At 45.3% G+C, this 72089-nt stretch overlaps 2 protein-coding genes, 1 long non-coding RNA gene and 1 pseudogene across 3 annotated transcripts; 3 read left to right on the top strand and 1 right to left on the bottom strand.

Moving 5' to 3' along the window:
* Window positions 1-39519: 39519 nt before the first annotated feature.
* On the top strand, window positions 39520-43521 carry LOC123111878 (uncharacterized). Its single transcript, XR_006454854.1, has 2 exons — window positions 39520-39682; window positions 42372-43521. It is a non-coding gene; the product is annotated as an uncharacterized lncRNA (long non-coding RNA).
* Window positions 39694-43521, top strand: LOC123111868 (putative F-box protein At4g22180). The gene has a single exon (XM_044532752.1). The coding sequence runs from the start codon at window positions 40012-40014 to the stop codon at window positions 41371-41373; it is 1362 nt and encodes a 453-aa protein (XP_044388687.1). The 5' UTR covers window positions 39694-40011; the 3' UTR covers window positions 41374-43521.
* A 180-nt stretch (window positions 43522-43701) lies between these two features.
* Window positions 43702-45397, bottom strand: LOC123111859 (clumping factor A). Its single transcript, XM_044532746.1, has 2 exons — window positions 44074-45397; window positions 43702-43976 (listed from the first exon to the last, which is right to left on the bottom strand). The coding sequence occupies exons 1-2, from the start codon at window positions 45250-45252 to the stop codon at window positions 43845-43847; spliced, it is 1311 nt and encodes a 436-aa protein (XP_044388681.1). The 5' UTR covers window positions 45253-45397; the 3' UTR covers window positions 43702-43844.
* A 3399-nt stretch (window positions 45398-48796) lies between these two features.
* On the top strand, window positions 48797-50767 carry LOC123077731 (uncharacterized; annotated as a pseudogene).
* Window positions 50768-72089: the final 21322 nt, after the last annotated feature.

Below are 72089 nucleotides of genomic sequence, written 5' to 3'. Positions count from 1 at the left end.
TCATCTTCGGGGCTCCATGATCATCTTGTCACCGGCTTGACACCATGATCTCCATCATCATGATCTCCATCATCGTGTCTTCATGAAGTTGTCACGCCAACGACTACTTCTACTTCTATGACTAACGTTTAGCAATAAAGTAAAGTAGTTTACATGGCGTTATTCAATGACACGCAGGTCATACAAAAAATAAAGACAACTCCTATGGCTCCTGCCGGTTGTCATACTCATCGACATGCAAGTCGTGAATCCTATTACAAAGAACATGATCTCATACATCACAATTCATCATTCATCACAACTTCTGGCCATATCACATCACATGATCAATCGCTGCAAAAACAAGTTAGACGTCCTCTAATTGTTGTTGCATCTTTTACGTGGCTGCAATTGGGTTCTAGCAAGAACGTTTTCTTACCTACGAATCACCACAACGTGATTTTGTCAACTTCTATTTACCCTTCATAAGGGCCCTGTTCATCGATTCCGCTCCAACTAAAGTGGGAGAGACAGACACCCGCCAGCCACCTTATGCAACTAGTGCATGTCAGTCGGTGGAACCGGTCTCACGTAAGCGTACGTGTAAGGTTGGTCCGGGCCGCTTCATCCCACAATACCGTTGAGCAAGAAAAGACTAGTAGAGGCAAGTAAGATGACAAAATCCACGCCCACAACAAAATTGTGTTCTACTCGTGCAAAGAGAACTACGCATAGACCTAGCTCATGATGCCACTGTTGGGGAACGTTGCAGAAAATTAAAATTTTTCCTACGGTTTCACCAAGATCCATCTATGAGTTCATCTAAGCAACGAGTCAAGGGAGAGAGTTTGCATCTACATACCACTTGTAGATCGCGTGCGGAAGCTTGCAAGGTGATGATGGAGTCGTACTCGACGTGATTCGAATCACCGATGACCAAGTGCTGAACGGACAGCACCTCCGCGTTCAACACACGTACGGGACGGGAGACGTCTCCTCCTTCTTGATCCAGCAAGGGGAAAGGAGAGGTTGAGGAAGACAGCTCCACCGGTAGCACGACGGCGTGGTGATGGTGGAGAGGCAGTACTCCGACAGGGCTTCGCCAAGCACACAACGGAGGAGGAGAGGTGTTGGGGAGGGGAGGGCTGCGCCTTGGAGGGTGGTGCGGCTGCCCTCCCCTCACCCCTCTATTTATAGGGGGAAGGGAGAAGGGGGCCGGCCCCCTAGAACCCATCTAGGGGGGGTGCGGCAGCCAAGGGGAGAGGGGGAGAGGGTGGCTTGCCCCCCAAGCCAAGGGGGGCGCCCCCTCTAGGGTTCCCCCCTCAACCCTAGGCGCAAGGGCCCAAGGGAGGGGGTGCGCCAAGCCCACCAGGGGCTGGCTCCCTGCCCCACGCAGCCCATGTGGCCCCCCGGGAGGGGTGGCCCCTCCCGGTGGACCCCCGGAACCCTTCCAGTGGCCCCGGTACAATACCGGTATGACCCCGAAACTTCCCGGTGTCCGTTTGACAACTTCCCATATATAAATCTTTACCTCCGGACCCTTCTGGAGCTCCTCGTGACGTCCGGGATCCTATCCGGGACTCCGAACAACATTCAGTAGTCACATACTAGTCTTCCTAATAACCCTAGCGTCACCGAACCTTAAGTGTGTAGACCCTACGGGTTCGGGAGACATGCAGACATGACCGAGACGCTCTCAGTCAATAACCAACAGCGGGATCTGGATACCCATGATGGCTCCCACATGCTCCTCGATGTTGTCATTGGATGAACCACGATGTCGAGGATTCGATCAAACCCTGTATACAATTCCCTTTGTCAATCGGTACGTTACTTGCCCGAGACTCGATCGTCGGTATCCCAATACCTTGTTCAGTCTCGTTACCGGCAAGTCACTTTACTCGTACCGTAATGCATGATCCCGTGTCCAACACCTTGGTCACATTGAGCTCATTATGATGATGCATTACCGAGTGGGCCCAGAGATACCTCTCCGTCATACGGAGTGACAAATCCCAGTCTTGATCCGTGTCAACCCAACAGATACTTTCGGAGATACCTGTAATGCACCTTTATAGTCACCCAGTTACATTGTGACGTTTGATACACCCAAGGCACTCTTACGGTATCCGGGAGTTACACGATCTCATGGTCGAAGGAAGAGATACTTGACATTGGCAAAGCTCTAGCAAAACGAACTACACGATCTTTTATGCTATGCTTAGGATTGGATCTTGTCCATCACATCATTCTCCTAATGATGTGATCCCGTTATCAACGACATCCAATGTCCATAGTCAGGAAACCATGACTATCTGTTGATCACAACGAGCTAGTCAACTAGAGGCTCACCAGGGACATATTGTGGTCTAAGTATTCACACGTGTATTACGATTTCCGGATAATACAGTTATAGCATGAATAAAAGACATTTATCATGAACATTGAAATATAATAATACTTTTATTATTGCCTCTAGGGCATATTTCCAACACTACAGTCATTGCCGATACCCGAATGGAAGTGGGATAAACTTGGCATGGATTTCATCACTGGATTACCTAGGACTCGTTCAGGCTATGACTCTATTTGGGTTGTAGTCGATCGTTTGACGAAAGTAGCTCATTTCATCCCGGTGAAGACAACATATACGACTGCTAAGTTGGCCAAGATATACATGACCAGGATCGTATGTCTGCATGGAGTTTCGATGACCATTGTATAAGATAGAGGAACCCATTTTACTTCAAAGTTTTGGAATTAGTTGCATGAAACTTTGGGTACTAGGCTAGAGTTCGGTACAGCATTTCATACACAGATAGATGGATAGACCGATAGAGTCAATCAGATTCTGGAAGACATGTTGAGAGCTTGTGCGCTAGATTACGGATCTAGTTGGGATGAAAATTTGCCATATGTAGAGTTCTCTTATAACAACAGTTATCAAGCAAGTTTGAAGATGGCCCCTTTCGAAGCCTTGTACGGAAGGAGGTGTAGGACACCGTTATCGTGGGATGAAGTTGGAGATTGACAGTTGTTCGAACCAGACTTAATCAAAGACTCTAAATAGAAGGTTAAGTTGATTCACGACAGACTCAAGGTAGCCCGGTCCAGGCAGAAGAGTTATGCGGATATTGAACGCAAGGAGATAGTTTACAAAGTCGGAGACAGAGCCTATCTTTGGGTGTCCCCACTTCGAGGAGTTAAACATTTTGGAGTCAAGGGAAGTCTAGCACCATGTTTTGTAGGACCATACAGAGTTTTGGAACGTATGGGAGAAGTTGCATACAAGCTGGAATTGCCAGAAGGATTGTTAGGAGTTCATGATGTGTTCCATGTTTCCCAGTTGAAGAAGTGCCACGCAGAGATAGCCGATATTCCTCTGAGAGATACAGTGCCACTAGAAGCAATTCAGTTAGACAATGATTTGACCTATGAAGAGAAGCCAATCAAGATTCTCGAGTTTTCCAGTCGAGTTACTCGCAGTAAGGTTATCAAGTTTTGCAAAGTTCAGTGGAGCCACCATACCAAGGAGGAAGCCACCTGGGAGCGAGAAGAAGATCTTCACAAAGACGACCCAAACCTTTTTGCTGACCAACCCGAATCTCAAGGGCGAGATTCATCTTAAGGGGGGTAGGTTTGTAACATCCCAATTTTCAATTTGGATGTTATACATAGATCATCATATGCATATCATATTTATTCTTGCATTTTGCCGTGATCCTAGAAATCTTAAGAAACTCAAGGACCCAAGGAGAGAGTTGGAGGTTTCACAAAATTCATATTTGAATTTATTTCAAATTGGAATAAAGGATCAATTTGATTTTATTATTTTTCTCTCCAATTATTTCCATATTAAAAATAAATGCGAGAAGATAATATGACTTTTTCAACCTAAGAGAAATATTGGAGAAAGAATTTTAAAATCAAATTATTATTTTATTGGCATTTTATTTGCTATTTTATTTGAATTAGAAAAATATTGCATTTTTGAAAATTGCATCTTAGTCCAGAAAAATGTTCATCTTGTCCTAAATATTAGGTTTGGACGGTGAAAATTGTTTCTGGAATTTTTAGAATTTTTTTATACTTATTTATGATTTTTCCTTTGCAGCGAAATTGTTTAAAAAAGTTGCGGACCAACTAGGCCGAAGCCCAGCCAGCCCAGCGCGCCGTCCGCCTCGTTCCCGAGCACGGGATGAATCCCGCCGCTGCACGCCACTGAGTCCGGCTCGGCTATGCCCCCGCCGTTGCCGCCTTACCCCGCCCCCTCCTCCAAGCCGCACTCCCCCCGAGGCCTTTAAAAGTCGAGCCGCCCCGCCGCCTCTCGCCACCCCAAGCTGCAGCTGCCGCCGCCGATCCCGAGCGTCGCCGCCGCCGCATCCTGCCTCCACCGCCGCGCCGCTGACCTGTGATGCTGCTGCTGCGTCGCCGCCGCCGCTCGCCGTCGCTGCCGCACCCCACTGACGCCCGTGCTGCTGCCTGAGCCGCCGTCCGCCGCCGCTGAGCCGCCGTCTGCCACCGCCGTTGATCGACGCCGTCGAACTGGTAAGAACCGGTCGGTTCTCGGTTTATCTCCGGTTTATTTTGGTTTGATACATTAGATCGGTTTTTCTTTAGGGTTTTCCTAGTTAACGAACATTCGTTCCTTCGTTTTAACGGACAGTTTTCATCGTATAAGTTATGTTAACGTTCGCGTCGTAGTATTTTTCTTTTTAGTTTATTTTCAGCTAGGGACCTATCCACGAATAGTTTTCTCACGATTTAGCTCCTGATCTTAAAACTAGCATAACTTTTCACTCGTTTATCCAAATTAGATGAAAACAACGCCAAAATATTTGTATTGTTCCATTCTTTGAAGTTAACCAACTTGAACATGATTTTGGTACTATAAAATTTGAGTTTAGTTTAGATTAGTAAACGATCTTGTTTCGTTCGTGTTTTGAGTTTTGTTTCTCCGTTTGAGTTGTTCCTTTTTGCATATCGTAGCTAATCAGATGTATCTACTGTTAAGATCTAATTCACATGATAATAATGCTGTTAGGTTTTACTTTTGTTAGTTTAAGCCGTTTGCTTGTTTCGTGTTTGATCTGGATCTTTTCTCGGTTTTCTCGTTGTTTCGTTTGAGTGATTGCTTATGTATGCTACTATTTGTCTACGCTAGATTACCCGGAGTGCGAAGCTTATTACTACGAATCTCTAGAGTTTGCAGATCGTCAGCAAGGCAAGTTACACTTTGATCATACTCTTTGATACCCAGTTTTTACTATGCATTAGTATTGCTCCTCAAATATTTGCATGAGTAGGATTGGGAACATGTGGTTTGGTTGTAGTGCTTGAGGTAGGAACCTAATACCTTTTGATCACCCTGGGAATATCCGTTATGCTTATTATTGCTTAGCCATGATCGTAGACAGGGATTAGATCGTGATTTACACATGGAAGTTTGAGAGTTATTTAATCATGGATAACATTAAGGTGGCAACTTTAATATACATCTGGGTGGATTGATTGAGGCACCTGGGGAACCCAGTGTTGCCTATTTATGGAAATCCTGGAGTAACCATGTGATTTTTCCTACGGTTCGCCACCCAGGCTCAAAGGAATCATAAGATTATTCATGCTGGAAACTTCCATGTGCAGCCACAAGCCATTATGGGCTATGGCATAGTTGAGTAAGTTGCGTAAGCTCTTGAAGAGGTGGACTAGCAGATGTAGGGGAAAGTAGGTGTACCGGTCCGCCCGGAGTAGAGAGTAAGTGCTTCAGAAAGACTATGTCTCGATCATCCGATCATGGATGCGGTTGAGTCTTGTGGGGACAAGTGCGCAAACCTCTGCAGAGTGTATAAACTAATCATGGTTAGCCATGTCCCCGGTTATGGACAACTTGAGTATCTAGTACTTGAATTATTGATGTGATCTCATCACTTTACTTAATGAATTTATTGGGTTAATGATGATACTTTTAATTGGGATTTGAGCTGGGGTTACCTTCTCAAATATTGGGCAACTTGAGAGTAGTTAAATAAATTTATTCCTTTGTTGTAGGGAAAAACTAGCTTTATGCAAAATCAGAAACTTACAGCCTCCACCAGCCAAATATTGCATGTAGATATAGTTCTTGCATATCATTGCTTTATAGTGTAACTCTGCCAGCATATTCAATGTGCTGACCTACATGGCTGCAATGTCTCATGTTGCAGACTACTTAGACAATGAATAAGGTGCGATAGGTCATTGTTTTGCACTCAGCTATGCCACTGGAGTTGATGGACTCATTTACCATCGAAGCTTCCGCATTTATTTAGTTTAGATGGCATTCAGCCATGCTATTTTTGTGTAATCATACTCTTTATGAGGACTCGATGTAATAAGTGTTTGATTGAACTCTATTATAATTCCTCGAGTATTGTGCATGTCAGCATTACCGATCCAGGGATGACACTGATGCACAGAGGCTTGACCGTTTGAGGCCGGGTCGCTACATCTAGCAAATATTGTTCTAAAGGATCATTAGAGGCACGGCAATAGAAGCAAGACCGATAATTTCATCTTTACTAGGAAATTCTTTATCATGGGGTTGTCTATGAAATTTAGCAAAATTAAAATCATGAGACATATCCCCTAAACCAACATAACAATATCCTTTTCGCGGTCTATCCTAGCATTAACAGTATTCAAGAAGGGTCTACCAAATATAATGGGACAAAAGTCATCTTGTGGGGAACCAAGAACAAGAAAATCAGTAGGATATTTAACTTTCCCACACAAGACTTCAACATCTCTAACAATCCCAATTGGTGAAATAGTATCTCTATTGGCAAGCTTAATAGTAACATCAATACCTTCTATTTCAGCAGGTGCAATATCATGCATAATTTCTTTGTATAAGGAATTAGGTATTGCACTCGCACTAGAACCCATATCGCATAATCCATGATAACAATGATCTCCTATTTTAACAGAAACAATAGGCATGCCGACAATAGGTGTATGTTTACCTTTAGTATCGGGTCTAGCAATTCTAGCAGCTTCATTACAGAAGTAAATAACATGCCCATCAATATTATCAACCAAGAGATCCTTAACCATAGAAATCCTAGGTTCAACTTTAATTTGCTCAGGGGGTGTAGGTGTTCTAGCACTACTCTTACGAACCACAGTTGAAGCTTTAGCATGATCCTTTATTCTAACAGGAAAAGGTGGTTTCTCAATATAAGCGGTAGGAACAATAGGATCAACATTATAAGTGATATTATTTTCTTCAACTTTAATAGTTTCAACTACTTTTACTTCAATGGGAGGATGATATTTAAACCACTTCTCCTTAGGGAGATCAACATGAGTAGCAAATGATTCACAGAAAGAAGCTACTATCTCAGAGTCAAGTCCATATTTAGTGCGAAATTCACGAAAAACATCGGTATCCATAAAAGATTTAACACAATCAAACTTAGGTGTTATACCTGACTCCTTACCTTCGTCGAGTTCCCAATATTCAGAGTTGCGTTTAATTCTTTCCAATAAATCCCATTTGAATTCAATAGTCTTCATCATAAAAGAACCAGTGCAAGAAGTATCGAGCATGGAGCGATTGTTGAGAGAAAGTCGAGCATAAAATTTTTGAATAATAATTTCTCTTGAGAGCTCATGATTGGTGAATGAATATAACATTGACTTAAGCCTCCCCCAAGCTTGAGAGATACTTTCTCCTTCGCGAGGCCAAAAATTATATATATAATTACGATCATGATGAACCAGATGCATAGGATAAAACTTCTGATGAAATTCCAATTTCAATCGGTTGTAGTTCCATGATCCAATATCATCACATAGCTAAACCATGTCAATGCCTTTCCCTTCAAAGATAAAGGGAAAACCTTCTTCTTGATAACATCCTCGGGCATACCTGCAAGCTTAAGTAATCCACAAACTTCATCCACATAGATTAGGTGCATATCGGGATGTAATGTTCCATCTCCTGTAAAAGGATTAGCTATCAGTTTCTCTATCATACCCACAGGAATTTCAAAGTAAACATTTTTAGTAGGTTGAGGAGCAACTCTTTGCTCTATTGTTCGGGGTGAAGATACCCCGAACAAGCCCCTCAATGGATTATTTTCCATAGTAACAAGTGACAGTAAATTTCAGCACACTATATAAATTTTTCCTTACCAAATTCCACATACCAAAGGTGCTTCACTCCCCGGCAACGACGCCAGAAAAGAGTCTTGATGACCCACAAGTATAGGGGATCTATCGTAGTCCTTTCGATAAGTAAGAGTGTCGAACCCAACGAGGAGCAGAAGGAAATGACAAGCAGTTTTCAGTAAGGTCTACAAGCACTGAAATAATCGGTAACAGATAGTTTTGTGATAAGGTAATTTATAAAGGGTAACAAGTAACAAAAGCAAACAAGGTGCAGCAAGGTGGCCCAATCCTTTTTGTAGCAAAGGACAAGCCTGGACAAACTCTTATATAAAGGAAAGCGCTCCCGAGGACACATGGGAATTATCGTCAAGCTAGTTTTCATCATGCTCATATGATTCCCGTTTGTTACTTTGATAATTTGATATGTGGGTGGACCGGTGCTTGGGTACTGCCCTTCCTTGGACAAGCATCCCACTTATGATTAACCCCTCTCGCAAGCATCCGCAACTACGAAAGAAGAATTAAGGTAAACCTAACAATAGCATGAAACATATGGATCCAAATCAGCCCCTTACAAAGCAACGCATAAACTAGTGTTTAAGCTTTTGTCACTCTAGCAACCCATCATCTACTTATTACTTCCCAATGCCTTCCACTAGGCCCAAACAATGGTGAAGTGTCATGTAGTCAATGTTCACATAACACCACTAGAGGAAAGACAACATACATCTCATCAAAATATCAAACGAATACCAAATTCACATGACTACTTATAACAAGACTTCTCCCATGTCCTGAGGAACAAACGTAACTGCTCACAAATCATATTCATGTTCATAATCAGAGGGGTATTAATGTGCATAAAGGATCTGAACATATAATCTTCCACCGAATAAACCAACTAGCATCAACTACAAGGAGTAATCAACACTACTAGCAACCCACAGGTACCAATCTGAGGTTTTGAGACAAAGATCAGATACAAGAGATGAACTAGGGTTTGAGAGGAGATGGTGCTAGTGAAGATGTTGATGGATATTGACCCCCTCCGGATGAGAGGATCGATGGTGATGATGATGGTGACGATTTCCCCCTCCCAGAGGGATGTTTCCCCGACAGAATAGCTCCGTCGGAGCCCTAGATTGGTTCCGCCAAGGTTCCGCCTCGAGACGGCGGTGCTTCGTCCCGAAAGCTTCCTTATGATTTTTTCCAGGGAAAAAGACACCTTATACCAGAAGATGGGCATCGGGGGGCTTCTAGGTGGCCCACGTGGCAGGGGGTGCGCCCAGGGGGTAGGGCGGGCCCTCCACCCTCGTGGATAGTGGGTGGCCCCCCTCTGGTGCTTTCTTCGCCCAATATTTCTAATATATTCCAAAACTGACTTTCATGGAGTTTCAGGGCTTTTGGAGTTATGCAGAATAGGTCTCTAATATTCGCTCCTTTCCCAGCCCAGAATTCCAGCAGCCGGCATTCTCCCTCTTCATGTACACCTTGTAAAATAAGAGAGAAAAGGCATAAGTATTGTGACATAATGTGTAATAACAACCCATAATGCAATAAATATCGATATAAAAGCATGATGCAAAATGGACGTATGAGGGACCCCTACCCCGAGGTCTGCCGGTTTTCACTCCCACAAATGGCAAACTGGCAAGAGCTCACTGCCTTCTTCCCTACCCTCCAGATACACCCGACACTCTGTTCTGGCTACACTCCTTATTCAGCAAGTTCTTGGTCAAGTCCCTCCACTCTAAGCTGGCGTGGGGGCATTGTCTAACCACCTCTCAGTTATTTGGTGTGCACATATTCCTTTTAAGATTTAAGATTTTCCTTGTGTAGGCGGTTAGGCAGTTTCTCCCTCCAAGCAACCAAACCATTAAACGCAATGACAATGTTGCGGCATCCTATTCTCCTTGCAAAGGGAACGAAAGCACGAATCACATCATCTTCAAATGTGATATGGCTAGATTTGTTTGTTGCATTTGATTATGATTGACCATAACTGGAGTCCTAATCATTCGGGACAACTCCTCCATGTCTTACGTCTCTGCACACACCTAGTTACCTTTTAGCATCTTTTTGATGGCCTGCGCGCCTAATTCCTTTTTTCCGGGGTGAGAGAAATTAATTCCAAGATAATAGGGTTACAATCGAGAGGCATAAGCTCTTGAGTGCACAGTGGTCCTCTATATAGCCATACAATAGTGCTATGTTCAGTACGACTATACAACTCTAGACGATCTACTACCCTATTTTGAACACATTTAAGCTTCATAGGAATAAAATATCTCCTATCTATCAAGAACTAAATCTCAGCAGCCAAGTGGTCATTTTAAAACGAATGAGACAAACCCTTCACACAGAGAGAGAGAGAGAGAGTCGTCAAAGTCTCTGAAGAATCTGACTGGACAATAACCCGCCGTCAGTGTGCTGCAACGCTAGAGCCATACCTTGCATCAGCGCATGAATTTCTGCTTCCAAGACGTCATTGCAGTTGAACAGAATCAGTAAGCTGCAAATATCACACTTCCATCCGATCTGCGAAGAGTCATGCCTGCTGCCGCTGTAACGTCCTCAACTGAGGAGCCATCCACTGAGAGGGTTGAATCACTACTGCAGGATGCTGCTAACGTGACACTACGATCAGAGACCCTTTGACGAAATTGTGTGCGATGCAATAATCACAAACGGTGGTGTAAAAAACCCGTCAAAAAAGGTGCAAAACTTTTGTGATGGAGGATGCATCAAACATGGTTCAGATTTTAGTTGTGTGTGCGATGCAGGGCATACGGTTCTGTTCAATTAACTGTTTGCGATGAGGAGGAACAAAAGAAACGGGTAGCCAGATGAAGGTGTGTGCAATGTATAGCATACGGTTCACTTGAATGAACTGTTTGTGATTAGGTAACACAAAAGAAACAGTCAGCTCGATCAAGGTGTGTGAGATATACGGCATGCGGTTCACTCAGATGAACTGTTTGTGTTGAGACAAGAGAACAAAAATGGTTCAACTTAACAATATGTGTGTGATATGCGGCAAACAGGTCTGTAATCAGAAATGTGTGCGAAGACCGATAATAACAGAGATGGTTGCTGCTAATAAGACGTGTGTGTTGTGCGATGGGATTGCATACAGAACAACATACATATATATATATATATATAGACACACACACACACACACACTTATAAGGACATGGTTGCCTAACCAAATTAAACATCCACTTACATAGGTGGCTACTACAACCATGGCATTTGCACACACCAAAGTAAACTATTACAGGCATAATTACATAGGTGGCTACTACACACATGTCATTTCCACACACCAATAAAGTAAACTATATATTACATGCATGATTAACTAGCATAAACGATCATCTGATCATAATCTACTTCTTGTGACGCTAGCTCTGCTTGTGGTTCGATCTGGGCTCGTCGATTTGGGTAACAAGGTACTTCCTCATGTCAACGATCTGCTAGTGCATCTCGTAGCATGTGTACACGCTCTTGGTTGCGAACTTGAGGTGAGGTTCATCCAGTTGCCGCATCCAGGCCCTGTGCTAGGATACGGGACTTGTTCTCTGGGCATCCTGCTTCATCTTTTTGTAGTAGGGGTCGATGATGGCCGAGGCGAGTTCAACCAGGGAGACCTTCTTCGTGCTTCCCCAGACCCTATAGTGGTCACGGATTTCGACACGGTTCTTGCAGGCCAAGCCCGTAACACTGAGCGCTTTTACATCGTCGGTGGTTTCCACCGTGGCGAACTTGTAGTCGGTGTTGTTGAAAAACCTGTTGAAATGGTCGCAAGGCTTTGTGACCATGCAATAGTGGTAGATGAGGACATGATGGTGCATGCACAACTGGGCGACGACAAACTTCTGATCTATGCTGGGACGACCGACGGTGTACTGGAGGTCGATGCCGACCACATTGTACTTGTCTCGGGCAAGCAACTTCTCAACGCTGTTGATGTAGTCGTCCACCATGGCCGGGTCGATGGTGTACACCACCGAGAGATCCGTCTCCCTCGCGTGGGTCTCCACTCTATGCTCGCCAAACTCCATTGGAGCACCGCTAGACATCCCCTCTCTATGTGTCATCGTGGGTGTGCTTGTTGTGTTGTGGGGCGCGATCGAAAGGTTGAAGAGACTAAGGTTATAATGGCCGCGGGAATTAAAGGGGAAGTCGGACGGCCAGAAATATCGGCAGGCCCTGATGGAAGTTCTAATTTGCAGCAGTAACTCCATCATGCCATATGTAACTGCATCGCATGGCAACACGCGCGATGCAACCGCATGCATATGGGCCCCCCGACGTGATCGTGTGCACGCCCAACCGCTGGCAGAGCGTGCCCAAATTCAAACATTGCATTGGGATTCCCATGTATTGATTAGACAAAACATCCAATTACGTTATAAAACAAATACCATTAATATTGCAAGGTTCAAATTCAAAGATTACAATGCCCAAATTCAAACATTGCAAACATCATCATTTCTGAAAAGGGATCAGCCGCTGACAAGTCATGTTTGGGTTTGACACAATGACTTCCAGTGTATGGGTCTGGCTTTAATTTGCATATCGTAATCTGAACCGTTTGCGTTGAAGAGATGCAAAGATCCTGTGTTGAACAGCTTGCATGCTTCCCGGTGAGCCTGCGCATCGGACAGCGCTCGCACGCCTCCTATTCAGTCAAGCAGTTGTTCGCATGGCACCTCCTATAGCCTTTAAAACCAAGACATGTGGGGTCACGTGAATGGTTAACAGAACACACACAGTTTGAATTATACAAACGTTTGAGATATTAAAGTGGCAGCTATTTTTTCAAAATGCCTTTGTTGGCTGTTATTCGAGTGCGCCTTCTCTCAAATGGACACAAAAAATGCCACAACATGTCGGGTGCCATTCCATGATAGCATGCCAAGTTTCATGAATTTCAGACGAGTTTTGGATTTACTAGAATTTAAAAACCAGGTATCTCAACATTTTGCCGGCAATCAACAGCGCCCTGGTGTATGAAATTCATTCCCATTTCTTGCATGGGACCTAAACATGCACCCAAGGACACAGATTTGATTTTTCAACCAATTTACATGCACTGGAGCATGTGCATATATTTCAAATTTGAACTATGCACATAAAATGCCTAGAAAACCCAGTTAATGGATAAAAATGTCCAAACGAACCCCGAAAAATTCCAAAACTTAACACCACACTCTTGTTGTTCTATGTTGGCACTAGAAAATTTTGGAAAGCAATAAGAGGCAACGGATATAGTTTCGTCCCCAAAGGTGGCACATTCCGTACCGAAACCATCAGGCTTGTTGTGAGAAGCTCTGGTTTGTGAGAAGCTTATACCCAAACCTGCCCCAAATGGGACAAAAAAATTAACATGGCATGTCGGGTGCCGCTGCATGATACCATGCCAAGTTTCATGAATTCCAGACGAGTTTTGGATTTACTAGAATTTAAAAACCAGGTATCTCAACGTTTTGCCGGCAATCAACATTGCCCTGGTGTTTGGAATTCATTCCCATTTCTTGCATGGTATCTAAGCATGCACCCAAGGACACAAATTTAATTTTTCAACCAATTTATATGCACTGGAGCATGTGCATGTATTTCAAATTTGAATTATGCACATAAAATGCCTAGAAAACCCAGTTAATATATAAAAATGTCCAAACAAACCCCGAAAAATTCCAAAACTTAACACAACACTCTTGTTATTCTATGTTGGCACTAGAAAATTTTGGAAAGCAATAAGAGGCAATGGGTATCATTTCGTCCCCAAAGGTGGCACATTCCGTACCGAAACCACCAGGCTTGTTGTGACAAGCTCTGGTTAGTGAGAAGCTTATGCCCAAACCTGCCCCAAATGGGACAAAAAAATTACCTCAACATTTCGGGTGCGGCTCCATGATACCATGCCAAGTTTGTGAATTTTAGACGAGTTTTGGATTTAGTAGATTTTAAAAACTAGGTATCCTGATGTTTTACTGGCAAACAACAGTGCCATGGTGTTTGAAATTCATTCCCATTTCTTGCATGGGACCTAAGCATGCACCCAAGGACACCGATTTGATTTTTCAACCATTTTATATGCACGAGAGCATGTGCATGTATTTGAAATTTGAATTATGCACATAAAATGCCTAGAAAACCCAGTTAATGTATAAAAATGTCCAAACGAACCCCAAAAAATTCCAAAACTTAACACAACACTCTTGTGGTTCTATGTTGGAACTAGAAATTTTTTAAAAGCAATAAGAGGCAATGGATATCGTTTCGTCTCCAAAGATGGCACGTTCCCTACCGAAACCATCAGGCTTGTTGTCAGAAGCTCTGGTTTGTGAGAAGCTTATACCCAAACTTGCCCCAAATGGGACAAAATTTGTACCACTGCATGTTGATGCCGCTCCATGATACCATGCCAAGTTTCATGAATTTCAGACGAGTTTTGGATTTACTAGAATTTAAAAACCAGGTATCTTAACGTTTTGCCGGCAATCAACAGTGCCCTGGTGTTTGAAATTCATTCCCATTTCTTGCATGGGACCTAAGCATGCATCCAAGGACACATATTTGATTTTTCAACCAATTTATATGCACCGGACCAGGTGCATGTATTTCAAATTTGAATTATGCACATAAAATGCCTAGAAAACCCAGTTAATATATAAAAATGTCCAAACGAACCCCGGAAAATTCCAAAACTTAACACAACACTCTTGTTGTTCTATGTTGACACTAAATTTTTTTGGAAAGCAATAAGAGGCAACCAATATTGTTTCATCCCCAAAGGTGGAACGTTTCGTACCGAAACCATCACGCTTGTTGTGAGAAGCTCTCGTTTGTGAGAAGCTTATACCCAAACCTGCCCCAAATGGGACAAATTTTTTACCATGGCATGTTGATGCCGCTCCATGATACCATGCCAAGTTTCATGAATTTCAGACGAGTTTTGGATTTACTAGAATTTAAAAACCATGTATCTCAATGTTTTGCCGGCAATCAATAGTGCCCTGGTGTTTGAAATTCATTCCCATTTCTTGGATGGGACCTAGCATGCAGCCAAGGACACAGATTTGATTTTTCAACCAATTTACATGCACTCGAGCATGTGCATGTATTTCAAATTTGAATTATGCACATAAAATGCCCAGAAAACCCAGTTAATGTATAAAAATGTCCAAACAAACCCCAAAAAATTCCAAAACTTAACACAACACTCCTGTTCTTCTATGTTGACACCAGAATTTTTTTTGAAAGCAATAAGAGGCAATGGATATCGTTTCGTCCCCAAAGGTGGCACGTTCCGTATTGAAACCATCAGGCTTGCTGCGAGAAGCTCAGATTTGTGAGAAGCTTATACCCAAACTTGCCCCAAATGGGACACACTTTTTACCACAATATGTTGATGTCCCTCCATGATACCATGCCAAGTTTCATGAGTTTCAGACGAGTTTTGGATTTACTAGAATTTAAAAATCAGGTATCTAAATGTTTTGCCGGCAATCAACAGTGCCCTGGTGTTTGAAATTCATTCCCATTTCTTCCATGGGACCTAAGCATGCACCCAAGGACACAGATTTGATTTTTCAACTAATTTATATGCACTGGAGGATGTGCATGTATTTCAAATTTGAATTATGCACATAAAATGCCTAGAAAACCCAGTTAATGTATAAAAATGTCCAAACGAACCCCGAAATATTCTAAAACTTAACACAACACTCATGTTGTTCTATGTTGACACTAGAAATATTTTGAAAGCAATAAGAGGCAACGGATATCGTTTCGTCCCTAAAGGTGGCATGTTCCATACCGAAACCATCAGGCTTGCTGTGAGAAGCTCTGGTTTGTGAGAAGCTTATACCCAAACCTGCCCAAATGGGACAAATTTTTTACCACGACATGTTGATGCCGCTCCATGATACCATGACAAGTTTCATGAATTTCAGATGAGTTTTGGATTTACTAGAATTTAAAAATCAGGTATCTAAACGTTTTGCCGGCAATCAACAGTGCCATGGTGTTTGAAATTCATTCCCATTTCTTGCAGGACCTAAGAATGCACCCAAGGACACAAATTTGATTTTTCAACCAATTAATATGCACCGGAGCATGTGCATGTAGTTTAATTTTGAATTGTGCACCTGAAATGGCTAGAAAACCAGTTTAATGTATAAAATGTCCAAATGAAACCTGAATAATTCCAATTCTTTTATGACACACATATAGTTCCCTTTCACTGCAGATAAAAGGTCTAGCAATTCAAACACCGTCCATTGCCGTTGTGACCCCATTATGTAGTTCAAATCAAGATGAAAAATTAAGTAGATCCCACACAGTTTATTATCACCAACCGTGTGAGATATAGTACAAAATATCCTGGAGCACCATCGGTGTATAGTACGCATATGGCTTACGCGAGAAGGTGTGTCGGCTACAGTCCACAGCCGGCATGTCAAGCACACTAGCTCGCTCCCCAAATACTCCCGCCTCTTCATCCCTCTCAATCTCAAAAATATTACTGCCTCGTAATCTCGAAAATATCTACCGCCTGGAAGGTTTTAATGTTTGATAGCACACGGTTAGGATGTGCGGACCATGTGCGATGTCTGTTACTCCCGCTCTGCTTCAGTCCCTTGATTCAAATTTTTAGTAGCCCCGGCATTTTACTCCCGCCTCTGCATCCCTCGCAATCTCAAAAATATTTTCTCGCCCTTGATCCAAATTTTCAATAGCCCCGCCTTGTTACTCCTGCCTAGTAAAATTTTCAGTTGCCGCAGTATTTCCTCAAACACCACCTTGCCCCCCCCCCCGCCCCCTCCACACACACCACACACTCCCCAAAACATCCGCTCACACATACACACACACCACCCTCGAAACCATTGGTAGGTCGCCGCCATCACCGGCGCCTCCATCCTCAACCTCTGCCTGTGTGCCGGGGAGCTCGAGGAGCCAATGGCCAAAAAGAGGTTTATCGCAACCTTTTCGCCCAACGCCGGTGAGGTGGCCGCCGAGGTGTCCCCGTCATCCTCCGCGGGTTCGATCCCCCGTCACCGGTCCCCCGATTTGTCCGCAATCGCGTCCCTACACCGGTTCGAGGACTTGCCCGTCCTTCCTCGGACCCGGCAGCTGAAAAGGTCCTACCTCAGGGTCCGGCAGCGGCGGTGGGGTACGTGGGTCGCGGAGATTATAGATCAGGAGACCCACACCCGCCGGTGGCTTGGTAGCTTCCACACGGCCGAGCTCGCGGACATGGAGTACGATCGCTGGCAGGTCCGCTACCACGGCGCGGCAGCTCGCGGACATGGAGTACAACCGCTGGCAGGTCCGCTACCACGGTGCGGTGGCTAGGCTCAATTTCCCCTTCGGCACACGTCCGGTCGACCTCGTTCCGCCGGAGCCAGGGGTGGTGAGCTTGGCTATGGCGCGGGAGGATCGCGAGGCATGGGAGCGCCTCGAGGCCGAGGCCGCCGATGAGGCCTACATGCAAGAGCTCTGCCGGCAGCACCCGGAGCTCGTGGAGGCGGAGCGGGCGATCTTTGCCGGCACAGAGGGCGGCGAGGTTATCACGCTCTCCTCTAATGACGAGGTCGAAAGGCGGCGAGGACAGCGGCATAGAGGGCGGTGAGGTTATCATGATCTCCTCCGATGACGAGGTCGAAGGCGGCAACGACGACAGCGCGGAGGGCGTCGAGGTGGGCCCAGGACAAGGAGATCGAGGTCGACGAGTGGAGGAGTGCCTGTTAGAAATATGCCCTAGAGGCAATAATAAATTAGTTATTATTATTATATTTCCTTGTTCATGATAATCATTTATTATCCATGCTATAATTGTATTGATAGGAAACTCAGATACATGTGTGGATACATAGACAACACCATGTCCCTAGTAAGCCTCTAGTTGACTAGCTCATTGATCAATAGATGGTTACGGTTTCCTGACCATGGACATTGGATGTCGTTGATAATGGGATCACATCATTAGGAGAATGATGTGATGGACAAGACCCAATCCTAAGCCTGGCACAAAGATCGTGTAGTTCGTATGCTAAAGCTTTTCTAATGTCAAGTATCATTTCCTTAGACCATGAGATTGTGCAACTCCCAGATACCGTAGGAATGCTTTGGGTGTACCAAACGTCACAACGTAACTGGTGGCTATAAAGGTGCACTACGGGTATCTCCGAAAGTGTCTGTTGGGTTGGCACGAATCGAGACTGGAATTTGTCACTCCGTGTAACGGAGAGGTATCTCTGGGCCCACTCGGTAGGACATCATCATAATGTGCACAATGTGACCAAGGGGTTGATCACGGGATGATGTGTTACGGAACGAGTAAAGAGACTTGCCGGTAAGAAGATCGAACAAGGTATCGGCATACCGACAATCGAATCTCGGGCAAGTATAATACCGCTAGACAAAGGGAATTGTATACGGGATCGATTGAGTCCTTGACATTGCGGTTCATCCGATGTGATCATCGTGGAACATGTGGGAGCCAACATGGGTATCCAGATCCCGCTGTTGGTTATTGACCGAAGAACGTCTTGGTCATGTCTGCATGGTTCCCGAACCCGTAGGGTCTACACACTTAAGGTTCGATGATGCTAGGGTTATAGGGAATAGATGTATGTGGTTACTGAATGTTGTTCGGAGTCCCATATGAGATCCTGGACGTCACGAGGAGTTCCAGAATGGTCCGGAGGTAAAGATTTATATATGGGATGTCCTGTTTTGGGCACCGGAAAAGTTTCGGGTGTTATCGGTAACGTACCGGGACCACCGGGAGGGTTCCGGGGGTCCACCAAGTGGGGCCACCGGCCCCAGAGGGCTGCATGGGCCATGTGTGGGAGGGGAACAGCCCCAGGTGGGCTGGTGCGCCCCCCCACAGGGGCCCAAGGCGCCTAGGGTTTGGGGAGGGGGCGCCTCCACCTTACTTGGGGGGCAAGTTTCCCCTCTCCCCCCCCCCCTTGGCCGCCACCCAGATGGGGATTGGGGCTGCCGCCACCCCTAGGGAGGGAACCCTAGGTGGGGGCGCATCCCTCCCTCTCCCCCTATATATAGTGGAGGCAAAGAGGCAGCCCAACACACGAAGTTCTTCTCCTGTTGGCGCAGCCCTACCTCTCTTTCTCCTCCTCTCCCGCGGTGCTTGGCGAAGCCCTGAAGGATTGCCACGTTCCTCCACCACCACCACGCTGTTGTGCTGCTGCTAGATGGAGTCTTCCCCAACCTATCCCTCTCTCCATGTTGGATCAAGGCATGGGAGACGTCACCGGGCTGCACGTGTGTTGAACGCGGAGGTGCCGTCCGTTCGGCACTAGGATCTCCAGTGATTTGGATCACGACGAGTACGACTCCTTCAACCCCGTTCTCTTGAACGCTTCCGCTTAGCGATCTACAAGGGTATGTAGATGCACTCTTCTTCCCCTCGTTGCTAGTTTCTCCATAGATAGATCTTGATGACTCGTAGGAAAATTTTGAATTTCTGCTACGTTCCCCAATAGTGGTATCAGAGTCAGGTTTATTGCATAGATCCTTTGCACGAGTAGAACACAAAGTAGTTGTGGGCGTTGATTTTGTTCAATATGCTTACCGTTACCAGTCCAATCTTGATTCGGCAGCATCGTGGGATGAAGCGGCCCGGACCGACCTTACACGTACACTTACGTGAGACAGGTTCCACCGACTGACATGCACTTGTTGCATAAGGTGGCTAGTGGGTGCCAGTCTCTCCCACTTTAGTCGGATCGGATTTGATGAAATGGGTCCTTATAAAGGGTAAATAGCAATTGACATATCACGTTGTGGTTTTGCGTAGGTAAGAAACGTTCTTGCTAGAAACCCATAGCAGCCACGTAAAACATGCAAACAACAATTAGAGGACGTCTAACTTGTTTTTGCAGGGTATGCTATGTGATGTGATATGGCCAAAAGAATGTGATGAATGATATGTGATGTATGAGATTGATCATGTTCTTGTAATAGGAATCACGACTTGCATGTCGATGAGTATGACAACCGGCAGGAGCCATAGGAGTTGTCTTAATTTATTGTATGACCTGCGTGTCATTGAACAACGCCATGTAATTACTTTACTTTATTGCTAAACCGTTAGCCATAGTAGTAGAAGTAATAGTTGGCGAGACAACTTCATGGAGACACGATGATGGAGATCATGATGATGGAGATCATGGTGTCATGCCGGTGACGATGATGATCATGGAGCCCCGAAGATGGAGATCAAAAGGAGCAAAATGATATTGGCCATATCATGTCACTATTTGATTGCATGTGATGTTTATCATGTTTATACATCTTATTTGCTTAGAACGACGGTAGTAAATAAGATGATCCCTCATTAAAATTTCAAGAAAGTGTTCCCCCTAACTGTGCACCGTTGCGAAAGTTCGTCGTTTCGAAGCACCACGTGATGATCGGGTGTGATAGATTCTAACATTCACATACAACGGGTGTAAGCCAGATTTACACACGCGAAACACTTAGGTTGACTTGACGAGCCTAGCATGTACAGACATGGCCTCGGAACACAAGAGACCGAAAGGTCGAGCATGAGTCGTATAGGTAGATACGATCAACATGAAGATGTTCACCGATGATGACTAGTCTGTCTCACGTGATGATCGGACATGGCCTAGTTGACTCGGATCATGTAATCACTTAGATGACTAGAGGGATGTCTATCTGAGTGGGAGTTCATAAGATGAACTTAATTATCCTGAACATAGTCAAAAGATTTTTGCAAATTATGTCGTAGCTCGCGCTTTAGTTCTACTGTTTTAGATATGTTCCTAGAGAAAATTTAGTTGAAAGTTGATAGTAGCAATTATGCGGACTGGGTCCGTAAACTGAGGATTGTCCTCGTTGCTTCGTAGAAGGCTTATGTCCTTAATGCACCGCTCGGTGTGCTGAACCTCGAACATCGTCTGTGGATGTTGCGAACATTTGACATACACGTTTTGATAACTACGTGATAGTTCAGTTAAACGGTTTAGAGTTGAGGCACCAAAGACGATTTTCGAAACGTCGCGGAACATATGAGATGTTTCGAGGGCTGAAATTGGGATTTCAGGCTCGTGCCCACGTCAAGAGGTATGAGACCTTCGACGAGTTTCTTAGCCTACAAACTAAGGGATAAAAGCTCAATCGTTGAGCTTGTGCTCAGATTGTCTGAGTACAACAATCACTTGAATCGAGTGGGAGTTTATCTTCCAGATGAGATAGTGATGTTTCTCCAAAGTCATTGCCACCAAGCTACTAGAGCTTCGTGATGAACTATGACATATCAAGGATAGATATGATGATCCTTGAAGTATTCATGATGTTTGACACCGCGAAAGTAGAAGTCAAGTAGGAGCATCAATTGTTGATGGTTAGTAAAACCACTAGTTTCAAGAAGGGCAAGGGCAAGAAGGGATGCTTCGTGAAACGGCAAAACAGTTGCTGCTCTAGTGAAAACCCAAGGTTGAACCCAAACCCGAGACTAAGTGCTTCTGTAATGAGAAGAACGGACACTAAAGCAGAACCACCCGAGATACTTGGTAGATAAGAAGGCAGGCAAGGTCAACGGAAGTATATTGGATATACATTAAGTTAATGTGTACTTTACTAGTACTCCTAGTAGCACCAGGGTATTGGATACCGGTTCGGTTGCTAAGTGTTAGTAACTCGAAATAAAAGCTACGGAATAAACGGAGACTAGCTAAAGGTGAGCTGACGATATGTGTTGGAAGTGTTTCCAAGGTTGATGTGATCAAGCATCACACGCTCCCTCTACCATCGAGATTGGTGTTAAACCTAAATAATTGTTATTTGGCGTTTGCATTGAGCATAGACATGATTGTATTATGTCTATCGCAATACAGTTATTCATTTAAGGAGAATAATGATTACTCTGTTTATTTGAATAATACCTTCAATGGTCTTGCACCCAAAATGAATGGTTTATTGAATCTCGATCATAGTGATACACATATTCATGCCAAAAGATATAAGATAGATAGTACCACCTACTTGTGGCACTGCCATGTAAGTCATATTGGTATAAAACGCATGAAGAAGCTCCATGTTGATGGATCTTTGGACACACTCTTTTTTGAAAAGTTTGAGACATGCGAAGCATGTCTATTGGTGTATATGACTGAAGAAACTCCATGCAAATGGACCGTTTGGACTCACTTGATTTTGAATCACTTGAGACATGCAAATCATACCACATGGGCAAGATGACTGAAAGCCTCGTTTTCAGTAAAATGGAACAAGAAAGCAACTTGTTGGAAGTAATACATTTTGATGTGTGCAGTCCAATGAGTACCGAGGCACGCAGTGGATATCGTTATGTTCTTACTTCACAGATGATTTGAGTAGATACTGAGTATATTTACTTGATGAAACACAAGTCTGAATTATTGAATGGTTCAAGTAATTTCAGAGTGAAGTTGAAGATCATCGTGACAAGAGGATAAAATGTCTATGATATGATCATAGAGATGAGTATCTGAGTTACGAGCTTTGGCACGCAATTAAGACATTGTGGAAATTGTTTCACAATTAATACCGCCTGGAACACCATAGTGTGATGGTGTGTCCGAACATCATAGTTGCACCCTATTGGATATGGTGCGTACCATGATGTCTCTTATCGAATTACCACTATCGTTCATGGGTTAGGCATTAGAGACAACCGCACTCACTTTAATAGGGCACCACGTAATTCCGTTGAGACGACACCGTTTGAACTATGGTTTGGAGAAACCTAAGTTGTCGTTTCTTAAAAGTTTGGGGCTGCGACGCTTATGTGAAAAAGGTTTCAGGTTGATAAGCTCGAACCCAAAGCGGATAAAATGCATCTTCATAGGACACCCAAAACAGTTGGGTATACCTCCTAATTCAAATCGGAAAGCAACAGGGATTGTTTCTTGAATCGGGTCCTTTCTCGAGGAAAGGTTTCTCTCGAAAGAATTGAGTGGGAGGATGGTGGAGACTTGATGAGGTTATTGAACCGTCACTTCAACTAGTGTGTAGCAGGGCACAAGAAGTTGTTCATGTGGCACCTACACCAATTGAAGTAGAAGCTTATGATAGTGATCATGAAGTTTTGGATCAAGTCACTACCGTACCTCGTAGGGTGACAAGGATGCGTACTACTTCAGAGTGGTACAATAATCCTGTCTTGAAGGTCATGTTGCTAGACAACTATAAACCTACAAGTTATGGAGAAGCAATGGTGGGCCCATATTCCGACAAATGGTTAGAAGCCATGAAATCCGAGATAGGATCCATCTATCAGAACAAAGCATGGACTTTGGTGGACTTGCCCGATGATCGGCAAGCCATTGAGATAAATGGATCTTTAAGAAGAAGACGGACGTGGACGGTAATGTCACCGTCTATGAAGCTCGACTTGTGGCGAAGAGTTTTTCACAAGTTCAAGGAGTTGACTACGATGAGATTTTCTCATCCGTAGCGATGCTTAAGTCCGTCGGAATCATGTTAGCATTAGCTGCATTTATGAAATCTGCCAAATGGATGTCAAAACGAGTTTCCTTACCAGTTTTCGTAAGGAAAGGTTGTATGTGATACAATCAGAAAGGTTTTGTCGATCCTAAGGATGCTAAAAGGTATGCTAGCTCCAGCGATCCTTCTAAGGACTGGAGTAAGCATCTCGGAGTTGGAATGTACGCTTTGATGAGATGATCAAAGATTTTGGGTTTATACAAAGTTTATGAGAAACTTGTATTTCCAAAGAAGTGAGTGGGAGCACTATAGAATTTCTGATGAGTATATGTTGTTGACATATTGTTGATCAGAAATGATGTAGAATTTCTGGAAAGCATATAGGGTTATTTGAAAGGTGTTTTTCAATAGAAAACCTGGAATAAAGCTGCTTGAACATTGAGCATCAAGATCTATGAGGATAGATCAAAAAATGCTAAATGGTACTTCCAAATGAGCACATACCATGACATGATCTTGAAGGTGTTCAAGATGGATCAGTCAAGAAGGAGTTCTTGCCTGAGTTGTAATGTATGAAGTTAAGAGTTAAAACTCGACTACGGCAGAAGAGAGACAAAGGACGAAGGTCGTCCCCTATGTTTCAGACGTAGGCTCTATAGTATGCTATGGTGTGTACCGCACCAGAAGTGTGCCTTGCCATGAGTCAGTCAAGGGGTACAAGAATGATCCAGGAATGGATCATTGGACATTGGTCAAAATTGTCCTTGGAGTAAATAAGGACATGTTTATCGATTATGGAGGTGATAAAGAGTTCGGCGTAAAGGGTTACGTCGATGCAAGCTTTAACACCTATCCGAGTGACTCTGAGTAGCAAACCAGATACGTATAGTGGAGCAACCATTTGGAATAGCTCCAAGTGGAGCGTGGTAGCAGCATTTACAATTTGACCTAGAGATTTGTGAAGTACATACGGATCTGATTGTTGTAGACCCGTTGACTAAAACCTCTCTCACAAGCAAAACATGATCAAACCCCAGAACTCATTGAGTCTTAATCACATGATGATGTGAACTAGTTTAGTGACACTAGTAAACTCTTTGGATGTTGGTCACATGGCGATGTGACCTGTCAATGTTAATCAGATGGCGATATGAACTAGATTATTGACTCTAGTGCAAGTGGGAGACTGTTGGAAATATGCCCTAGAGGCAATAATAAATTAGTTATTATTATTATATTTCCTTGTTCATGATAATCGTTTATTATCCATGTTATAATTGTATTGATAGGAAACTCAGATACATGTGTGGATACATAGACAACACCATGTCCCTAGTAAGCCTCTAGTTGACTAGCTCGTTGATAAATAGATGGTTACGGTTTCCTGACCATGGACAGTGGATGTTGTTGATAACGGGATCACATCATTAGGAGAATGATGTGATGGAGAAGACCCAATCCTAAGCCTGGCACAAAGATCGTGTAGTTCGTATGCTAAAGCTTTTCTAATGTCAAGTATCATTTCCTTAGACCATGAGATTGTGCAACTCCCGGATACCGTAGGAATTCTTTGGGTGTACCAAACGTCACAACATAACTGGGTGGCTATAAAGGTGAACTACGGGTATCTCCGAAAGTGTCTGTTGGGTTGGCACGAATCGAGACTGGTATTTGTCACTCCGTGTAACGGAGAGGTATCTCTGGGCCCACTCGGTAGGACATCATCATAATGTGCACAATGTGACCAAGGGGTTGATCACGGGATGATGTGTTACGGAACGAGTGAAGAGTCTTGCCGGTCATAAGATCGAACAAGGTATCGGCATACCGACGATCGAATCTCGGGCAAGTATAATACCGCTAGACAAAGGGAATTGTATACAGGATCGAATGAGTCCTTGACATCGTGGTTCATCCGTTGAGATCATCGCGGAACATGTGGGAGCCAACATGGGTATACAGATCCCGCTGTTGGTTATTGACCGGAGAACGTATCGGTCATGTCTGCATGGTTCCCGAACCCGTAGGGTCTACACACTTAAGGTTCGATGATGCTAGGGTTATAGGGAATAGATGTATGTGGTTACCGAATGTTGTTCGGAGTCCTGGATGAGATTCCGGATGTCATGAGGAGTTCCGGAATGGTCCGGAGGTACAGATTTATATATGGGGAAGTCCTGTTTTGGGCACCGGAAAAGTTTCGGGTGTTATCGGTAACGTACCGGGACCACCGGGAGGGTCCCGGGGGTCCATCAAGTGGGGCCACCGGCCCCAGAGGGCTGCATGGGCCATGCGTGGGAGGGGACCAGCCCCAGGTGGGCTGGTGCGCCCCCCCACAAGGGCCCAAGGCGCCTAGGGTTTGGGGAGGGGGCGCCTCCACCTTACTTGGGGGGCAAGTTTCCCCTCTCCCCCCCTTGGCCGCCACCCAGATGGGGATTGGGGCAGCTGCCACCCCTAGGGAGGGAACCCTAGGTGGGGGCGCAGCCCTTCCTCTCCCCCTATATATAGTGGAGGCAAAGGGGTAGCCCAACACACGAAGTTCTTCTCCTGTTGGCGCAGCCCTACCTCTCTTTCTCCTCCTCTCCCGCGGTGCTTGGCGAAGCCCTGCAGGATTCCCACGCTCCTCCACCACCACCACACCGTTGTGCTGCTGCTGGATGGAGTCTTCCCCAACCTCTCCCTCTCTCCTTGCTGGATCAAGGCATGGGAGACGTCACCGGGCTGCACGTGTGTTGAACGCGGAGGTGCCATCCGTTTGGCACTAGGATCTTCGGTGATTTGGATCACGACGAGTACGACTCCTTCAACCCCGTTCTCTTGAACGCTTCCTCTTAGCGAGCTACAAGCGTATGTAGATGCACTCTTCTTCCCCTCGTTGCTAGTTTCTCCATAGATAGATCTTGGTGACTCGTAGGAAAATTTTGAATTTCTGCTATGTTCCCTAATAGTGGTATAAGAGCCAGGTTTATTGTGTAGATTCTTTGCACGAGTAGAACACAAAGTAGTTGTGGGCGTTGATTTTGTTCAATATGCTTACCGTTACCAGTCCAATCTTGATTCGGCGGCATCGTGGGATGAAGCGGCCCAGACCGACCTTACACGTACACTTACGTGAGACAGGTTCCACCGACTGACATGCACTTGTTGCATAAGGTGGCTAGCGGGTGCCAGTCTCTCCCACTTTAGTCGGATCGGATTCGATGAAAAGGGTCCTTATGAAGGGTAAATAGCAATTGACATATCACGTTGTGGTTTTGCGTAGGTAAGAAACGTTCTTGCTAGAAACCCATAGCAGCCACGTAAAACATGCAAACAACAATTAGAGGACGTCTAACTTGTTTTTGCAGGGTATGCTATGTGATGTGATATGGCCAAAAGAATGTGATGAATGATATGTGATGTATGAGATTGCTCATGTTCTTGTAATAGGAATCACGACTTGCATGTCGATGAGTATGACAACCGGCAGGAGAAATAGGAGTTGTCTTAATTTATTGTATGACCTGCGTGTCATTGAACAATGCCATGTAATTACTTTACTTTATTGCTAAGACGTTAGCCATAGTAGTTGAAATAATAGTTGGCGAGACAACTTCATGGAGACATGATGATGGAGATCATGGTGTCATGCCGGTGACGATGATGATCATGGAGCCCCGAAGATGGAGATTAAAAGGAGCAAAATGATATTGGCCATATCATGTCACTATTTGATTGCATGTGATGTTTATCATGTTTATACATCTTATTTGCTTAGAACGACGGTAGTAAATAAGATGATCCCTCATTAAAATTTCAAGAAAGTGTTCCCCCTAACTGTGCACCGTTGCGAAAGTTTGTTGTTTCGAAGCACCACGTGATGATCGGGTGTGATAGATTCTAACGTTCACATACAACGGGTGTAAGCCAAATTTACACACGCGAAACACTTAGGTTGACTTGACGAGCCTAGCATGTACAGACATGGCCTCGGAACACAAGAGACCGAAAGGTCGAGCATGAGTCGTATGGTAGATACGATCAACATGAAGATGTTCACCGATGATGACTCGTCCGTCTCACGTGATGATCGGACACGGCCTAGTTGACTCGGATCATGTAATCACTTAGATGACTAGAGGGATGCCTATCTGAGTGGGAGTTCATAAGATGAACTTAATTATCGTGAACATAGTCAAAATGTTTTTCCAAATTATGTTGTAGCTCGCGCTTATTTCTACTGTTTCAGATATGTTCCTAGAGAAAATTTAGTTGAAAGTTGATAGTAGCAATTATGCGGACTGGGTCCGTAAACTAAGGATTGTCCTCATTGCTTCGTAGAAGGCTTATGTCCTTAATGCACCGCTCGGTGTGCTGAACCTCGAACATCGTCTGTGGATGTTGCGAACATTTGACATACACGTTTTGATAACTATGTGATAGTTCAGTTAAACGGTTTAGAGTTGAGGCACCAAAGACGATTTCGAAACGTCGCGGAACATATGAGATGTTTCGAGGGCTGAAATTGGGATTTCAGGCTTGTGCCCACGTCAAGAGGTATGAGACCTTCGACGAGTTTCTTAGCCTACAAACTAAGGGAGAAAAGCTCAATCATTGAGCTTGTGCTCAGATTGTCTGAGTACAACAATCACTTGAATCGAGTGGGAGTTGATCTTCCAGATGAGATAGTGATGTTTCTCCAAAGTCATTGCCACCAAGCTACTAGAGCTTCGTGATGAACTATAACATATCAGGGATAGATATGATGATCCTTGAAGTATTCGTGATGTTTGACACCGTGAAAGTAGAAGTCAAGTAGGAGCATCAATTGTTGATGGTTAGTAAAACGACTAGTTTCAAGAAGGGCAAGGGCAAGAAGGGATTCTTCGTGAAATGGCAAAACAGTTGCTGCTCTAGTGAAAACCCAAGGTTGAACCCAAACCCGAGACTAAGTGCTTCTGGAATGAGAGGAACAGACACTAAAGCAGAACCTCCCTAGATACTTGGTAGATAAGAAGGCAGGCAAGGTCGGCGGAAGTATATTGGATATACATTAAGTTAATGTGTACTTTACTAGTACTCCTAGTAGCACCAGGGTATTGGATACCGGTTCGGTTGCTAAGTGTTAGTAACTCGAAATAAAAGCTACGGAATAAGCGGAGACTAGCTAAAGGTGAGCTGACGATATGTGTTGGAAGTGTTTCCAAGGTTGATGTGATCAAGCATCACACGCTCCCTCTACCATCGAGATTGGTGTTAAACCTAAATAATTGTTATTTGGCGTTTGCGTTGATCATAGACATGATTGGATTATGTCTATCGCAATACGGTTATTCATTTAAGGAGAATAATGATTACTCTGTTTATTTGAATAATACCTTCAATGGTCTTGCACCCAAAATGAATGGTTTATTGAATATCGATCATAGTGATACACATATTCATGCCAAAAGATATAAGATAGTAATGATAGTACCACCTACTTGTGGCACTGCCATGTAAGTCATATTGGTATAAAACGCATGAAGAAGCTCCATGTTGATGGATCTTTGGACTCACTCGTTTTTGAAAAGTTTGAGACATGCGAAGCATGTCTATTGGTGTATATGCATGAAGAAACTCCATGCAAATGGACCGTTTGGACTCAATTCATTTTGAATCACTTGAGACATGCAAATCATACCACATGGGCAAGATGACTGAAAGCCTCGTTTTCAGTAAAATGGAACAAGAAAGCAACTTGTTGGAAGTAATACATTTTGATGTGTGCAGTCCAATGAGTACTGAGGCACGCAGTGGATATCGTTATGTTCTTACTTCACGGATGATTTGAGTAGATACTGAGTATATTTACTTGATGAAACACAAGTCTGAATTATTGAATGGTTCAAGTAATTTCAGACTGAAGTTGAAGATCATCGTGACAAGAGGATAAAATGTCTATGATATGATCATAGAGATGAGTATCTGAGTTACGAGCTTTGGCACGCAATTAAGACATTGTGGAAATTGTTTCACAATTAATACCGCCTAGAACACCATAGTATGATGGTGTGTCCGAACATCATAGCTGCACCCTATTGAATATGGTGCGTACCATGATGTCTCTTATCGAATTACCACTATCGTTCATGGGTTAGGCATTAGAGACAACCGCACTCACTTTAATAGGGCACCACGTAACTCCGTTGAGACGACAGCGTATGAACTATGGTTTGGAGAAACCTAAGTTATCATTCCTTCAAAGTTTGGGGCTGCGACGCTTATGTGAAAAAGGTTTCAGGTTGATAAGCTCGAACCCAAAGCGGATAAAATGCATCTTCGTAGGACATCCAAACAGTTGGGTATACCTCCTAATTCAAATCCGAAAGCAATAGGGATTGTTTCTTGAATCGGGTCCTTTCTCGAGGAAAGGTTTCTCTCGAAAGAATTGAGTGGAAGGATGGTGGAGACTTGATGAGGTTATTGAACCGTCACTTCAACTAGTGTGTAGCAGGGCACAGGAAGTTGTTCCTGTGGCACCTACACCAATTGAAGTAGAAGCTTATGATAGTGATCATGAAGTTTTGGATCAAGTCACTACCGTACCTCGTAGGGTGACAAGGATGCGTACTACTTCAGAGTGGTACAGTAATCCTGTCTTGAAGGTCATGTTGCTAGACAACTATAAGCCTACGAGCTATGGAGAAGCGATGGTGGGCCCATATTCCGACAAATGGTTAGAAGCCATGAAATCCGAGATAGGATCCATGTATCAGAACAAAGCATGGACTTTGGTGGACTTGCTCGATGATCGGCAAGCCATTGAGATAAATGGATCTTTAAGAAGAAGACGGACGTGGACGGTAATGTCACCGTCTATGAAGCTCGACTTGTGGCGAAGAGTTTTTCACAAGTTCAAGGAAGTTGACTACGATGAGATTTTCTCATCCGTAGAGATGCTTAAGTCCGTCGGAATCATGTTAGCATTAGCTGCATTTATGAAATCTGCCAAATGGATGTCAAAACGAGTTTCCTTACCAGTTTTCATAAGGAAAGGTTGTATGCGATAATATCAGAAAGGTTTTGTCGATCCTAAGGATGCTAAAAGGTATGCTAGCTCCAGCGATCCTTCTAAGGACTGGAGTAAGCATCTCGGAGTTGGAATGTACGCTTTGATGAGATGATCAAAGATTTTGGGTTTATACAAAGTTTATGAGAAACTTGTATTTCCAAACAAGTGAGTGGGAGCACTATAGAATTTCTGATGAGTATATGTTGACGACATATTGTTGATCAGAAATGATGTAGAATTTCTGGAAAGCATATAGGGTTATTTGAAAGGTGTTTTTCAATAGAAAACCTGGAATAAAGCTGCTTGAACATTGAGCATCAAGATCTATGAGGATAGATCAAAAAACGCTAAATGGTACTTTCAAATGAGCACATACCTTGACATGATCTTGAAGGTGTTAAAGATGGATCAGTCAAGAAGGAGTTCTTGCCTGAGTTGTAAGGTATGAAGTTAAGAGTTAAAACTCGACTACGGCAGAAGAGAGACAAAGGACGAAGGACGTCCCCTATGTTTCAGATGTAGGCTCTATAGTATGCTATGCTATGTACCGCACCGGAAGTGTGCCTTGCCATGAGTCAGTCAAGGGGTACAAGAATGATCCAGGAATGGATCATTGGACAGTGGTCAAAATTGTCCTTGGAGTAAATAAGGACATGTTTCTCGATTATGGAGGTGATAAAGAGTTCGGCGTAAAGGGTTACGTCGATACAAGCTTTAACACCTATCCTAGTGACTCTGAGTAGCAAACCGGATACGTATAGTGGAGCAACCATTTGGAATAGCTCCAAGTGGAGCGTGGTAGTAGCATTTACAATATGACCTAGAGATTTGCGAAGTACATACAGATCTGATTGTTGCAGAACTGTTGACTAAAACCTCTCTCACAAGCAAAACATGATCAAACCCCAGAACTCATTGAGTCTTAATCACATGATGATGTGAACTAGTTTAGTGACACTAGTAAACTCTTTGGATGTTGGTCACATGGCGATGTGACCTGTCAATGTTAATCACATGGCGATGTGAACTAGATTATTGACTCTAGTGCAAGTGGGAGACTGTTGGAAATATGCCCTAGAGGCAATAATAAATTAGTTATTATTATTATATTTCCTTGTTCATGATAATCTTTTATTATCCATGCTATAATTGTATTGATAGGAAACTCAGATACATGTGTGGATACATAGACAACACCATGTCCCTAGTAAGCCTCTAGTTGACTAGCTCGTTGATCAATAGATGGTTACGATTTCCTGACAATGGACATTGGATGTCGTTGATAACGGGATCACATCATTAGGAGAATGATGTGATGGACAAGACCCAATCCTAAGCCTGGCACAAAGATCGTGTAGTTCGTATGCTAAAGCTTTTCTAATGTCAAGTATCATTTCCTTAGACCATGAGATTGTGCAACTCCCGGATACCGTAGGAATGCTTTGGGTGTACCAAACGTCACAACGTAACTGGGTGGCTATAAAGGTGCACTGCGGGTATCTCCGAAAGTGTCTGTTGGGTTGGCACGAATCGAGACTGGAATTTGTCACTCCGTGTAACGGAGAGGTATCTCTGGGCCCACTCGGTAGGACATCATCATAATGTGCACAATGTGACCAAGGGGTTTATCACGGGATGATGTGTTACGGAACAAGTAAAGAGACTTGCCGGTGACGAGATCGAACAAGGTATCTGCATACCGACGATCGAATCTCGGGCAAGTATAATACCGCTAGACAAAGGGAACTGTATACGGGATGGATTGAGTCCTTGACATCGTGGTTCATCCGATGAGATCATCGTGGAACATCTGGGAGCCAACATGGGTATCCAGATCCCGCTGTTGGTTATTGACCGGAGAACGTCTCGGTCATGTCTGCATGGTTCCCGAACCCGTAGGGTCTACACACTTAAGGTTCGATGACGCTAGGGTTATAGGGAATAGATGTATGTGGTTACCGAATGTTGTTCGGAGTCCCGGATGAGATCCCGGATGTCACGAGGAGTTCCGGAATGGTCCGGAGGTAAAGATTTATATATGGGAAGTCCTGGTTTGGGCACCGAAAAAGTTTTGGGTGTTACCGGTAATGTACCGGGACCACCGGGAGGGTCTCGGGGGTCCACCAAGTGGGGCCACCGGCCCCAGAGGGCTGCATGGGCCATGTGTGGGAGGGGACCAGCCCCAGGTGGGCTGGTGCGCCCCCCCGCAAGGGCCCAAGGCACCTAGGGTTTGGGGAGGGGGCGCCTCCACCTTACTTGGGGGGCAAGTTTCCCCTCTCCCCCCCTGGCCGCCACCCAGATGGGGATTGGGGATGCCGCCACCCCTAGGGAGGGAACCCTAGGTGGGGGCGCAGCCCTCCCTCTCTCCCTATATATAGTGGAGGCAAAGGGACAGCCCAACACACGAAGTTCTTCTCCTGTTGGCGCAGCCCTACCTCTCTTTCTCCTCCTCTCCCGCGGTGCTTGGCGAAGCCCTGCAGGATTGCCACGCTCCTCCACCACCACCACGCCGTTGTGCTGCTGCTGGACGGAGTCTTCCCCAACCTCTCCCTCTCTCCTTGCTGGATCAAGGCATGGGAGACGTCACCGGGCTGCACGTGTGTTGAACGCGGAGGTGCCATCCGTTCGGCACTAGGATCTCCAGTGATTTGGATCACGACGAGTACGACTCCTTCAACCTCGTTCTCTTGAACGCTTCCGCTTAGCGATCTGGAAGCGTATGTAGATGCACTCTTCTTCCCCTTGTTGCTAGTTTCTCCATAGATAGATCTTGATGACTCGTAGGAAAATTTTCAATTTCTGCTATGTTTCCCAACAGTGCCTTCCCCAACGTCCCCGACAATGGCACCGGCCCGGACCCAGCTCACGGCACACCGTACATGACGAGAAAGGATTGGCTCGACCTCTACTTCGACCGAAAGTAGTTTAGCTTAGTTTAAATTTATGTTTTATGTTCGGTTATGCAAAACTATCTGTGTTTATGTTTGAATGCATGCTACTTTCAGTTGAACCTGCTTTGAAGTTGATCAAATTGAAGCTTACAACGTTAAGTATAGGGGATCCACTCAGGGTTTTAGTCCTTTAACTTTTAAAGGATCGGCTAGAGATGGCCTTATGACTTGTTTATTTTAGTTCTTCACAATGTGATGCTCTATATGTGCAACTATTTACCGTGCGGTTTAATTTCATCAATAATAGTTCCAACAATACCACTATGAATTATGATATTTGATTGCTGTTAAGGATATATCAGTTAACATGCCTTTTAGTTTTTTTAACAATAACTAGTGTACTTTAGACCTGCACAATACCAGTATGAATGACTATTTGCTTATTCTTAAATGTTATGCCTGCAAATGCAGTTAACACACCTTTCCACTTCTTATTTTGCTTAACTAGCGTGCTTAAGCCTACACAGTGAAGCTATCATTTGTAGATTATGTTGTCTATCATGGATATATTTGGTTGATGTTTAGCCTGTTGTGCTTAACATGCCTTTATATGTACTCATGCAGGACAATATTGAGAACAATGTTGTTTTCCATCGAGGTTAGTTTCATCGCATTGCTTATATGTACTCACTGTTCATGATTTTGATAGCTGGTACCATATAGCCTGGGGCTGATAAGAGATTAATCATCGAATTGGACATTTCACTGAATATATCTGTAACCCATTTATCAGTAGGTTAACTAGGGCCATATTTAATATATCTGAGGCTACATAGCAACATGCATTATACTGAATGACTAAATATGCAATCCCATGCTACATAGAAACAAGGAAGAGTGTTACCTTAATGTTCTGATGATGCCTAGATATACATGTAATAAAATCTTATATAATGGGATGGAGGGAGTGTTGTACTACATCATTTTTCAATTGTTGTTTAGCTTCTAATATTAACTTGGTGCTTTTAGGTACATATATCATTGTCAAAGATCCACACTTCGACCCTTTCTGCGTATGGGGCAATGAGATATTCATGAACTAGCATCAAGTGAGGAAACTGATAAAGATTGTTATTAAAATGGGTCCAAAGACGTCAATCGAACTATTTGTTTACACTTTATGCAAGACAACAGTGAACTGCAGTATGGTAAGAACCCTATAGCCTTCTTTTTACTGCCTGTAATGAGTTGTGTTAGATGATAATGTCTGAACCTTTTTCTTTTGAAGTGGATCCTGAAGCAGTTTACTCAAGATTACCTCTCAAACTACATGATTGGTGGCCGGCCATCACAAGGGGGTGGACTAGAGTCCTGCATGTCTTCTGCATCCACGAGAGCACAATAGGGCCATTCCGCTTCACTTTGTTCAGCAACCGAAATGTCTGTTGCCTCTTTCTTTACCATCTATAATAGTACAAGTATAGAACCCTGGTTCATCATTCTTTATTTGGTGCTTATGTAATTCTTAAACATATGTACCCGTGAATCGAATAATGCATTGGTTGTTTGAACCTGGTGGATATGAATAAAGTTATAGCCTACTTTCAAGTTTAAATTAGGTACAATTTTAAATAGCAGCAATTAAATTAGGGAAAATTACGGTGTGCAGGTCATTACGGCGCACACGGTTAATAAAGCACAACGTATGCGATATATATCATAATCCGACATGGTTCAGGAGAGTAAATATGTGTAACAATGCACACAATTGCCATTTACAAAGCGTGTGTGATGTCAGACACTATCACATACGATGCGAGAAAACTAAATGTGTGTGATTGTCTACCTATCGTACACGGTTTATAATCATGAACTGTTTGTGATTTGGCAGGCATCGTAAAACTCCTGTGCCTGAAATCTGCCTAGTTTTAGGTAAACCACAGAACTCCGACTGCGATGGCAATGCGAGCATAAACGAGTAGCAAGAATGAAGCGTGTGGGATATTCGAGATATCAGAAACGGTTATATAGGGACAACTGTATGCATCAAGGCTCCCTATCCCCGAGGTTTTCTGGGTCGTGTGGGAAGGACCCCCTATCGCCGTCACTCACTAGGCGACGGTTCCAAATGCCGTCGCGGAAAGGGGTTAAAAACCGTTTGTATAGCACCGACGCGTATCAGTGAATGATCTACCGGCGGGGGCGGCCATGCACCAATAGCTTTTGTCCTTCTTACCATCACAGTACGATCGTCCACCAGAGGAAACTTTCCTTTGGTAATATCTTCGGTAGAATAACTTATTACCTTGTCTACCGTCACCGCTATGATTTATTTATAAAGTTGAGATGAATTTTCTTAAAAATAGGTCAGGTACTTTGGGACATGATTATTGTGTCAAATCTAGCATTTTTTTAGCAAACCAGGTTGGATGGTTAGAAGGATATATACTGGTAACCACAACCCATCATGGTTCAAGTTCTAGACTTAACACCGGTGCTTATATTTTTTAAGATTTATTTCAGGTCTTTCAGTGATGTGCTTTTTATGGGAGGAGACGTTCACGTCGACTACGAAGGCGTCTGTGGCGACTTCGTCAATCTCAAGACGCTCATAAGGTAAGGTATGCATATATGTGTTAGATGAATGCGCGCATGTATGAGCGTCTGCGTCTATACTGTGTTATTAAAAAAACATGTCTACAACTCATCGTTTGTCTTCTGTTGCCCGCTATGAATTTATTTATAAAGTCGGCATATGATTTTCTTAAAAATAGGTCATAGAGCTTGTGACATGATTATTGTGCTAAATCTAGAACTTTTTCTGCGAACCAATCTGTGCTTGCATGATTAGGAGGACATTGATAACCATAACCTAGCATGTGGTTCAAGTCTTAAACTTGACACCGATGTTCGCATTTTCTTGCATTTTTTTTCAGATTTTTTAGTGATGTGCATTTTGTGGGAGGAGATATTTCCGTCGACTACGAAGATGTCTGCGGCGACTTCGTCAATCTTAAGATAACGCCCTGATTCGGTCTTTCGAGATCATAGAAGTGGGGTACGTGTGCCTGTGTATATGTAGGGGTGAGGGTGCTTATGTACTAGAATCTGCTTATGTACTAAAATCTGGGTTTTTGATCCAGGTGGGGGCTGTTTGAAAGGAAAGGTGCGAACAGACGGGCGAGGCGCTCCCTCCCCTCCCTCCCCCGACCCCGCGTCCGCGCCGCCTCCCCGGGGGGCGGCCGGGGCGGCTCCCCCCGCTCTCCTCTCCTCCCTCCTCCCCCGTGCCCCCCCCGCCGCCGGTGGAGCCCCCGGATCTGGCCGGGCGGGTTGGCGGCGGCGGGCCCTTCCTTACCCCACGCGCGCACCTCCTGACCCGGGGACAGGGCTGGCGGCGGGTGCCCTTCGGCTGACGGCGGCCCGGCGGCCTGGAGGCGGCTGGCGGCGACCCGTCGCGGTGGTGGCGTCATCCTTTGGCGGCGGGGCGGCCTGGTTGCGCAGGGTGGCCGGCGGCGCGTCCTCGGCCCAGATCTGGGCCCTTAGGGCCCCATCTCGATCCTAGCGGGCCGGTCCCTGGGCGTGGCCTCGTTGTCTGCGGCGCGGTGAGGAGCAAGAGCGACTCGGATTGGGGGCGGTGGCACCACCGGCGTGCCGGCAGCAGCGTGAAGGCGGGAGCTTTGCGGACCCACGAGGGCTCGGCCGGGCCTGTGGGCCCACGAGCCTGGTGTGCTCCCGCTATTGCGTCCGGACGGCTACCGTTGCGGACGGTGGAGGTGGGGCCCTTCCACATGCCGATGGTGCTGATGCCCTAGTCCCGGCTCTGATTCTTCGCCGTGCTATCCTCACTTCGCGGTGCCGTGGTGAGGCGGCGTGGGGGCCTCAAGACCGCGTTGGCGCACGATGGTGGTTGGTTTGGTGGCAGGCTCCGGGGCGCCCGAGGTGCGGGTTGGGATCGGGGGAAACCCCTGTCGGCATGGCCAACACCGGCGCGGTGGCGCCTGTAGGTGCCACCTGACCTTCCGGGAGGGCGTCGGGGCTACTCTTCCTCTCGCCTCGTCGTGTACCGGGGGAAACCCTTGGCAGCAGCGTCGTCATCGTCGCGATCCTTCTTGGAGGTGTCGATAGGTGCCGGCGCTTCGGAGTCTTGGAGTCTAGTGGAAGATCCTGGTGGGCGCTGCGATCGCGAGGCTTCTTCGTTTTTGTTGATCCGCCGTTGTCGGCATTTGTTTCTTTTGCTTTTCTCTGTCACTAGAAGAACACCCGTGTGTTGCAACGGGGCCACATTAACTTTAAAAGTTCAATATTAATATTCTCATATATATCAAGTGACATTGGCGATCTTTTTTACCATTAATTCCTCACACACACTCTCTGCCTCCCTCTTCCTCACTCTCTCCCCCTCCCCCTCTCTCTCTCTATCTAACACACACACATATCCATCTTATTGGGTACGGGACCATAATCCATCTATTTCACACACACACACACGCTAGTACATAACAATACGGATTATGTGTATTATATTTGCCACCACAACTGAGGGAATTAATTTCATGTAAATCGGCCAACCACAGCTCGAAGAATACGCGGAGAAGGTGGCCCGGGTCGGCGTCGGCGCCATCCGGCACGGGCCACGGGCCCGCTTCCAAGCACGTCTGCGCGTCGGCCATCCACGCCGTGTCCTTCAAGTGCCACTTCCACCGCACCAACTCCCAGGGTCACGGCCATGGCCAGGGCCAGGGAAGCCGCCCTTCTTTGCCCCCTTCACCGGCCGCGGCCAACACGGTGCCCCGGCACCCGGCCTCGCCGTCCTCGTCCTCCAGCACCGTCGCGACCTAGTGACGTAGCCCAAGCATCGGCCTCGAGAATCAAGAACGCTCGACAACGTAGAGGGAAGGAAATGTCATATACATGTCATAAGAAAGGGAGTTTATTTACTGCTCCCTCGATGTATTGTTTCCTTTGTTTGGAGATTGATTACCATCCGTGAGTTAAGGTAAGGTTTACGTGATTGAGCGATTTTTTGAAAATCAATTATTTGTTTTCTAATTAATGTAATTGAGTGATTTAAGGTAAGGTTAATTAATTTAGATTTGATCTTTAGAGATTGTTCGTGATTGATTCTACATTACTAAATAATTTGGGCCAGTATGGAAAGTTCTGATCTGTTTAGATTTCTTTCGTTGTGTGAGAGGGTGACGCGAAAATAAACCGATGAAGTGAGGGGAGGGGACGAAAAAAATCTACGAAAAAAAACCAGCGAAGATGGGAGGAGGTACCAAAAAAACCATGGAAGGTGGGAGGAGACTACCAACTGCTGCATTAGAAGTAGAAATTATTAGAGATTAGAGATTATTTGTTTCCTGAAAATCTATTATTTGTTTCCTAAAGCAAATTGCATTAATGAGAGAGATTTCGTAGATTTGGCTAAGGTAGGAAAAAATTTATTATTTGTTTGCTAAAGCAAATTACATTAATGGGAGAGATCCGTTGATTTGGCTAAGGTAGGAAAGAATCTATTATTTGTTTGCTAAAGCAAATTGCATTAATAGAAGAGATCCGTTGATTTGGCTAAGGTAGGAAAGAATCTATTATTTATTTCCTAAAGAAAATTGCATTAATGAGAGAGATTTGTTGATTTGGCTAAGGTAGGCGGTTTTTGCGGTTCGTGGCGGCTTAGTGTGAGGTGGGACGAGGTACTAAAAAAAACCATGAAAGGTGGGACGAAAAAAAACCTGAGAGGTGGGAGTTGTCCCTGGTTAACCTACGAAATTTCGTAGATTTTTTTAGGACGAAAAAAACCGTGAGAGGTGGGACTAAAAAAACCTGGAAGCGAGACTACCAACTGCTCCCTTAGGAGTAGAGATTTCTTTTGGGCGTGACGGTGCTGCTTCCGCCCCAGCACCTATCCATGTATGGTTCGGTTGGTTGCCTTGTATACAAAGCGGGGAAACCCTTTTTTGGTAAATTTTTTTTTCTTCTTCTGCAACAAAACGATGTGTTAGATGGAGCCTTACAGATGTACTAGCATCTCCAGCGGCGCATCTCGCCGCCGACGGAGTCCCCAGTCCATCTCGCCACCACCTCCCACCTGCCTTGTGCCCTATCGTGCTGCTACACTACATTTCCTCTGGTTTGTTCCTCTTCCTTCTCTCTTTCCTGTCGTCGCGGGAACGGGATTGGGATCCGTCTGAGCCGCGTAGTCCGATTCCAGGTCCAAATCTTTCTTTTTTCCCGTAGTCTCCAGTCCAAATTTCGCGGGACTACTTGTCGTTCTTGGATTCGGACTCATTTCCTACTCGAATTAGAGCTGAGCTGAGGCCTCGGTAGGTGGGTTGTGCTTCCTATTATATATACAAGTGCTGCCTGCCCCCTGTTCCTGCTAGGTTGAACTAAAGCTGTGCGGTTGATAGCTGCGGAAGCGATTCATCATTCAGAAGATCCGATTTTGCAATTTCTCCAATGGGGACGTGTAGCTTAGTGAGGATGATGAGCTTCCTGCAGCTAGACTTGAGAATTTTGCGTACGCTGCTGGCTCTTTCTCCACCTCCCGGTTCACATTGGAAATTCAGAAAACACCCGCCATTTATGCTGATGGAGACCGAGACTGTGGTGGAAATATTGCCAGAGCCGCCGCTGATGGAGACCGAGACTGTGGTTGAAACACTGCTAGAGCTGCCGCTGGATGTATTGATGGATATCTTTTCCCTCCTGGAGCTTCCTGACCTCATTCGTGTGAGCTCTGTCTGCTCCTTTTGGCGCTCTGCATATAGTACTCTACATAACCAGCTTGGGCAATATAAGCGGCCACAGACACCTTGCCTCCTCTACGCCTCCGAATCCGACGGTGAGAACGGAGCTTGTCTCTACAATCTTGCAGAAAAGAGGGTCTACAAGCTAACTCTTCCGGATCCACCTATCCGCAGTAGGCATCTCATTGGGTCCTCCCATGGCTGGTTAGTTACTGCTGATGAGAAGTCCGAGCTTCACCTTCTCAATCCGATCACTGGTCAACAGATTGCCCTCCCCTCGGTGATCACCATTGAGCAAGTAGAGCCGATCTTAGACAGTGCCGGTGCAGTTAATATCTATAAGATGTGGGATTTAGAGCAGGACGATGATCTGAATGAGTTTTCTGACTGCCTCTGCATCAGGGCTTTTGTGTTTCCTGATCCACCCACGGGAAGCTACATTGTGGTTCTCATCCACAATCCAGAGCAATATCTTTCGTTTGCAAGGGTAGGTGATTATAAGTGGACCTCACTGCCGGGTGAGAACTATGAACAATGCATCCACATGGATGGTCTATTGTATGCATTCACAGACACCGGAGGAGTCTATACTTTTGATCTGACCGGTCCTACCATCACAAGGAATATCATTGCAGAGGAGATGGAGAATTACATTAGTGCGACTGATGGGCACATGTACGTTGTTCAGGCTCCATGGGGTGATATGTTGCAAGTTTGCAGAGACACTGAACGCACAGCTGAGGGGTTCACAAAGACTAAGAAAATGATGTTATATAAAACTGATATGGCAGCAAAAGAGCTTGTGGAAATGCATGGCTTGCATGATCATGTGTTGTTTCTTGGGCGTAGTCAGTTGCAATGCCTTAGTGCTGAGGAATACCCGCAACTGAAGACAAATTGTGTTTATTTCACAGACGACATGACATATATTTCGAAGTATAAGAATGATGACCGGGATATAGGTATTCTCAACTTGGAAAATGGCAGCAGGGAAGAAATTGTATCTCAGCTTTGGTGCAACTGGCCAAATCCCATATGGATAACACCAAATCTCATGAGGATGAATATGTGATTCTACAAATAGTTAACTTATTATATTTATATACGTATTAGAAACTGTATCATAGCCTCATAGGGCTGTGTTAACCAAAATTCCTAATTTTGTGGGCAAATGCTATGAAAACAGAAGCATGTTCTGTATCTTCTCCATACTTGGTGTGCTATATTTAATTGGCTTTTATTTTCCGTATCTCTTGTTTGTGTTTCAGAGTACATTTCTATGGTACTAACCTTCTCCATTTAGGTCTAACATAGAACCACACTATTTGTTTTTATTTTTTGCACATAACCAGTTAACCACATGTTTTTAGGTAAATCCCATTATGATCATTTCGGTGTGTATGTTCATCCCTGTATTTGATGGAGAGGCTGTGATACACCGGGCATCTTTTCAAGTCTTCTTCTAACAATTTGTACTCCCCTCTTTTTTTTTACTTAAAAAATAGGAGAGGTCAATAAGATATTATGAAAACTGAATGAGCAATGGAAGACAAGTTTTCCATCGTCAAAAGTTCGCAAGCAATTGGCAAGCCAAAATATCACTGCTACTGTTCCAACTTCTAAATTTTTGCCTGTAGAGTTTTTCCAGTCAAAGTTGTATCTACACGTGACCGGTGTTACCATACCGTTTGTCTATGTAATACTTATGTCGTATAAACAGGAGTAGTCTACATATGGACCTAAGATACCGAAACAGATATATGGACCCGACTACTCCTGTTTACATTTCAGAATATAAAGAGGAGTACTCTACTTAGGTCCATATGTAGACTACTCCTGTTTACATTCAGAATATAAACATGAGTAGTCTACATATGGACCTAGGATACCGAAACAGATATATGGATCCGACTCCTAAGCTAGATAAATCTATGACTTGCATGATACCAGCAACTATCTACTCTACATCATGCAGTGTAGAAAATATCCATAAGATCATATCTTTCCTTTCTTGTATATGAGCTTTCTGTTTTTATTGTAGAAGCTGAGGAATGCCTTTTTTTTCCCCAGGGGTATGTTGTAGATGGATGTTGTGGCACTTTCTGAGAATGCACCTTGAGAAGATGGTGCAAGGAGGAGCTGTGACGACAAATCGATCGCTGTATTGTCAGACCGGAGACCAAGTTACAAGAACTTGCAGGTTCTACATAATCATTTCATTCCTCATCAATTCAGTGAGCTAGAAGAGCGGCATTGGCAGATTGAACTGCAAAGGAATCAAGTGGAAACACTTGCCAACTGGAATGTACTCTACCAAGGGCGCCTACATATAGATGATACATGTGTCTCAAAGAAGTTGAAGAATACATACAGCATCACGCCAATAACATACTCTGAAGCCTCAAACGGGAGGGTGGTGCTTTAATGGCAGGTTGGTGTATAAACGGAAGGGTGGTGCTTCAAGAGGTCAGTTAAGCGTGGAAAGGGCTTTTTTTCAAGACCGAGAGGCATCTCTACAAGGGTGATCTCAAGGAATGACAGAAACTTGGTGACAAGAGTACAAGAGCTGATTGATCCAGTGACAAATGTATGGGATGGGCAGGAAATCATCAAAATTCCGGTCCATGATCAATTTGATGATCAACCTGCCTGGCACTATGACAAAAGAGGCTTATTCCCGGTTAAATCAGCCTACAAAGTGGCTCGAGATAGAAGCAAAGCACATGAATCATTTCGAGGATTGGCAACAACGTCAAATCCTGCTACCGATAATCAGGTTTTTTAATGAAAGAAACTATATATGGGGACTATCTTTACCAAACAAAGTACTGCACTTTCTCTGGAGGTTAACCACCACTAGTTCGCCAATGTGACAAAAACTAAAAACGAGAGGCGTGGATGTAGAAACAAGGTGACCTCTTTGTTTCAGGTTGGACGAAGACGAAGGACTACTTCAAGCTGTGCAAGGTGCTTGGAGCTGGAAATTTGTAATTTTTTTCTAACGCTGTGGTGCATGAAATACAGTAGTCTGTCTTTTATTATTTTTGAGAGAAATTGGCAGTGGAGAATGTGTAGTTTCAATAGAAAGAGGCCCTGGTCTGGTCATGCCAGGCCTGATACAAAACGGAACTAGTCATGATCAATGGGCAATCTGCCCAGCTCAATCTATGCTAACTTGTGTAATTGTTGTAGATGCATTCAAATCTGAAGTTGGTGTTAATTGACTTGTGTATTTGGTGGTTTTTCCTCTGTTTAATGGAATGCAGTGCAGTGTTCTTGTCAAAAAAAAAAAGCAGAAGAAATATATACAGAGGTCGAATTCATCCATAAAACTCTTGGCATTCAATCTATATACAGATGAAGCTGACAGTTTACAGTTGAAAAGTTGTCAGCCCCACATTCTAACCTATCAGCGCCACATTATAACCCAGCCAGTGAAGCACATTAATTCTAACCTATCAGCGCAACCAAAGATGTTGTAATTAAGCGATCACATTAGCCTATGAGCGCCACCAATGAAGAAATTGTAAGTGATCGATCAAACTAGCACCCATGTGCATATTTCTCGTGGTGGCTGATGTCCTGTCGAATTCTTGACATGGCAAAGCAGCCCGTCTTACTGCACTTGAGAGGAATTGAGTTTGACTTGTGCCAAGCATCCATGTGCTTTTCGGCCTGATAAGAAAGAAAGGAAAGACAGAAAGCAATATGAATTGACAGAAAACAATATAGTTTTGGTTGCAAGCGAAATTAAATAAGTTGAAATTCCAACCTGGTCCTTGTTCTTCAGGATCTTGGCAGGCTTCTTCCCTTTCTTGGCAGGGTCAATCTCACTCTCCATAAAGCAAGAAAAGCAGTAGGTTTTCTGGCCCCTGAGTGAGGAGCAAATCTTCACGTACTTCAGATGCATAGCTCTGCGTTCCTCCTCCTCCTCTTCAACGGCACGAGGAGCTCGACCTGCAGGAGTAGGAGTAGAGCCCCACGGCGCTAAGGCAGGTGGCTTCTGGACTGGGATCATGGTGTTCTTGAAGGTGCCGAGCGCGCGCTCCTTGCCAGCCTTCTTGTCCTTGGAGATGATGCCGAGAGCTGCCGGGCCGGCGAGGTCGGCGTCCCGGAGAAGCTCCGAGGGGAAGTCGTCGGGGTCGGCGGCCGCGCCGGCGAGGTCGGCGTCCTGGAGAAGGTTAGTGGGGACGTCGTCGCCGGGGTCGGCGGCCGGCGTGGGGCGCTCGATGCCGAGCCGGCGCTTGTTCTTGCCGGCATCGTCCTCGCCGTCGTCGTCGGTGGCCCGGTTCTTGATGGAGCCGCCGCCGCCGTCCTCCCCCTCCTCGTCGGTGACCCGGTTGTTGATGGAGGAACCGCCGTTGTCGTCCTCGCCGTCGTCGTCGGTGACCCGGTTCTTGATGGAGCCGCCGCCGCCGTCCTCCTCCTCCTCGTCGGTGACCCGGTTCTTGATGGAGGAACCGCCGTCGTCGTCGGTTACCCGGTTCTTGATGGAGCCGCCGCCGTCGTCCTCGTCGTCGTCGGTGACCCGGTTCTTGATGGAGGAACCGCCGTCGTCGTCGGTGGCCCGGTTCTTGATGGAGCCGCCGCCGTCGTCTTCGTCGTCGTCGTCGTCGGTGACCCGGTTCTTGATGGAGGAACCGCCGTCGTCCTCGGTGAGCCGGTTCTTGATGGAGCCGCCGCCGTCGTCGTCGTCGTCGGTGACCCGGTTCTTGATGGAGGAACCGCCTTCGTCCTCGTCGACGCCGAGCGCGGCCTGGCTGCAGCCGTCGAGCGGGAGGGTCACACCGACTGTCGCCGGAGCCGCGCCATGCCGGCGAGCGCACAACCAGCGCCAGATGCGCCAGAGCAAGGCGACGAACTCGTCGGCCCCAGGCGCGGCCGCGCACAGGCGGCGGAGGAGGCGCAGCACCGGGGAGGTGGCGTCCCGCAGCACCGGATGCTGTTCCATCCTCGCCGGCACGAGGGCTTCTCGTGGGAGGGTTTGCAGGAGGGGAGGAGCGTGCTCAGGGCGAGGGAGGATGGGAGGAGGTGGTGGTGGAGGGAGGAGCTCTCTCTGGAAGGTATCGGCGACGGTGAGGAGTAAAGAAGCGGGACGGGGAGGTGATTTAAAGAGGGGCGACCGAGGCCGAGAGGCACCACAAGCCCATGGGCTTGTTTCTCTGGCCCAATCGGTACTCTTCTTTTCTTTTTTTTTTCTTCGAGTCGTCTCTGTCGCTCACGGCCGGTGGGGTGCTCAGGGGCGGCGGCGGGCCGGCGGTGGGTGCGCAGGGGCGGCGGGCCGGCCGGCCGGGGTGGCCAGTTTTTCAGAACCGCGCCGTTATCACCTAAAAAAAAGACTAGTGGGCCGGAACCCCTGTTTCGACCCGAACAAAAAGGAGCTTATGTCCGACCGACCGGACCTGACCCACCGAACCCATCCGCCCGAGCCAGACCAGACCAGACCAGAACAAACCTAGGTCGCCGCGCTCCGCCGCCCTCCACCACCGGCGACATCCCCTCCCAAGAAGGCGAAGAGATCGGCCAAGAGGAGCAGCGGATCGAGGGGGACTCGCGGAACGCGTGGGACGAGACGAGGCCACCGGCTGGCTCCTTGATGCGCCACCGCCAGTTCCTCGACAGCCCTCAACGCCGGTGTCCCTCCTCCAGCAAGCTGGGCTTCTCCCTTGGAGGTACTTCCTCGCCGACCCTCCCTCTCCTCCCTCCCTAGAGCACAGCTTACTCCCCTCCCATTCTCTGGAGCGCCAAAGACACTGAGGCGACGACGACGGCGGCACATCGATCCAGGCGATGGCGCTGTAACGAACCATCTTCTGTGTCCGCCCCCTCCCTCTACCGCCCACTGGTTAGCTTCTGCCTTCTCCCCCTTCCTTAATTTATGGGTCATATTCTTGATGCGCACAATACTTTCTGCTGTTGCTGATGTGTGAGGTTTGAATCTGGTGTGTTTCACAATTTGTTGGGAAAACTTGTAGATTCACGAATTTTCGTTGTGGATTTGTTGCTCGGGACTGCAATATAATGTTTTTATTTCTGGATTTGAGCAAACTGTAGGGTAGTTTTGTGAAGTTTGGTAGGACTAGGAGCCTGTGACTCCATACTAGTACTAAATTTCACAAGTGAAAGTTAATGAAAATGGTCATTAAACAGGCATGCTTTTTGCCTTATGTTTTGTCTGTAGATGTAATTACGAAGCACTGGCCTTACTTATGAAGCACTTCTTGTCATGCTGAATTAATCTTTTGCTTGGATATGTGACTGGACATCAGCTTTCATTTTGCATTTGATCCATGTATGATTTTGATATACAACTATACACTGAGTTATTTGTAATTCCAAAATTCCAGAACTTTCAGTTGAAAAGAATCAACCGTGTATATCATGTGATTGTCGATCACAAAAATCAAAAGGCGATTCTTCTTCTAATCCATGTGTAATCTCCATTAGCAGCAGCAAGACAAACCCTTATTCTTCAAGCCGGTGCGACTAGCACATGAGAGAATTGATTTCTCATGTAATATCCCCTGAAGATTGTATTGGTGTTGTAGTAGCATGGCATCAGAATTCAGAACATGTGTGAAGTATGTATCTGTGACACATTGCACTTTGTCATAACACCACATATGCATATACTGGCATTCTCTTGCTCTCGGTAAAATGCATTCAGGCATGCAATCAACCACTACCATACGGATCACTGTTAGTCACCATAGCAGCAAGCGCCATCTGAGAATTCATGTTCATGTGTGTTTCTACAGTGTTGTTGCTTCTCAAATTACTAGATATTCAGCATAGATTTGTGTATCAGTGGAGCTTTCCTAGTTGTTCTTCTTTGGTGAAATGTACTGCTGGTCTCTAATCCGTCATGCACAATGCAGAGAAATCTGCTACAAACTATTCAATTATTATTTTAAAAACACACTACTTGTTCCTTGTAAAAATCATGTTATATATTTTGTATGACTATCAATTTTCTGAACTGTTTGAATAATTATTGTGTGGACATGAGGATCAGATCACCCCCTTTTCTAGGCTTTTGTTTTGTGATCTTGTCTGATTACTTTCTCTTATATGGCCACAGGTTGATGATCTGTATTCTACTGTACCTGGTGTGGCGATTGATGGTCTATGGTGCTTGTTATTAATAATTGGATTAGTCCAAGTTGTTTGGTGGCAATTAAGTTTGGTCCAAGGAACTTGGTCTTCTGTTGCTGTTGCACCCCTAGGCTTAGATAGATATATACACACATCATTATGTTTTGCCATCTGAATGAAAGCTAAAACTGACACTAGCTAGCTAGTAAAAAAATGCTGGTTCTATTTTTGAGAATCAGTTCAAACTGCTAGTAGCCTATACCCATGGTTATGTAGCCTGTAGTTGCCATGCCTCAAATAGTATGTTAATACATACCTATGGCCCATGGCAGTGCCACCATTGCTCTCATAGGTGGTTACTTGGTCCTGCAGCCACATTCCTATCCTACATGAACGGTGGCAGAGGACCTTCTCCTTGAACCAAACACTTTTTGCTCCTTAATTGGAGATGAGCTAGCTGCGGAATATTTACAGAAGAAGGTTACTACACTGCAAGATAAGAACTTGCAACATGATATACTCCCTCTGGTTCGGTTTATAAGTCTGGCACGGGTTTTTAGTTGACTAGCAAAATATGTGCTATATGTCACCAAAAAAAACATTAGATTAGTTTCTAAGCATATATATTTTGTGGCATATTACAAATGTTTTTCTTGGTCAAATCGAAGACCTAAAAATCCGTGCCCGACTTATATACTACCTCTCTCTCAGTTTACAGGGCGTGCGCGTACCCCTAGGTCGTCAATTTGACCAACCTAATACAAGTCATATATTACAAAAAATATACCAACATAAACTTTGGAGTTTCTACTTTCAAAAGGTATAATTTTTGTGTTATATAATTTATATTAGGGTGATAAAATTGGCAACCTAGGTATACGCGCAAGACTTGTAAATTGAAACGGAGGTAGTACCCATCATATGAATTGCATCTCAGGAAAAAGATACAATGAATCATCATTAAGAGAAGACTATCGAAAAGGGAAATAAAAATCAGCTAGGCCATTAATAAATCCAATTGCAGAGCAGTGAATTGTGCAGCAGCATCCCTGCCTGCTTGGTAGTTCCGTAAAATATATTGATGTTGTAACTGCAGAACAAGGCTATTAGTTAGTGCTATGTTGGAAACAAGATTACTTGCATAGCCTAAGAAATGTAAACACTTGAACTAGCTACACGAACCAGTACCTGAATGAACACATGACTTTTATTTCCTTGAAAAGAAAAGTTAGTATAGTCACACAAGATGTATATTGTACTAGATTGAATGGACACGGTGAAGGATGGGCTTTGCCTTGTGCAACAAGATCACTGGAAACATAATTCTAACATATTTTGCTTCCTTCAACAAACGTTCATCTTTTCAATACTGAAATAGACTTACAAGACAAAATTAACATATGGCTACTGATTTAACAGTTTGTGCTGTTGCGCAGAAGGTTGATCTTCCTGTGGATCTGAGTGCTGCAAACCTGAAGCTGCTTGAACATAATGTTACCTCTAACCTGGGAGTAAAGCACACAATATAGCTTCATTTTCACTCTGCAGGTATGAACTTGATCATTTACATGGGCATTTGCCGTCTTAAAACTTGATCTGCAAATACATTTACATTGTGTATGCAGCATCCTTGTTTATCTTTAAATAGTATCTCACTTCGTAGTTCGCTTGCACTGTTGATATTTTAGATCGTGAAAGGAACGGTTGAGCATCAATTCTGTCATGTGTAGTTATGTACACTTAGAAGCTCTGGGGACAGGTACGATTCCAAGTGCAGTCGAAAAAACGCCCGCCCCCGAGTCACTCCCGCTGGCGACTCCGGGCGGCAACCCTAGCGCCGCCGCCCCAGCACCTCGCCTAGGCCTCTCCTCCCTAGCCGCCGCCGGTGGTGTCGCCGGCCAAAGGCCGCGTTGCGCAAGCGGCGGCGGCATCTCCTCCCGCGTGCAGGCGACCTTCCTCTGCTCCGCCCCCCTCCCCGGCGTCGTGGTGGCCCGCAGGAGTGCCCCCCTCTCCCCCCTCTCCCCTCCAGCGACGGCTTGCGGGGCTCCAGGGAGTCAGGTTGCTCTGGCGGCGGACCTGGGTGTCTCTGCCCAGATCTGGCTGGTGCTGGCGGATGGCGGCGGCGGGGACGGTTGGCAGCCCTGCTAAGGTGGTGGTGGTGTCGCTGGTGGCTGTGCTGCTCCGGTGGGGTGGTGGGGCTTCCGGTGGTGTTGGCCAGGGCGTGGACGTGCATGTTCTGTGGTGGTGGCTGGCGCTCCGGCGTGTGGCATCGGTGGTGCGTGTCCGGCGGCTCCGACGCTTGGAGCTCGCCGGGCGACGCGGGTGGGCAGCGGCCAGGCGTGGCCGTTGCTCTGGCCGTGGGTGGCAGCGCAGGGAGGTCCGGCTGGTGGTGGCCTCCTGGTGTCGTGGCGGCTTCACAGTGGCTCGGTGGCTCTGACTGCGGCAGCGGCCGGCTTCTCCGGCTTCGGCTCGTCCGCGATCGGACCGTTTCGACCTTCGCCCCATCTCCTCGTCGTCCGGGCACTACTTCCATCAAAGGGCTGGCCCTCTCCCAGCTGTGGTCCATCGCTCGTCTCGCACTCGGTGCGGCAGGACCGAGCTCGTCTCGCGCACGGTGCAGCAGGACCGAGCCCGTCTCGCGTTCGGGGTTGCAGGACGGGCCGATGGATGCCAGTTCTGGCCGGCCTATTGGGTCTCGATGCTGGGGGTCGCCCACGGGTGCGAAAGGTGGGACCTTTCCACTCGTCTCTTTGGTTGGGGTAGCGGCAGGTCTCGGGTGAGGCGGTGTCAAGGTCTTGGATGCCGGGGCGGCGGCCCTGGTGGTGGTAGCGCGGTGCTCTTGGGCAGAGCCCGTGGCTTGGTGCTGCCCGGTGGCCATGGCCGTGTGGGCGGCATGGTAGCCGGGGTGTGGTGTTGGGTGGCGGTGAGTGTTGGCCGGGGTGAAAACCTGTTCTTTCTTTGGACGGACCGGCGGCGGCGAAGCTCGTTCCCTTTTGAAGGCGTCGTCGCGGCTGTCATTGCCCGTCATGTGGCTCGAGAGGAAACTCTGATCCTCGGGTCGGGCGGTGGCGGCGCTCCGGTGTCGTTCCCTTCCTGAAGGCGCCGCCTTGGAGCCCATGGTTTGTCGTATGTGGCTTCATCTCTTCACGGTGGTAGTGCTAGGGGTGTTGTTGCTCCGCTCAGCGCCTATGTATCTTGCCCTGGGTGTGTGCGTGTGTTGTGGTGGCGTGTGTATGTACTGGGTAATTGATGATCGGGGCGAAAGCCTTTTTCGGTAGAAGCTCTGGACAAACACTCTTTCTGTACAATGGTATGGTTACAGGATAGAGCATGATACTTAATTCCTTTGATGGTTGTGTGTATCTGTGAAATAATGGATCTTGCCAATTGATACTTAATTCACGATAGAGTATTATTTTTAACATTTTTGTTGTGTCAGTAGCATAGTACAAAACCTGTGTACCACACCATAGATAGTCATCATAAAAGAAGTGTAACAGTGAGCTGTAAGCAAAGCATTTCATTTGAGTATAATGAGAGTAGCCGATGGTGTGACGTCCTTCATCTTAGTTGCCTGGCATCTGTATTGATAATCAAGTGCACTGTGCTATTTTTGTTGTTCATGGTGATTCCTGACTTCATATTTTTGAAAAGATTATATATACAGCTCGAGAAACGATTAATATATCGTGAAACTGTAAATTAGGAACCACCAGATAGTCTGGTTGGCCAGTGCGTGGTGTGTGCACACTTGGAGGTTGGAGCCCGGATTCAATTCCTGTTTGCAAGTATAGGTGGGAGTGAGCTGTGGCCAGCTCATTTGCCTTGTAAAAATTTCTCCGCCCTGTTCTTCTGTCCCAGTATAGATGGGCGTCAGTTTGCAGTTACATAAAATTCCAGACAGAGCAATTTAGGATAAATAGTTCTCACCAGCATTATTATCATTGTCATCCCATACGACATTGCTCTACTGTTTGATCCTTGTCATCCCATGCGACAAAGGTTCCTTGCTGGTTGTTCTGCAGTTACTCAGCTAAGCTAGTGTTGCGGCAACTTCTAGCTAAATACCCGTGTAAAAAAAAACTAGTCTTCAACAAGCTAAGCAAGTGATTCTTTTCGAATCTTGTAAACAATTTGTGTCAAGCAAGCCTTTCTTATATATCTGATCGTTCTCCATTGGTTATTCCAGGACACAAAACACTACAAACTTGTATCTGTGAGCTTCATGCTAAAGTTGAGAACCACTGGAGGATGAATGCTAGCACCTTGATAGCTTAACATACCTGACCAGTCACTGCCCAGCTTGGATGGAAGATTTTTTTGTTGTTGTTGAAAAGGATGGAAGATAATGCTCTTCGTTGTTGTTATCTACCTTCTTCCCTACTATGTACACATGTCCTTAAAGATGTAAACTCATATTCAAATATAATTATGTGATTTCCTTTATGAATGTATGCGTATTCATGAGTTCAGTTACACTTCCTGGAACATAACATACTCAGTTTGCAACTTCCTAAAAAAAGTACTATGAGCCTGTAGGAATTTATCAGGCATGACTTTCAATTCCTGCAGTTTTCTATTCCTATGGTTTTTTTATCCTGCGTTCAAAATAGGGCCTTAAATTATTCATCTATTTTTCTTTTTTGCCCTATGACTCATGCAAGCACATGAAAGTAAATACCAAATTTTAAATTACCAAAAATTGCAAACTAAAAAAGAATGAAAATTTGAAGTAAAAAAAAGGCAAATGGTTGCCTTCCCATGTGGTGGCACCCTCCTCTCTCTCTTGCATGTATACCTACATCCAACAACACATAAGTAGGGAGAACCAACCTATGTTTGACGCTTTGCTGTCTTGTAAAGGTAGGGTGTGTATGTGTGCATTCATAGCGGTGTGTGTATGTACGTGTTCATGAGCGTTTGTGTCTAATTTGTTATTTTTTCCGTTTCTATTTTTATTTTTCTGTTGCCTTCTCTTTGCCCATTTTTCTTTTCTTGCTTTTGTTGTTAGCTTTGTTATGATTATCATTTTCTTAAATGATTGAACTTCTTTTTCTACTTTCCTTTTCCTTTTGTATTTCTTTTGTTTTGTTCTTCTTCTTTTTTGTGTTCTTGTTCCTATTTTCTTTTTTTTGTTCCTTTTCCTTTTCCATATTTCTGTTTCCAATATATTATTTGTTTTAAAGATACAATTTTCCTAATAAATATCTGGAAATTTTGTAGCAAAATGCATGGAAACCTTTTGAAAACTACATGACTATTTTTCTAAAGGGTGCGGCACTTTTAAAATTGCATGAACATGTTTTGAAACAGAAGACCACCTTTTTAAATACATGATTTTAAAAACACAAACACTATCAAAACAAATTTTTTAAGGTGTCAATACATTCTTAAACTACATGAACATTTTAAAAATACGTGGGTAGTTCTAAATTTACAGAGAACCAATCCGTGGTTGGATTTTTAGGAGGGCAGTGGTACCAATGAAATCAGGTTTGACGCTTTGGTGTCTCATAAAGGAAGGGCGTGTGTGTGCTCCTACGGGAGCGTGTGTATAAACATGTTTGTGAGCATCTGCACCTAATTTGTTTTTTTCTTTTCTAGTTATAAATTTTGTTGCTTTTTCTTTGCACAATTTTATTTTCTTGGATTTTATTTTTAGCTTATTGTTATGATTTCATCGTCGTAAATGATTGAACTTTCTTTTGTACTTCCATTTTCTACTGTTCTTCTTTCATGTTTTCTTGTTCCCATTTTCTTTTTACGTTTCATTTCCTTTTTGATTTTTGTGTGTTTCACGTATATTATGTGTTTTTAAATACAATTTTTCCTAATAAATACCAGGACAATTTGTACTAAAATGTGTGGATACTTTTTTAAAACTACATGAATGTTTTCTGTAAAGGCTGGGACATTTTTTTAAACTGCATAAACATGTGTTGAAATAGGAGAACACTTTTTTAGTTACATGATTAAAGAAACCAATTGCTTTTTAAAAACTACATGAACTTGTTTTAAAGGTATGAACACTTTGTAAAACTACAGAGCATATTTTTAAATATGTGGACAAATTTTAAATTTACATGAGCTTTTTCTAAGATTTGAAAATATTTTGAATTAGTTCAACGTCCTTGAAAAAATGTGTAAACATTTTTTTAATTTACATGACCAGATTTTTAACACGGAATATAAATGCGGAATATTCGGGAGGCGACGTTCTCGTCAATCTCAACACCCGTCATCTCAGTTTATTGGAGGTGCTGATAGGGTAGGTTGTGTGTGCGTGTATTCATATGGTGTGTGTCTAATTGTCTATACGTGTTTGTAAGTGTCTGCGTCTGTACTATATTTCTAGATAAAACACATAAGTATGACAACAACAAACATCTCTTCAATTTTGAATTTTTTTAGGAAAAATTCATATAAATTGACAATCACTTTCACTTTTGGAAACTTATTTTTTTGTTTTGTTAGTTTGTTTTCTTCCAGTTTTTTCTTTCCTTTTCTGTCTAATTTGTTTTTTATGTTTATCTTTTTTTGCTTTTTCTTTGCCCATTTTATTTTTTATTTTTATTTTTAGCTTCTTGTTAAGATTAACATTTTCTTAAATGATTGAACTTTTTTTACTTTCTTTTTTCCTGTTCCTATTTTATTTCTTTTTTATTCTTTTTTTCTATTTTTTGGTTCCTATTTTTTTCTGTTTGAATTCCCTTTCCATTTTTCTTGTTTCTAATTTATTGTTTGTTTCGAAAATACATTTTTCTGATAAATACCAGTGTAGTTTGTAGCAAAATGTTTGGAAATCTTTTGAACACTACATGCTTTTTTTTTCTAAAGGTGTGACACTTTTTAAAACTGCATGAACATATTTTGAAATAGGAGAATACTTTCAAATTACAGGATCTAGAAAGACGCACTCTTTTTTTAAACTGCATGAACATTTTTTAGTAGGAGGCCAATTTGTAAATTTATATGAAATATTTGAAAACATTTTGAACTAGTTCATCCTCTTCGAAAAAATGTGCAAACATTTTTAATTACATGATAGAATTTTAACCTGGAATATTTTCTAAACGTATATAAAAGGGGGGAAATGGAAACAAAATGTGAAAAAAGTAAAATGAACTAAAAAAAGTAAAACAATGCAACAAAATTGCAAATAACAATAATTGGTTAACCGGTACGGCCTGTGGTGGGGCTTTGCGGTCGAGAGTCTCCATACTAATTCGTACCAGCGTATTCTACCAGTCCACGAAAGAAACAAGTATTTTACAAGTGAATACCTGAGCACGGATTCCCAGTCCTTGTGTGTTTTTACAGGCCTCGTCATCCACCATATCAAAGCCGGCTATCGCAGCCTTGTCACGGACGTCCTACTCAGGTCCGGAGCAACACTACAGTGGCAAGATGGCTTGCCAGCGGCATAACCACTAACACAACCTCGATTTTCTAAGGCACATCCATGCACCACCGTCATCCTCGCTGGTCATCCGTTCCGGAGAGACAACCCAATACTTGCATCTTCAATGGCAACTTTGCAGCCAAACCAAGACCGTAGGGCATCACCACCTCAACCAACCCACCGGTGTCGAGAGCTCAAGTTGTAGGGTGGCGGCCAGGGACCGTGACCGTCTGGCAGCCAAATGCCCCTTTAGGACCACAACCCCTATTTGATTATGGCCGTCCATCTTGACTATGCATGCGCTCACGCTCGTCTCAGTCGATGTCGAGAGAGAGAAGGTAATACCAGGAAAAACCGATGGATGGAGCAGTGTATCTAAAACTAGCGGGATAGGATTGTGATACTTGGCACATGTGTGACAGATAAGCAAAAGTATCACATTCTAATTACATGCATGCATGCATTATGATGACTACTGGTATTTACGCACAAGCTACCGGTGGAATAAGGCCTAGTTCTTTTTATACATGATTCTACAGAATCAAGATTCTGAAAAATTCTTAAAATGCCACATAGAGCAACGGATAATAGACCATAGATTTACAATAGCGCGGATAATAATTGTCCTACATATTTCAAATAATTTAAAATGCCACATGCGGCAAAGCCCGGAAGACACAGGGGCAAGAGAAAAAGAAAATCGCAGACAACGATCTGGGTCGCTACTGTCTCCACTCCTCGATGGATCGACGGGCGACGACATCCTCCGGCTCCTTCAATTCCTCACGACTTTGCTTGACAGCAGCCACGGATTCCTCCATCTCTTACTGACGCTCGATCCGGAGCTTCCTCAAGTCACCCATCAGTTCGTCGACAACCGCTTTCAGCGTCATTCCTGAGGCACTGCTCTGCTCATGCAACATTTTCCAGACGATGGCCTCCTCCTCCTTCTCGGCGAGCGCCTTGAGGAGCTTCGCATTGTCACCCATGAGTTGCTCGACCAGGCCGGTCGCCTTCTCAATCTAGGCATCGCTGATCTCGAGAAACTTCATCAAGCCGTCGACTAGCTCCTGTTGCTTAAGAGGTCAGCGAGAATGTCGTCGTCGCTGGCCAAGGACTTCAGCAACGCCGGCTTGTTGCGATCGCCGACGCAGCGAGTGCGCTTGTGAGAGTCCTCGCGTGCCGGTGAGAGCTCGTTCGAGGGCTCTGCGGCGCGCCGGGACATCTCTGTTGCGGCTGCCGCGTAGCGGCGGGACCTCTCTAGTGCTTCTGTGGCCTTGGTCTTTGCTCCCTGGTTATATGTCCCGAAACTCCTCCTACTGGTCATGGCGGAATGACTTTACAGGAAAGACCAGTTTTGTGGGTGATGAGGAGAGGAACTGTGAAGTAATTTTTGAGTGGGTAGTTTTTATAGCACGGTGCTAGGTGTGAACACATATTGGCTTGATCGGTGTGAACAGATTTGCAATTACTTATTGCGTTGTAATCTGCAATATGCCAAGAAACAAGGTCAAAATTTATGGATGGCTCATCGCAAACAGTTCTTTTGGATCAACCGTCCCTAGATGGAGTATGTGGGCCCATGTTCTCGGTTGTACGTGTACGTGTCTGCCCACTATCACACACGGCCAAGATATCACCATCGTGTCCAATGGATGCACTGTCGCTCCTCCCACGGGGTGCCAGAAGGTTGACCACGTGGTTTCTCGCTGTTGAGGAGGCCGCGGCGCGCTCTGCTCGCATCCTTCCGCGCGTTTTGCTCGTCATTGAGGCGGCCGTGGCGCGCTCTGCTCGCCATTGAGGCGGCCGCGGCGGCTCCTCTCTGGTGTCCCTACGCGCGCTCTAATTTAGAATGGCAACGGTTAATAATTGTCTTACATATTCAGGATAATTTAAAATGCCATGAGCGCTCTTTCAGATTTGTGTTTCATTAAGTAGATATATCCATATCTACTCAAATCATATGTAAAGGTTAGAAAATAACGATACCCGCTGCGTGCCTCAACACTTATCGGACCGCATACATCGGTATGTATTATTTCCAATAAGTCATTAGCTCGCTCCACTGTTTCGGAGAACGGAGGTTTAGTCATCTTGCCCATGAGGCATGGTTCACAAGTATCAAATGATTCATAATCAAGTGATTTTAAATGTCTATCCGCATGGAGTTTCTTCATGGGCTCTACACCAATATGACCTAAATGGCAGTGCCACAAGTATGTTGCACTATAATTATCAACTTTGCATCTTTTGGCATTAATATTATGAATATATGTATTACTACGATCGAGATTGAATAAACCATTTACATTGGGTTTATGATCATAGAAGGTTTTATTCATGTAAACAGAACAACAATTATTCTCTGACTTAAATGAATAACCATATTGCAATAAACACGATCTAATCTTGTTCATGCTCAACGCAAACACCAAATAACATTTATTCAGGCTCAACACTAATCTTGAAGTTAGAGGGAGTGTGTGATGGTGATCATATCAATCTTGGAAACACTTCCAACACACATCGTCGCCTCACCCTTAACTAGTCTCTGTTTATTCTGCAACTCCTGTTTCGAGTTACTAATCTTAGCAACCGAACCAGTATCAAATACCCAGGGGCTACTATGAGCACGAGTAAGGTACACATCAATAACAGGTATATCAAATATACCTTTGTTTACTTTTCCATCCTTCTTATCCGCCAAGTATTTGGGGTAGTTCTGCTTCCAGTGACCATTTCCCTTACAGTAGAAGCACTCAATTTCAGGATGTTGGGAAACGCTATATGGAAAACAAAAAAAATTCTACACACACGCAAGATCTATCCATTCAGATGCATAGAAACGAGGGAGAGAGTGTGTCTACGTACCCTCGTAGACCGTAAGCGGAAGTGTTTTGTAACGCGGTTGATGCACTTGAACTTCTTCGCGATCCAACCGATCGAGTACAAACGTACGACACCTCCGCGTTCAGCAGATGTTCAATTCGATGATGTCCTCGCCTTCTTGATCCAGCAAGATGGTGAAGTAGTGGATGAGTTCCGGCAGCACGATGGCATGGTGACAGTGATGGTCACACTATCTGCGCAGGGCTTCACCTAAGCACTACGAAAATATGACCGAGGGACGAAACTGTGGAGGGGGGCACCGCACACAGCTAAGAGATTGTCGTGGCTTATGTGTGGCGCCCCCTCCCACATATATATATAGGTGGGGGAGGGAGGAGAAGCCAAGGAGGCACCCCAAGTGGGGCCCAATCCCACTTGGGGTCCTGCCCCAAGCCGCCCCCTTGCCTTTCTAGGCGCGCGGGGAAAGGCAGGGGAGGGTGGTGCCCCCCCTTTCATTTCTCCCATGTGGAGGGGAAGGCAGGAGGGGGTAGCCCTTCCCCTTTCCTTCCCTAGGGCCAGCAGCCAGGGAGAGGGGCGCGCTAGCCCCCTTGTGGGCTGGTGTGTCTCTCCCCTTGGCCCATTGACCATAGACCTCCCGAGGGTGTCCGGAACCCCTTTCGATGACCCGATGACTACCCGGTGCACTCCGAAACTCCTCCGGTGTCCGAATATCATCGTCCTATATATAAATCTTTACCTTTGGGTCATTATGGAGCTCCTCGTCATGTCTGTGATCTCATCTGGGACTCCAAACAACATTCGGTCACCAAATCATATAACTCATATAACACTATATCGTCAACGAATGTTAAGCGTGCAGACCCTACGGGTTCGAGAACTATGTAGACATGACCGAGACACCTCTCCGGTCAATAACCAATAGCAGAACCAGGATTCCCATATTGGCTCCTACATACTCTATGAAGATATTTATCGGTCGAACCTTATGACAGCATACGTAATTCCCTTTGTCCAGCGGTATGTTACTTGCCCGAGATTCGATCGTCTGTATCTTCATACCTAGATCAATCTCGTTACCAGCAAGTCTCTTTACTCGTTCCGTAATAGTCATCTTGCAACTAACTCCTTAGTCACTTTGCTTGCAAGGCTTCTTATGATGTGTATTACCAAGAGGGCCCAGAGATACCTCTCCGATACTCGGAGTGAAAAATCCTAATCTCAATCTATGCCAACAAAAAAAACATTTTCGGAGATACCTGTAGAGCATCTTTATGATCACCCAGTTATGTTGTGATGTTTGATAGCACACATGGTATCCGTCCGGTATCCGGGAGTTGCATAATCTCATAGTCAAAGGAACATGTATTTGACATTAAGAAAGCAATAGAAATAAACTGAACAATCATATGCTAAGCTATCAGATGGGTCTTGTCCATCACATCATTCTCCTAATGATGTGATCCTGTTATCAAGTGACAACACATGTCTATGGTTAGGAAACCTTAACCATCTTCGATCAACGAGCTAGTCTATATGAGGCTTACTAGGGAAAAGATATTTGTTTATGTATTCACACATGTATTCACTACAAAAAAAGACATCTGTGACATTTTGGGCCGAATGATTTTTTTTCCGTCATACATATGACACTTCTATGACGATAATTGTGACAAAACCCGGTATCATCATAGATGTGGTGGGATCCTACTTCTATGACAAAAAATCATGACAGAAAATGGGCTTTTCATTCTGGGCGGGCCAGAGACGCAGCTGCATGACATTCTTTGGGCCGTCCATGACGGAAAAAAATGTGGTAGAAGCGAGGGCAAGGAAAATTTCGGGGAGTTCCCGGTTAAGGTGGGCGGTCAGGGGCCGAGCGATGCACGTTTCTCTCGTACACATACGCGCGTGTGTGCGAGGCGTTGGCTCTAACTGAACCCGAGCAAGGCGTTGGGCTCTAACTGAACCCTAGCTATTGCACTACAGGCTACGCGTTACTGAACTCGAGCGATCGATCGATGGCTGTTAACTGAACCCGATCGAGCGATTCCTTTGCTACTGCTGCTAACTGAAGCCGATCGATTGAATGAATAGTGAGCGTTGCGCGCGGGGGGGGGGGGGGGGTTGGATGAATAGTGAGCGGTGGCGTTGCCTCTGGATGAACAGGACCCCGTGGTGTGGAGGGATGGATGAACAGGACGACCCCGTGGAGGGCTGGATGAACAGTAGACGGTGGAGGGGTGCCCGTGGAGGGGTGGTTGAACAGTAGCTGGTGGAGTAGCGCGCGGTGGAGGCTAGATGAACAGGAGCCCGTGGAGGCTGGAGGAGGTCGACGGTAGCCCGTGGAGGCCGGAAGAGGTCGACGGTGGAGATGAACAGTATCCCGTGGAGTCACGTTTTGCGGTACGCCACACCCCTCCCGATGAATAGGACCCCCGTTTCGACCGTAGCGCTCCAACACAAGTCCGTTTCGTCCGCTTTGCGGTACCCCACACCCCTCCCGATCAATAGGACCCCTGTTTCGACCGTAGCGCTCCAACACAAGTCCGTTTCGTCCATTTTGCGGTACGCCACACCCCTCCCGATCAACAGGACCCCCGTTTCGACCGTAGGAGGTCCGTTTCCTCCGTTTTGCGGTACGCCACACCCCTCCTGATGAACAGGATCCCGTTTCAAACGTGGCCGGTCGAACACAAGACCGTTTCCTCCGTTCTGTGGTACGCCAAGCCTCGTTTCCATCGCCTATTCCGTCCAAGCCCTCCTGATGAACACGATGACGCATTCCGTTCCGACCCAGCCGGTTGGCTCCCCATGAACACGATGACGACGCTGTTTCTCCGTTCCGACCCAGCCATGTACACGAGCCCTGGCCATACGTATGCGCGGGTAGGCATTCGAGACCCCGCCCGTATGTACGTACGTGGCCGTATTTTCTTTCTTGCACCCTTGCCGTTGTACGTACGTGTACATGCTACATGCGCGCCTCAACTATGATATGTGTGCGCCTCTACTACGACACGTGCACGCCTCTACTATGACATGTGTGCGCCTCTACATCCACCAGTATGTACGTACACGTTCGCGACCAGAATGACAACGCTACGTACGCTTCGACCAGGTGGGTCCCGACTGTCAGGCACCTCCTTGCGTGCGAAAATGTAGCTGGTGGGTCACAGTAGTCAGGGGGGCACTTCCTTGCGGGCGAAGATGTAGCTGGTGGGTCCCAGCAGTCAGGGGCGCGAATCGTTTTTTTATGGACACACTTCCTTGCGTGCGAAGATGTAGCTGGTGGGTCCCAGTAGTCAGGGGGGCGAATCGATTTTTTACCCGGACGCACTTCCTTGCGTGCGAAGATGTAGCTGGTGGGTCCCAGCAGTCAGGGAGAAATATTTTTTTTACGAAATACGGTGGCCCGTCCGGTGGGTCCCCGCTGTCAGGTGAAGGAGTAATTATTTTGAGCATAATAAGGAGGCACTTCCTTTCTGCGGCCGTGGACCAAGCTGTCAGCCTCTCCACGTACAGTCCACGTCCGATGGAAGCCGTTCCTTGACCACGTTGACCACGCTGTGCCAAGAGCACCACGGCGGTGGACGACGGCGAGGCCTAGGAAGGGGACGACGCGGAGCCGGGGAAGACGCGGCAGTGGAAGCCCGCGCGGAGAGGAGTACGAGGGTTCACTGGTTCGGCTGCGGTGTGAGGCTGCCGTCACTGCAGAATAACAGGGGGTGTGGGTGAGTAGAGGGATGGCCTGGCCAGCGGTGGGAATAGTAGGGGGGCGGTGAGGCCTCCACGGTAGCACAGCCGGCCACGGGAGGCAGGAGCAGGCAGCACGACCGGCGCTGCTTTGGGCGGCTGGAGCAAGAAGACCAGAGGTTGAAGAAGCACTACGGCCGTTGGATGGACATCGTACGGTCACTGGAGCTAGAATCGTTCATATTGACTAAGTTGACAAAGCCCTCCGTCCCCGTCAACTTAGTAGGCCCACAAGTCAGCCTGTCACTATACTGGGTCCCAGCTAACAGGGGGAGTATTCATTTTTTTGTGCGTAATAAGGAGGCACTTCCTTGCGTGCGAAGATATAGCTGGTGGGTCCGAGCTGTCAGCAGCGGTAATGTTTTTTTTCACGAAATACAGAGGCCCTTTCGTTGGGTCCTTGATGTCAGGTGGATGAATCATTATTTTGCGCATAATAAGGAGGCATTTCCTTGCGTGCGGCCGTGGACCCAGCTGTCGGCCTCTCCACGTACAGTCCACTTTAGATGCATGTCGATCGTTGACCATGTTGACCAAGCCACGCCGAGAGCACCAGGGCAGTGGACGACGGCGAGGCCTAGGAAGGGAACGACACAGAGGCAGGGAAGACTCGGCAGTTGTTTCCCACGCAGTGGGGAGTACGTCTGTACGAGGGTTTACTGGTTCGTCTGCCGTCGCCGGAGAATAACAGTAGGTGTGGGTGAGTAGAGGGATGGCTAGTCCAGTGATGGGAGTACGGTGGGGCGATGAGGCCTGCGCGGCAGCACAGCCGGCCGCGGGGAGGAGGGAGCAGACAGTCTCACCGACGCTTGTTTGAGCGGCTGGAGCAGGAAGAGCAGAGATTGAAGAAGCACGACAGCCGTTGGATGGACATCCAACAATCACTGCTTGTGCGTCAACCTTTTTTTAGGAAAGCCTCAAATCTGTGGAAAACAGCATACAACCCATCTGCCATTATCTATCTATATCTATCTATCTATATCTACACTTATACTAATTACAGACTCCCAAGAAATTACCACATTAATCAGAAATTAGGAACCGTTAATCTGGTGGGACCGAGTTATAACGGTCTAGATTATCTGATATAATACCCAATGATATTTTTTCAATTCTATGAAAAAAATTATTTACTTCAAAGGCCCACGTACCTTTCCCAAATTTGTGTCAGGAAAGATTTAATCCTAACTTCCATCTCCTGATCTCCATCTACTACACCGATCCCTCCTACTAACTATCGTCTAATTATATAAAAACTATCGTCTAATTACTATTCCACCGGTGACCGGTCTCCCCTTCCTATTCTTTCTCTCTCTCCTTCCAAAGTAAAGGATCGATCCTTCCTAAAATATACTCATGCAATTCCACCGATCTCTCCTCCCTATTCGTTCTCTCTCTCCATCTATATCTATATCTATATCTATATCTATCTATACTTCTATACTTATACTAATTACAGACTCCCAAGAAATTATCACATTAATCAGAAATTAGGAACCGTTAATCTGGTGGGACCGAGTTATAACGGTCTAGATTATCTGATATAATACCCAATGATATTTTTTCAATTCTACGAAAAGAATTATTTACTTCAAAGGCCCACGTACCTTTCCCAAATTTGTGACAAGAAAGATTTAATCCTAACTTCCATCTCCTGATCTCCATCTACTACACCGATCCCTCCTACTAACTATCGTATAATTATATATAAAAAACTATCGTCTAATTACTATTCCACCGGTGACCGGTCTCCCCTTCCTATTCTTTCTCTCTCTCCTTCCAAAGTAAAGGATCGATCCTTCCTAAAATATACTCATGCAATTCCACCGATCTCTCCTCCCTATTCGTTCTCTCTCTCTCCATACAAAGCAAATGATCGATCCTTCCTAAAACATATTCATGCAATATGTATCTTCCTATTATCCCTGCACAATCTGACTTACGACTCCATGGCATGGTCGACTGATCAACCGTGGCTACCGTCGGGCCGCCTATGTCCACATGCGAGGCACGAGGTCAAAAGAAGTTAGTTGCCAATGCCATCAATAAAAGTAATACCCCACGTGAAAAAAAGGGAAGGAGGTTTGATAGGAGGAAAGGAAGCTAGCGGTGCATGATTTTGTGAAGAACGAAGGTCAAAGGAGATGGAGGCAGCAACATCTGCGATCTGTAGAGGGGGGTGGCAATGGATGACCCGTGGAGAAGTGAGACTGGAGAAAAGAAACGTGTTGCTCCCGAGGAGTAATTGCTATTCAGATCGATCCAGATTGCACCCTATGTCACCCGTCTTCGTCTGGTGTAGATCGGCAGAGGTTGCAGCTCCAGACACGCCTGACGGTAGATGCAAACGCCTGATGTACAAATGGATTCAACCGTTAGCCTCAGCCATCGTCGTCATCACATCCTGACTGGTACTCCTTGCAGCCCTCAGCTTTGAATGATATGTGTCCAATTGATTCTTTTGTGTTGATGACATTAGTTGCTGACGCTTCGGTACAACCTAATCATGGTCACTCTCTATATAAGAATAATAGTATAATTATATCAAAATAGATGGTATATAATGGACAAAAGGCCCGACTTCATCATGTTGACAGTAAAAATAATAGTAATTTTTTACATCTTAATATCTAGCCACATATTAAATTGATAGAAAAGAATTAGATTATGATCCATGACCAAAGCACAGTTTAGATATGTCTTGGAGTTGTATCAATGTTTTTTATGGGAGTGTATTTACTCGGATAAAAAAAGAACAATAATTTTTTTTGAGGACACAAGTACTCTGAAATAAATATCTGAATTGCTTTTGCATAATCAAAGGGATGTTTGACTGGGTTATATTGTTTAGAAAGCTACTTTACGGTGAAGAAGACAACAATTGGTAAATTTCTTCCCAGTAATTATGAAGTCATGCCTAGATATTACCATTTTGTAAATCTTATGTGAATTCACACTTTGAAGGAAGTTTTCATTTCTACATTTGTAAACAGATGCATTTTATACTACATAAAAAAAGTCTAAATATAATGAAGTATGCAAATAAAAATGACTGCAAGTTAAAATGTGCACAATGTTGCACTTGAAACATAAATACAATAAAAATTTCAATGTAAGGTAAATTAGAAATAAAAAACAATAGAATTATGTTGATTAAAATTTTAATATGGGAAATATAGTGCTATAGTTAAATGAGTATGGAAAAAGGTTGAATTTTAAAGCATGCAAGAGTAAAATAACAATAATGAACCCAAATCATAGGAATTCATCAATATTTTATATTCTACCCCGTGCGGATGCACGGGATGTCGACTAGTTTCTAATAATTTACAGCCCATTTGCTAATTCTTAAGGGATTTTTAGCCCATATTCTTTTTGTTAGCATTACAGCCTATATTGTGGCCACGGTTAAAAAATTATACAAATTTTTGCATATTTCGGTGCGGTCGGAACTGTTTTTAATCCCGAAATTTCGACTCGCATTCAAACTGATTTTAAAAACAAATGTATATCAATATAAAATCCAACAAATTCTCCATGCATAAAAATTAATGTAATTTAAAATCTCAAAATGAAAAAAAGATATTTGAAACTAATTGTCGGTTTGATGTGTTTTAAAAATGTACAACCCATTTCTCATTACTGATGGGCCATTTTCTCGGCTAGCCGAATGAAAGCTCTCCTCGTCTTGAAAGATTTGCAGCCCAATAGGCCTGACAAAGCGACTTACTTGGCAAATCACAAAAAAACTGGGCTGTGGCCATGGACCCAGCTATTAGCCTCTCCACGTACAGTACTCTTTCGATGGAATGTCGTTGACCACATTGACCACACCGCGCCGAGAGCACCAAGGCGATGGACGACGGTGAGGCCTAGGAAGGGGACGACGCGGAGCCAGGGAAGACGCAACAGTGGATGCCCACGCGGAGAGGAGTACGAGGGTTCACTGGTTTGGCTGCGATGTGAGGCTGCCGTCGCCGCAGGGCCTGACTAGCGGTGGGAGTAGTAGGGGGCGATGAGGCCTCAACGGCAGCACAGCTGGCCACTGGAGGCAGGAGCAGGCGGTCTCCCCGGCGCTGGTTTGGGCGGCTGGTGCAAGAAGAGCAGCGATTGAAGAAGTAGCAGGACCGTTCGATTCAAATCCAACGGTTACTGCTGCTAGAATCGTTTGTTGACTAAGTTGACAAGCCCTGCGTACGCGTCAACTTAGTAGGCCCATAGGTCTGCCTCCCAACCGGTGCGCCCCAGATGTCAGTGGGAGGAATCATTTTTTTCGTGTAATAAGGAGGCAGTTGATTGCATGTGGCCAGGCCAGCGGAGGGAGTAGGGTGGGCCGGGGAAGCCTGCGCGGCATCACAGCGGGCCACAAGAGGAGCGAGCAGGCAGTCCCACCGGCGCTAGTTTAGGCAGCCGGAGCAGGAAGATCAGAGATTGAAGAAGCACGTCGGCCGTTGGATGGACATCTAACCGTCACTGCTGCTAGAATCATGTGTTCACTGATAAAACCTCGCGTAAACAAGTCAGCCTCGAAATCTATGGCGTGTACATCCCATTTGCTATTATTTTTATAATTTTTACTCATTTTTTAATTCATATGGAATTTATTGAAGCCTGTTTTCCATTTTTAGAATTGCTGGCCATTTTCTGGTTAGTACCAGGGTAAAAAAATAACTAAATATGTGGAAAATTTTGAAAATTCGCAAATTTTTGCTGGGGAACGTAATATTCTTAATCCAAAAATTAATAGCGATACTAAAACAAATTTAAAAATAAATTAGTACTATGTCATGTTAAATCCAATGAAATACGTATAAGATATCAGTGAAGAAAAAAACAAAAAAAGAAACTAATAGGTATAAGATATCCCATTCTTTTGGAATTTTCAACCCCTTTTGATATTACTTTTAACAGACATTGACCATACTCTTTGGCCAGGCCGGAATGCATCCCTCCTCGTCTTGAAAGATTTGCAGCCCAGTAATTCGGAGAAAACAAATAGGCCTAGCTTGGGTATTCTTCAAAAAGAAATACTTGGCTACCTATTTTCCCAAAGAACTAGTGCATTGTTGGAAATATGCCCTAGAGGCAATAATAAATTGATTATTATTATATTTCCTTGTTCATGATAATCGTTTATTATCCATGCTAGAATTGTATTGATAGAAAACTCAGATACATGTGTGGATACATAGACAACACCATGTCCCTAGTAAACCTCTAGTTGACTAGCTCGTTAATCAATAGATGGTTACGGTTTCCTGACCATGGACATTGGATGTCGTTGATGACGGGATCACATCATTGGGAGAATGATGTGATGGACAAGACCCAATCCTAAGCCTAGCACAAGATCATGTAGTTCGTATGCTAAAGCTTTTCTAATGTCAAGTATCATTTCCTTAGACCATGAGGTTGTGCAACTCCCGGATACCGTAGGAGTGCTTTGGGTGTGCCAAACGTCACAACGTAACTGGGTGGCTATAAAGGTACACTACGGGTATCTCTGAAAGTGTCTGTTGGGTTGGCACGAATCGAGATTGGGATTTTGTCACTCCTTGTAAACGGAGAGGTATCTCTGGGCCCACTCGGTAGGACATCATCATAATGTGCACAATGTGACCAAGGGGTTGATCACGGGATGATGTGTTACGGAACGAGTAAAGAGACTTGCCGGTAACGAGATTGAACAAGGTATCGGTATACCGACGATCGAATCTCGGGCAAGTACCATACCGCTAGACAAAGGGAATTGTATACGGGATTGATTGAGTCCTTGACATCGTGGTTCATCCGATGAGATCATCGTGGAACATGTGGGAGCCAACATGGGTATCCAGATCCCGCTGTTGGTTATTGACCGGAGAACATCTCGGTCATGACTACATGTCTCCCGAACCCGTAGGGTCTACACACTTAAGGTTCGATGACGCTAGGGTTATAAAGGAAGTTTGTATGTGGTTACCGAATGTTGTTCGGAGTCCCGGATGAGATCCCGGACGTCACGAGGAGTTCCAGAATGGTCCAGAGGTAAAGATTTATATATAGGAAGTCCTGTTTCGGCCATCGGGACAAGTTTCGGGGTCATCGGTATTGTACCGGGACCACCGGAAGGGTCCCGGGGGCCCACCGGGTGGGGCCACCTGCCCCGGGGGCCACATGGGCTGTAGGGGGTGCGCCTTGGCCTACATGGGCCAAGGGCACCAGCCCCTAGAGGCCCATGCGCCAAGATATAGGAAAAAGGGGAGAGTCCTAAAGGGGGAAGGCACCTCCGAGGTGCCTTGGGGAGGATGGACTCCTTCCCCCCTCTTAGCCGCACCCCTTCCTTGGAGGAAGGGGCAAGGCTGCGCCTTCCCCCTTTCCCCTGCCCCTATATATAGTGGAGGGGAGGGAGGGCATCCATACCTGAGCCCTTGGCGCCTCCCTCCATCCCGTGACACCTCCTCCTCTCCCGTAGGTGCTTGGCGAAGCCCTGCAGGATTGCCACGCTCCTCCATCACCACCACGCCGTTGTGCTACTGCTGGATGGAGTCTTCCTCAACCTCTCCCTCTCTCCTTGCTGGATCAAGGCGTGGGAGACATTGTCGAGCTGTACGTGTGTTGAACGCGGAGGTGCTGTCCGTTCGGCACTAGATCATCGGTGATTTGAATCACGACGAGTACGACTCCATCAACCCCGTTCACTTGAACGCTTCCGCTTAGCAATCTACAAGGGTATGTAGATGCACTCTCCTTCCCTCTTTGCTAGTCTCTCCATAGATAGATCTTGGTGACACGTAGGAAAATTTGAATTTCTGCTACGTTCCCCAACAGTGGCATCATGAGCTAGGTCTATTGCGTAGATTCTTTGCACGAGTAGAACACAAAGTAGTTGTGGGCGTCGATATTGTTCAATATGCTTGCCGTTACTAGTCTTATCTTGATTCGGCGGCATCGTGGGATGAAGCGGCCCGGACCAACCTTACACGTACGCTTACGTGAGACCGGTTACACCGACAAACATGCACTAGTTGCATAAGGTGGCTGGCGGGTGTCTGTCTCTCCCACTTTAGTCGGATCGGATTCGACGAAAAGGGTCCTTACGAAGGGTAAATAGAAATTGGCATATCACGTTGTGGTTCATGCGTAGGTAAGAAACGTTCTTGCTAGAAACCCATAGCAGCCACGTAAAACATGCAAACAACAATTAGAGGACGTATAACTTGTTTTTGTAGGGTATGCTATGTGATGTGATATGGCCAAAAAGGATGTGATGAATGATATATGTGATGTATGAGATTGATCATGTTCTTGTAATAGGAATCACGACTTGCATGTCGATGAGTATGACAACCGGCAGGAGCCATAGGAGTTGTCTTTATTTATTTGTGACCTGCGTGTCAACTTAAACGTCATGTAATTACTTTACTTTATTGCTAACCATTAGCCATAGTAGTAGAAGTAATAGTTGGCGAGGCAACTTCATGAAGACACGATGATGGAGATCATGATGATGGAGATCATGGTGTCATGCCGGTGACGATGATGATCATGGAGCCCCGAAGATGGAGATCAAAAGGAGCAAAGTGATGATGGCCATATCATGTCACTATTTGATTGCATGTGATGTTTATCATGTTTATACATCTTATTTGCTTAGAACGACGGTAGTAAATAAGATGATCCCTTACAACAATTTCAAGAAGTGTTCTCCCCTAACTGTGCACCGTTGCGACAGTTCGTGTTTCGAAGCACCACGTGATGATCGGGTGTTAGATTCTAACGTTCACATACAACGGGTGTAAGACAGATTTACACACGCGAAACACTTAGGGTTAACTTGACGAGCCTAGCATGTACAGACATGGCCTCGGAACACGGAGACCGAAAGGTCGAACATGAGTCGTATAGAAGATACGATCAACATGAAGATTTTCACCGATGATGACTAGTCCGTCTCACGTGATGATCGGACACGGCCTAGTTTGACTCGGATCATGTAATCACTTAGATGACTAGAGGGATGTCTATCTGAGTGGGAGTTCATAAGATGAACTTAATTATCCTGAACATAGTCAAAAGGTTTTTGCAAATTATGTCGTAGCTCACGCTATAGTTCTACTGTTTAGATATGTTCCTAGAGAAAAATTAGTTGAAAGTTGATAGTAGTGTTGGGGAACGTAGCAGAAATTCAAAATTTTCGTACGTGTCACCAAGATCTATCTATGGAGAGACCAGCAACGAGTAGAAGGAGAGTGCATCTACATACCCTTGTAGATCGCTAAGCGGAAGCGTTCAAGTGAACGGGGTTGATGGAGTCGTACTCGTCGTGATTCAAATCACCGATGATCAAGTGCCGAACGCACGACACCTCCGCGTTCAACACACGTACAGCCCGGTGACGTCTCCCATGCCTTGATCCAGCAAGGAGAGAGGGAGAGGTTGAGGAAGATTCCATCCAACAGCAGCACAACAGCGTGGTGGTGATGGAGGAGCGTGGCAATCCTGCAGGGCTTCGCCAAGCACCACGGGAGAGGAGGAGGTGTCACGGGAGGGAGGGAGGCGCCAGGGGCTCAGGTATGGATGCCCTCCCTCCCCTCCACTATATATAGGGGCAGGGGAGAGGGGGGAGGCGCAGCCTTGCCCCTTCCTCCAAGAAAGGGGTGCGGCTAAGAGGGGGGGAGGAGTCCATCCTCCCCAAGGCACCTCGGAGGTGCCTTCCCCCTTGAGGACTCTTCCCTCTAGGGTTCCCTAGGCGCATGGGCCTCTTGGGGCTGGTGCCCTTGGCCCATGTAGGCCAAGGCGCACCCCCTACAGCCCATGTGGCCCCCCGGGGCAGGTGGACCCACCCGGTGGGCCCCCAGGACCCTTCCGGTGGTCCCGGTACAATACCGATGACCCCGAAACTTGTCCCGATGGCCGAAACAGGACTTCCTATATATAAATCTTTACCTCCGGACCATTCCGGAACTCCTCGTGACGTCCGGGATCTCATCCGGGACTCCGAACAACATTCGGTAACCACATACAAGCTTCCTTTATAACCCTAGCGTCATCGAACCTTAAGTGTGTAGACCCTACGGGTTCGGGAGACATGCAGACATGACCGAGACGTTCTCCGGTCAATAACCAACAGCGGGATCTGGATACCCATGTTGGCTCCCACATGTTCCACGATGATCTCATCGGATGAACCACGATGTCAAGGACTCAATCGACCCCGTATACAATTCCCTTTGTCTATCGGTATGTTACTTGCCCGAGATTCGATCGTCGGTATCCAATACCTTGTTCAATCTCGTTACCGGCAAGTCACTTTACTCGTTCCGTAACACATCATCCCGTGATCAACTCCTTGGTCACATTGCGCATATGATGATGTCCTACCGAGTGGGCCCAGAGGTACCTCTCCGTTTACACGGAGTGACAAATCCCAGTCTCGATCCGCATAAAACAATAGATACTTTCGGAGATACCTGTAGTGCACCTTTATAGTCACCCAGTTACGTTGTGATGTTTGATACACCCAAAGCACTCCTACGGTATCCAGGAGTTACACGCTCTCATGGTCAAAGGAAGAGATACTTGACATTGGCAAAGCTCTAGCAAACGAACTACACGATCTTTTGTGCTAGTCTTAGGATTGGGTCTTGTCCATCACATCATTCTCCTAATGATGTGATCCCGTTATCAACGACATCCAATGTCCATAGCCAGGAAACCATGACTATCTGTTGATCACAACGAGCTAGTCAACTAGAGGCTCACTAGGGACATATTGTGGTCTATGTATTCACACGTGTATTACGATTTCCGGATAATACAGTTATAGCATGAATAAAAGACAATTATCATGAACAAGGAAATATAATAATAATACTTTTATTATTGCCTCTAGGGCATATTTCCAACAGTCTCCCACTTGCACTAGAGTCAATAATCTAGTTCACATCGCCATGTGATTAACACTCACAGGTCACATCGCCATGTGACTAATACCCAAGAGTTTACTAGAGTCAGTAGTCTAGTTCACATCACTATGTGATTAACACTCAATGAGTTTTATGTTTGATCATGTTGCTTGTGAGAGAGGTTTTAGTCAACAGGTCTGAACCTTTCAGATCCGTGTGTGCTTTACAAATCTCTATGTCATCTCCTAGATGCAGCTACCACGCTCTATTTGGAGCTATTCCAAACAACTGTTCTACTTGGAGCTATTCTAAATTATTGCTCCATTATATGTATCCGGTTTCTCTACTCAGAGCTATCCGGATAGGTGTCAAACTTGCATCGTCGTAACCTTTACGACGAACTCTTTTACCACCTCCATAATCAAGAAAATTCCTTAGTCCACTAGTTACTAAGGATAACTTTGACCGCTGTCCTGTGAGCCATTCTTGGATCACTCTTGTACCCCTTGACTGACTCATGGCAAGGCACACTTCAGGTGCGGTACTCAGCATGGCATACTGTAGAGCCTACGTCTAAAGCATAGGGGACGACCTTCGTCCTTTCTCTCTTTTCTGCCGTGGTCGAGCTTTAAGTCTTAACTTCGTTCCTTACAACTCAGGCAAGAACTTCTTCTTTGACTGATCCATCTTGAACACCTTCAAGATCATGTCAAGGTATGTGCTTATTTGAAAGTACCATTAAGCGTTTTGATCCATCCTTATAGATCTTGATGCTCAACGTTCAAGTAGCTTAATCCAGGT

This window comes from Triticum aestivum, chromosome 1B, assembly GCF_018294505.1.
Source record: "Triticum aestivum cultivar Chinese Spring chromosome 1B, IWGSC CS RefSeq v2.1, whole genome shotgun sequence".
NCBI lineage: Eukaryota > Viridiplantae > Streptophyta > Magnoliopsida > Poales > Poaceae > Triticum > Triticum aestivum.
The sequence above is the reverse complement of the archived record's forward strand: the minus strand, read 5'-3'. Positions and strand labels throughout refer to the sequence as shown.

What these genes read in the sequence shown, in the direction of transcription:
- LOC123111868 (XM_044532752.1), top strand. Translation starts at nt 40,012, where the DNA reads ATGGGGACGTGTAGCTTAGTGAGGATGATGAGCTTCCTGCAGCTAGAC.
- LOC123111859 (XM_044532746.1), bottom strand. Translation starts at nt 45,252, where the DNA reads ATGGAACAGCATCCGGTGCTGCGGGACGCCACCTCCCCGGTGCTGCGC. An exon ending in TCCTGAAGAACAAGGACCAG is followed by an intron (nt 43,977 to 44,073) that starts GTTGGAATTTCA and finishes CTTTCTTATCAG; the next exon opens with GCCGAAAAGCACATGGATGC.